Source organism: Lynx canadensis, chromosome B4 (genome assembly GCF_007474595.2).
Source record: "Lynx canadensis isolate LIC74 chromosome B4, mLynCan4.pri.v2, whole genome shotgun sequence".
NCBI lineage: Eukaryota > Metazoa > Chordata > Mammalia > Carnivora > Felidae > Lynx > Lynx canadensis.
Window position 1 is genome coordinate 136,008,987 of NC_044309.1, and position 64,496 is coordinate 136,073,482.

Genomic DNA, 64,496 nt, shown 5'->3' on the forward strand with positions numbered 1-64,496 from the left:
CCATGGAGATATGCAAAGATGACAACTGTGAAGAGAAGAAAAATGCATTTTCTGGTTGATTTTTATATTTTAAACACATTTCGCATTCTCTGGTGCTTGAAGAATGCTTTTAATAGAGCACAGACTCCTTCCGTCAATGGTGAGGGACAGATTTAGGGACTGTGGCTCAGACATCCGGTGCCAACTAGCTTACAGGGATCCAAGCGTGAGAATCAAGTTGTCATCTGATGTGTAGATTTGGCAAAGGCTCAGCGCGCCTTGGCGATGGCGCCCGTGGGCCCAAGCTTGTGTGGCAGGTGCACCGTGACGGGTTCTCTCTGCCCTCGCCGCAGAGTCCATGGCTGGCTCAAAGTTCACGGTCTCCCCCACTCGTCAGCTCCTCCTGGGTGGAGTCGACAGACGGTTTGACCGCCTAAGACTCACAGACTGTTCGCACTGGGTGGAGTGTCGAGACCCCTGGGCTGAGACCTCCCCGTTAGGAGGTGAAAAGGGGCTTCCCCCCGTGGTCCCGGCGACACCCGGAATCGGGACCGGGTGCCCAACCCGGTCTAGCGTATCTTATTTCTTCGCACCTGCCGTGCCTCCCGCTGGCCCCTGCCCTACCTACTCCCACCTGGTTCCAGACCCGGCCCGCGGCCCTCCTCTTACATTAAGCAGTCCCCCTGCTGTCCTTGGTGTCACCTCTCCGTAGCGCCAGCTCTCCGCACCACGCCTTTGTTTCCCGTTTGCCGAGGCGAAGCGCGTGTAAACGGGGCTGGGTTCCGCTACGTGTACCAGGCAAGCTCGCTGAGCCCTGAACAAGCAGAAGAAACCTTAGAGACTGTTTACGACAAAACATCCATTTGGGAGAGACGGATCCTGAGGCTGAGAGAAGGCAGGTGGCTCGCCTGGGTCACGCAGCCAAACACAACTAAACCGGGACTCTAGAGCCGGGTCCTCAGATCCCCCACCAGGCGTCTCTCTGTAGGTATCTATCTGGGTGGGAATGAGAGCAGGGTCCCCCGAGAACGTAACAATGGGGTGCTAAATTTGCAGGGGAGAGGCACTGACATCGGGTGTGTCTCCGGGACCCCCACCGGGGCATAGAGTAGATGCTCAAAAAACACCAAGGAAGGAGAGAAAGGAAGAGGGAGAAGCGTGGCCACCGAAGGGTCGACGCAGTTCTCAGGGGTCCTGTGTTTCCGGGCTTTGGGACAGAGGGAGGACAGGGGAAGTATGGGCACCAGACAATCCATCCCCCAGTTACACCGACATTTGGGAAGCCAGTGAGTGGTCGGGAAGGATGTTCTGGAAGAGGAGAACACCACGGCCCATTGGCAGTAAAGAAAGAGGTGTATAGAGGTCGGGGCAGAGGCCCAGTGGGGTAGTTCAGGGTCAGGAGGCCAGCCTCGTTCTTGTTTGGGAAGACACAGCCTCTGAGGGCGCAGCCAGGAAGGTACAGGGCAGATGGCTCTCAGAAAAAGCAAAATCCACTCCGACCATGAAAGATGTCACTCCCTTAGCAATTATTAGGCGCTGATTATATGTCAAACTCCAACCTAGGGAAAGACACAGCACGGCCCTGCTTTCGGGGTGTCACTGTCCATGGGGTGGGGGGGGAGACAGCTGTAGAGCAGTGAGGTGGGCGGGATGAGAGAGGAAAGCAGGGGGCACCAGGGAGCAGCGGGGATGCTCACAGGCGAAGGCAGGGCTGGGGGTCCCAGAGGGAGGGGCCAGGCCAGGGCAGGGGCGGGAGGACGTGGCTGGACAGCACTGCCAGCAACGGAACGGCTGTCCCCAGAGGTGGCCAGCTTGTCAGAGACGGGAGGTCCGGCTGTCGGAGACGTCGGTGTCGGTGGGTAAGGCTGGATCCTCTGACCGACGAAAGTGCCACCCCAGTCTGCAAATGCTCGTTCTACAATGAAGGGTGGGCAATGATGCTGCACGGGAGGGGCTGGGACCAAACGCTACAGGAGAGCGATGGGCACCCGAGGACCTGACCTCCACCCATTTCAAACAGCAGTCACCGCTCAGGTGGTGGGAAAACTGTCCCGCACTTGGGACCTCCCAGGACAGACACTGGGCGCCCGGCCTGTATCCCCAGGGCTGAGGCCACAGGAGGGAGGGAGGGAGGGAGGGACCTCCCGGCTGTGGCCTGAGAAGTCGGCTGGCGGAGGGGGCGTGGCCACCAGGGGGGCGGTGTTGATGCTCCATCCGGTGGCCTGAGAAGGGGCGTGGCGGAGGGGGCGTGGCCACCAGGGGGGCGGTGCTGACGCTCCATCCCGTGGCCTGAGAAGGGGCGTGGCGGAGGGGGCGTGGCCACCAGGGGGGCGGTGCTGATGCTCCATCCCTGGTCCCAAGCCACCGCCTCCTGTTAGGTCCCCGCCATGAAGGGGGTATGGACGAAGATGGTCTCCACTGTGTAAATTGCGACACCGGGTCAAACCAGTGTGGCTGACCTGCTCCTATGGGAGGGCCAGTGAATCTGTGCTGGGAAGCCCTTCCTGGTCCCCCCTCGGATGAAGTGATGGGGGCGCGTGGAGGGAAAACAGATGGCGTGTCCCAGGTGGCCCAGTGTCGAGCCAGGCCAGCACACACACTGCCGCGGGGCTGCGGCCAAACGCTACTACTTGGGAGTAAAGCCCTCTCTGCTGGTCCCCCAAATGCTTGTCGCAATCTTGTTGGTCTGTGACCCTGCCGTTTGGGAATCCCGCGGCAGCTGTCCGGTCAAGTCCGCAGTCTTCCCCGGCCGCTCTCACCTGCTCCACCCGTCCGGGGCCTCGTCGCAAGCTGCACGGCACCTGTGCCTCAAATCATTTTGCCCTCGTCTTAGCTCCAACGGCCCCAGGCAGAAACTGTAGGTAATGTGCAGACCCTCGCACACGCTGCCCACGAATGCGTAGAGCCAACTATTGGGTCAGAAGGGCCCTTGGGATCATCTGAAACAGCCCCCCACCCCTCATTTTGTGACTGAGTGACTCACACAGCCAGGAGAAAGGCCTTGTAATCCATTTGCTGTCAAGGGGCTTTTAAAAATGCAAACCGGGGGCGCCTGGGTGGCGCAGTCGGTTGGGCGTCCGACTTCAGCCAGGTCACGATCTCGCGGTCCGTGAGTTCGAGCCCCGCGTCGGGCTCTGGGCTGATGGCTCAGAGCCTGGAGCCTGTTTCCGATTCTGTGTCTCCCTCTCTCTCTGCCCCTCCCCCATTCATGCTCTGTCTCTCTCTGTCCCAAAAATAAATAAACGTTGGAAAAAAAAAAAAAATGCAAACCGGTCAGTGTCCCTTTGATTAAACCCTCCTGTGGCTTCCTAGTTCTTAGGACAAAACCCAAACTCCCGTGACCTGTAAGGCCCTCGGTGAGCTGGCTCCTGGCTACCCTCCAAAACTGAGTTCCTGCCACACCAGCCTCCTCTCACTGCCCAGCCCCCTCCCTGCCCTCCCCACCCACTCCTGGGCCCCCCACCCCAGAGGGCCTCAAGGCTGGTCCCCTCACTTCCTCCTGATCTCGGCTATCACCGGGTCCCTTGGAGTCCTCTCGAGCTTGACCTCACACAGGTTTTGTGACGGGGGCGTCATCTCCCCCCCAGAGAGGAACACCATGCAGGCCAGGCCCTTCTGTGCTCACGGCCGTACCCCCAGCGCCTACAGCAGCCCCGAGGCATCGTAGGTGCTCAAGTGTTTACTGAATAAACGAGTCCAGGAAAGGAAGTGAAAGCAAGTCTGCGGGGATGGGGAGACACTTGGTAAATCAGCACTTCGATTACACGGTCCCGCCCTGCTGCTTGATTCGCCCACTTTGCCTTCATTTGTTGCCTTATTTCAGGTGCTTGACAAATGGGCTGGGAGCAGACCCTCTGGGGCAGCAGACTGGATACTCCACTGACTAACTTGGGGCTTGGGATCCAGGGTAATTTCAGAGACCAACATCAGTTCTGGGGTTCCACCCGAGTCCTAAAGGAAAGGTCCCGTCTGAAAAGAAACGCGCTTTCCAGAAAGCCCCAGCTTTATCAGGTAAAACGATGTCCTGGATTTTCCTGCCACCAGGAATCAGGAAGGCAGGCTCTGGAATTCAAAGCGGTCGTGTGTGGTCGAGTGCAATCAGCCGGGTCGGTCTCAACACACCGCCGTGCGCCGCGTGAAACACGGGGTCTCCCCGGGCAGGCCCCACACACCCCGATGATCTCCTTTTCCCCAGCCCTCCTTTCGGCCTGTAAGTAATGCCAAAGGTGACCGGACAAATAGCGAGGGGGGATTCACCGCCTGGAAGGTCTAGAGCGGAGAGAAACAGCCAAACCAGCGTGGGTCTGAGACCCTCGGCGGCCAACCCCGGGGAACGGGTGTCAGCGGGGCTCACAGTTGCGACTGCCCTGGAAGGCTACCCCTCTGCACTCATCAGCACGCGCTCAACACGAGGCATGGGACGTGTCTTTATTAAAGATGCAAGCAAGCACAGACAGATCATGTGTGGTGCTCAGTAATATCCATACAGTACTAAAAATAGAAAAATAGAAAAGAAATTTCACAGAAAGCAGCCTCCCTCACAGATACACAGAAAAGGCGCAGCCAAGCCCACCATGCAATGCCGCATAAAACACCGGCGTGTGTCTGCACCTCTTCCAAGACAGCAACACAGCACAGAGACCCTTACACGTGGTGGCGACCCTCCAGCCACCACCGGGGGCGCCTGCCGGCCACGTAAACTTCCAAGACGACCCCAGTCCCGCCGCGGCGGCAACACGCACACTGGCGGCCGGCCCGGCCGCTGCCTGGCCGCGTCTCATTGCTTCCCCAGCCAAATGCGGGCCAGACGACGAAGCAAGGGGTGGGGCGGTGAAGACATCACCTGTGCTCCCGCAGATACACTGGGGTGCAAAGGCCGTGCGCCCGCAGGTATACTGGGGTGCAAAGGCGAGACGGCCAACCAGTCTGAGTGAAACAGGGTGTTGAACCTGCAAAGTGGCTCTCCCGTGGCCGGGAGCCTCGGGTGCACACAGAACAGACTGACCGATGAGCGAGTCTGAGGAACTTACTATGGAGCATCTGCTCGCCAGCATAAAGAGGTCTCTGCCTCGGGGAACGAGAGTTCGTGGAAGGAAAACTCAGACTCCACGTACGCTCGGTCTCTGCGGCAGGTTCTCCGGTCACCACGTGAGAGCCCGTCGGCCGGCCTCCCCGGCAGGTTCCCTCAAGGAACGTTCTGCTGGTTCCTCCGTATCGGGTGTCTGAGGCCACCCGCTGGGAGTCCCTGGCAGAGGGCCATCCGCCCTGCAGATGCCGAGCGGACGGTCTCTGCTTTGTTTCAGGAAGGTTACAGAGCACTGAACTCATCCAAAGGAACAGCGGCCCCCACACGCCCAACTCCTCCTGTGTCTTCACCTCCGAACCGGGTGAGAACAGAACGGCTGTGCCATACAGAACAGAACTACAAAAATAAAGAGTCAACCCTGAGATCTTCCTACCATTTGGGTGTGGCTCGCTCCTGAGTCCCCTCGGAAATGAACTTCTATTTGGTTTACTGACATTTATTTAGATTTCCAAGTGAAAAGCTCTATAAAATACAATAAATAATGTGGGGTTGTAAAAGGCAGACGTTCTAGCTGCGTATGTTACAGACTCTATACTTATGATACAGGCCGTCAGAACCGCCAGCTTTACAACGCTTGTGGTCGGACATGGAGAGACTTCAAAGCCCAAAGGCGACACGGCTGCTCCGGAGGGGAAGCAGGGCCCCCTCTTCCTCCGGCGTCTCCGCCGTTCCCTCCCTCCCCCGGGCCTCACGCTGCTTCCGGAGTTCGTCCAGCAAGGAACAAATGAGTGCATACGGGACTTTTAGCTAGTAGAGTGTCTGGGTGCTGTGAGCATGCAAGTTTGCCGTCGCCGTGATTATAAATAAAAGTCAAACGTCAGGTCACACTTCCCCATCTTCTGTTTGTACACCAAGTCAAACTTCTCGTTCATGGAGACAGTGAAGATGTCCTTCCACAGCCCGACTCTTCCTGCAACACAAACGAGAGCAGAGTGTGCTGAATTCACTCGCCGCCGGGCCAGATACCGAACCAAAGGGAGCCTTGGAAATGGTTCTGGAAGGTTCCAGATCTATTTCTGGACCCTTCTGAGCTTGGCCTAGCGGGGGCAGGACAGGCCACCTGAACCCGTTTCCCTGAGGCTGGTCATCCTGGTGTCCCTTCCCTGCTGGGTGGGGCCCACGGGCACAGATACGCAGAGCTGAGGCTCGCAAGCAAGGCCTCTGCCCCTGTTCCCTGGCGGATGCCCAGCACCCAGGCACAGGGCGGGGGATTCACAACACCCTGGAGGACAGACAGTCTCCGGGGAGCAGATCTGCTGCTCTAGGCATCGTGTGGACTTGGGTCCTCTGTGCCAGCATTATTCACTCAACTCGACAGCTCCGCCAAGGTGGCATTTGCTTGTGGAGAATTTAAAAAGGAAAAAAAAAAAAAAATCATCCAAAAAGACAGAACCTTTCATGGTGAGCAGGAGGCCTCCTGGCTGGGTCAAGGGTGAAGATTTTGAGAAGCCCGCCCTTGCAACCTTGGGGAGGAACTTAAAGGGAACAGAAGACCCCACTGGAAACGCACTTGCACAACTAGACGCTGAGTGTGTGCTTCGCCCACTCAGCCCCGCGTGGGTCGCGGGCGATCTCCAGCCGCTCTTTGCAGCTCCGGCTCAGGCAGGGGCTCGATCAAAACACAAGACCTTTCCTGGCAGGCGTGCAGGGGCACGGAGCCCGCCGACCAACGAGCAGGTACGGGCTACCCGTTCACTCATGAAGGCTTCGGGGAAAGAGAGCTCAAAATGCCTCCCCGAAGCCACTGAACTCACTTTCCTCGTGAACTGCAAAATCTTCGGCTGGTCTGGTCAAATGTGAACGGTGACCGGGAGGGCGGCAGGAGTGGGGGGTTCTAAGCCCCCATCTCCAGGGGCCGTGAAGGCCGTCACCGGGGCACTGCCATCATGCTTTGGAGTAACACAGACTCGGGGGACAGAAATGCTCATTTAGAATTCCTTTCCGCGTCAGCATCTCTGAGATCGGAGCTCTGACCGTCTCCAGCAAATAGACTTCGTTAGCTCCGTTATAACAGAAGCCCCTGTCCTGGCAGAACCTCAAGTATGAAACTGCAAGCCCGCAAACGCTGAGCCAACAGATCTGCCACGACGAGGATTTTTCTCGTCGGTAGTGCAAAATCAGACGTCAGTGTCGGCGAGGAAAAAAAAAAAAAAACCAAACGGGAGACGCTGTTCTTGCTACCCTCTAATGATACCTAAGGGACGAAATTAGAAGCTTCTAGACCAGCCACACTGTAAATATATTTTTCCACGATTATTTTTCTCAGCTGAGGCAGCTGAGAGCTCATCAAAGGAGTCACCCACCTGGTTTAGGGTTTGGAATCAAGACAGTGCAATATATGCTGTGATATGAATCAAATTTAAGCAACGCAGCTGTCTGCTCAAGCCCTACGTTCTCACCAACGCAAGGAGGTCTTCTGAGCAAAGAGGCAATGTGCTAAAAGAAAACAAAATCAAAGAACTGAAATAAAGCAAAACCAAGGTAAACAATGATAAAGCAAACACATCAGAAGGAGCATATGGGCACGCAGTATGTTCTCGCCACTTCGTTACCACGCAAACGAACCAAAAGGGGTATTTTGGAGAAGGTCACATCCAAGGATAACAAAACACAGCAAAAGCAAAACTAAAAAAAGAGCAAATAAATTTTAAATAATAAATATTTGTGAAGATGCAGCCAGGGAAATAATCTGCGAGGCACTGCGGTTTCGGTCGCCTGCTCTGCCTTTACAGGAGGGCACTCCCCGCCTGACCTTGAGAACGGCCGCCTCGGGCCGCCCCGGTCTAGAGGAAGGGCACAAAGCTGGAGGGGCCCCTCCGCAGGACGCGCCGCAGCGCCCGGCCCGCAGCGCCAGCCCAGGCAGGCCTGCGCGTCCAAGATGCGCAGCTGGCTCCAGCCGCACTTCCGGGCCGGCCCCTGGAACATTCCGTCACCTGCGGACGCTCTGAATTCACCCAGCTGGGAACCAGAGGCAGGTCTGCGGCACCCAGCGTCACGGGCAATTCACACTTGCCAAGAGGGTGGCTGCCGTGGCCACGGCCACCAACCGGGGGACAGGGCATTTATTTTAATGCCCGAGTTCTCCACGGTCAGGTGGCTTCAAATATCATGAGCCTTGAAGGACAGACAGCAGCCGGGGCGGACCTGGAGAGGGCTCCTGCCTGGACTGTGTCCTCCGCCTCAAGGTGCTTCAGGCCCGAGAGCCAGCTCTGTGCCAGGAGCGAGCGCCGGCCTCCGAGAAGCCCGTGCGGCACCAGCACCCACCATGGGGACGGAGGGCCCATCCGCAGGCCCCGAGCTTCGAAACTTCACAGCCCCGAGCCCTTCCCGGGCTCGGCTGGGCGGGGTGTCTGGGAAGGCGTCTGCCTGAAACGTCCGCCCACAAAGCCCGGGACATCCCAGCCTTCTCCCCGTGACCTAAAAGGCCACCCGCACGGCTACAAGGCAAATGCCAGCGGAGGGCCCCGCGGGGCTCCATCCACAGCAGCCGGCTTTCGGATGGCCTTCTGGCCCTCACGGAGCAGAGGGCTCTGGAGAAACGTGGCCCGGGGCAGAGGACGCTGACGTGGGGGGCAGGGGGGAGGGGCCGCGTGCGTACCCCGGCCCACAGGCAGGGCCTCGGCGTTGCAGCACTGGTCCACCAGCTGGTGGCAGTGCTCGCTCAGGGCCTCCAGCTGCGCCTTGTCACAGGACACCCCCAGGAATCTGGCCAGCTGCTCCACCATCGTCACCAGGTCCTGGAATACAAGAGCAGAGAGCAGGGGGCCCGTCAGAGGCAGCGCCTTTGCTGACCGAGCGCTCTGGGCCGGTCACTCGCCAGGTGCTCTGTTCCCACTTCCTAACTTAGTCCTCGAGACAAACCTGATGTTGGCCTGGTCTGGAAGTTAAAGCCAGGTTAAGAGATTGCCCGAGGGTGCCTGGCTCTCAAGGGGCCGAGCCGGAACTCAAACCCCAGTCATCTGGGGCACCTGGGGCAGACGCGAGGTCCTGGTATCTCGGTGGTCATTTTAAAACAGCAGCAAGACAGGAAAACTCAGTTCAGGACCGTGCCAGGAGCCAGACCAGCAGACTCTCCCCTTCCCCTTCCGTCCACGCAATCAGCTGGAATCAGCTGGGAGAACAAGGTGGCACCTATGGCCCCCAGACAGGCCCCAGGGCCAGCCCCCCTCGCCAGGCAGGAGGAGCTGGCTTGGAGTGAAGATTCAGTTACGCTCGACTCCGTGGACGGAAGCCCATCTCTGGCCCCAACGCTCCTCGCTTCTGGACAGTGACACTGTTAGCGACACAGCCTGGGTCTCCTGAGGGGCACGCAGAGCCCCTCCCCACCACTGCCACTGTCTCCCTGGGAAATACCAAGGCACCGCATAGTCTCAATCTGTGCACGGCCAAATGCGCCCAGAACCCTGACCTGTCACCAGGCAGTCTCCAGACTCCGCCAGCGTCCAGGTCCCGAGTTAGGAAAATGCTGGAGGCTGTTGCCTCCTTGATGGTTTATAAAGCATCACCACATTAAGGCCTCTGAGAAGGCCTGGATAAAGAAACCCACTAAATTTCTTTGACGCGGTATTTTGTAAACCTTAAAGAAAGAAAGGGTTCTGGGAGAGCTGGATTGAGTGTCAGCTCCTCTCTGGATTCCCAGGGTATTCCCCACTGGGCCCTGCGTCCTGCCCTCCCAGCTGACCCCCGGGCAGGGGCTCCAACCAGGCAGGGGCTCCGACGCTCAGCTCCAAGCCCCGTGTGCAGGGCTCGGCCAGGATCGGAGCACACGAGACGTGAGAAGGAAACGGACTAGAAAGAGCTCCCCTCACTTGCCCTGCCACGCGGTAGCTCTAACTAAAAGGAAAAAAACAGCAACGGAGATTAGAGACAGCAGGCCCTCAGGGGAGACACCACAGGAGAGGGACTCGACAGAATCCCGGTGGGGACGACATCCACCCGGTGGAGGAAGGTGCGGCCGCCTGCCACGAGCCTGCTCCCCGGTTATGAGACCGAGCCGTGCGGGCAGGCAGCGTCCCCACCGTGGGCCAGCTCTGGACGACTGGCAGGGCTTCCCGAGCTCACTGCCCGTCTGTGAATTAGCGTGTCTGGTCCGCCGGTCACAGTCGAGACTCCTCACCTGTGGCTGGTGAGACCACCCCCCAGATGACGACGGCAGGATTTGTGGGTTGACACGCTGGGGCAGCCGGCTGGGCGTCCGGCTCACGGGCACAGCCCCCAGCGCCGGGGGGAGACGCAGAAGCCCCTGGGGGAGCTCACAGGGCAGAGAGAGCTCGGCTGCTAAGTATTCCCACCCAAGACGAGAACACGCCAGGCCCGTCCACACTCCTGGAGCCCGATGACGTGCACCTGGGGCTATTTTTTTTGGTGTAAGATGCAAACGACGTGAATTCCTAAAAATGTGACAGTTCTCTAATCTCTATTAGAGACATCCAGACCCTTACTGAGGTTTCTGAAAAAAGAGTAAGCGGTAGAAGCGAGGCCCTTGGGGGGCGCCCGGGTGGCTCAGTCGGTTGAGCGTCCAGCTTCACCTCAGGTCATGATCTCACAGCTCGTGAGTTCGAGCCCCGCGTCGGGCTCTGTGCTGACAGCTCGGAGCCTGGAGCCTGCTTCGGATTCTGGGTCTCCCTCTCTGCCCCATCCCCACTCATGCTCTGTCTCAAAAATAAAATAAAAACATTTAAAAAAACAAAAGTGAGGCCCTTGGCCACAGTAAATGCCATTTGGTTCCTCCGGCATTGGGAATGTGAGTCCCAGCTGAGAGGGGTGCAGGCAGGGCTGGGGGTCTGAGATTCTTGCTGAGGAGGCCAGTAAGGCACGGCAGGAACCCTCACCTTTCAGGGCCTGGAACGAAGCCAGAGAAGCCAGGCACAGGTCTGTGGTGTAGCTGCTAAGTTATGTACGTGCTACGTCCCATTCCGTCATGGTTTAGTAACTAAAAGAATGGTCAAGTTACTCATTGCGGAGTCACCCGAGGCTCCGGGAAGCCGCTGTCCGGGCCCCTGTGCGTGTGCACGCAGCTGAACGGGCTCGGGGTTTCTCCTTGCACACCAGGCCTGTGGTGTGGGAGTGCACGCCCATGGTACGGGCGGGCGTGAAACACTCCGTGGAACCGGCATGCCTAGTGCCCCTCCCCCCCACCCCCCACCCCGGTCAGTGCCCAGGGGAAAAGAAAGCTTCTGTCCGCCGAGACACAAGCACGTTCACAGGACGTTATTATTCCTAACCACTGCAAGTGGAAACAACCCGAATGCCCGGCAACACTGGACGGTGAAACGAGTTGTGGCGTCTGGCGTGTCCCTGCCGCAACGGAAAACCACACCAACCGAGAACCAGCCTGCCCCACGAGGCACTGCCGAAGCTCAAAGCGTTACGCTGAGCAAAAGAAGGCAGACGCCCGCGTATGTGCCACAGGACTCCGTTCATGGGAGGCTCAAAAACAAGCAGAATTAACCGGAACCAACAGAGATAGAAGACTGGTCACCAACGGGAAGCAGAGGTGTTGACTGGAAAAAGCTAGAACGTTCTGGATCCCGATCTAGGTGATGATTACACAGATGTACGTGCGCAAAAAAATCTATCAGGCTGTGGACACATGATTTGCATACCGGACCGTATGCACTACACCTCCCTAAGACGTGAAAAAAGAACAATGACGGACATTCGCCGAGTGTTACTGACCTCCCGTGCGTTAGGCCCTGCTCGAAGATGATGCCGCCTGTGATCCTCTTATAACCCTGTGACGGAGGAGCGGTCTCATCTCCCGGCTTACGGGGCCCGGACAGGCCTCGACAAGAGCGGGTCCCACGCCCACATCCAGGTCGGCACCAGGGAGAGGAGGGAGTTGGCTCCCGGAGGCCCCCCTCCCGGGCCTGCAGCCATCCGTAGACGCCTGGGCCTGGGAGACGCGTGAAGGCCTTGCTCACGTCTGGCGGTCAGGCAGGGCTGGCGGCTGGGCCACCATTCTTCTCCCCCGGCGTCGCCAGTGGGACACTCGGGCATCCCACACGAAGTCTAAGAGGGCCAGCCCAGCACGTGAGCCCTCCCCCAGCTCCTGAGAGCGGCGTGCCCGGCCAGGCCTCCAAATTCGCACGGCCCGGCCCGGCGTCGGCATGGGAGGCTGCAGGAGGGCACAGACACTGGAGGCAGGACTCACGAGGGCCCCACACCACCTGTTCCCCTTCTTGAGCTCGAGTCACGGGGCCTCCTGCTCATGGCATCCCTGCTGGCCGTCCTGCGGTCCCCTCAAGTTCAACAAGGCCAAAAGCGAGCTCCCCTCTGCATGCAGAGCCTGCTCCTCCTTCCGTGTTTCCAGTCAGATCTCTGTAGGATCGAGGCCAAGTTCCACACCGTGCCCTGCCTACCTTACCTAGTGTCACTGAGTCCCCTCCCAGTGCCCGTCCCCATCCCCACCACCAGGAACCACGTGGACTCTCCACATGAACTCTTTCGCCTGAGCCGTGGCCTTGGTCAGGACGCCGGGCCGCTCTGCCTGGAGCCGCCCTCCCAGGCTCGCTCGCTCACCGTCCCCTCATGGAGCCTGCGGCAGCCCACCCCAGGCGAGCCCCTCGATCCCTGGGCCTCCGGCTTCTTAACAAGGAGGAAGGGTGCCGTGAAGGCCACGTTTCCATCCACAAATGCGTCCTGAGAACTGTCACGCATCAGACACGGACGTAAAAGCAGAAATAGGCACCGAAACTCCCAGCCCCGGTGGAGCTTACTCTGGTAGGGGAGACGGTGAGCAAAACACAGACACAGGTGACAAAGCACGGGGCGAAAGGGCGGACGCTGTGGATGGGGAGGGGCCGATTCAAGCGGGCATCGGGGGAAGCGTCACCAATGGCAACAGAGACCCAAAGAAGTGAGGGAGCGACCCACGCAGGTGGGAGATGGGACAACGTTCCAGGCAGGGCCACAGCAAACAAAGCCCCTGAAACAGAAGCCGGCCCCGCAGGTGGCAAGAACAACAAGCAGCCAGTGCTGAGCCAGACGTCCAGGCACCAGGCCGCTGAGTGAGACCTGACCTGCTCCCAGAGCGACGTGCGGCCGGAGGAGCACAATCTGACCGGCGTGCGCACCGTCAGAGCAGCCGCCGTGCCGCAGTCACACAGGGCGCGGGCCTGGGGGACACAGGGAGGCCTTCCGGGAGGCCGCACGAGTGATGACCTAGGCTGGAAGTGATGCTGACCTGGACCACGGAGACTGGGGGCCGAGTGGTCAGATAGGGGCATATTGGGAAAAGAGAGGCCACGGGATTGGGAAGATGGACACGAGGTGCGACAGGAAGTCAGAAGTTAAGGGTGACTCACGACTTTCACCTCGGGGACACAGATAACCCTGGCCGCCACGATCTCGCACAGAGGAGCTGCGGAGGATTTGAGGGGAAACCTGCAGTCTGGTGAGACTCCCGAGGCAGCCCTTCAGGGAGAAAGGTGCAGGGGCGGCCAGTGGACAGCGAGGGCGGGGAGGGTCCATGTCTGGCGGGCGGTCACCAGGGGAGGGAGCAGGGATGGCAAGAGACGAGAGCCCGGCCTGAGGCCCGAGGCCCGGGCGTACCACTGAGCACCCGGGAAGACAGCAGCCAGGGACACGGGACCGTGGGGCGTCCTGAGTGCCAGGGGGAGGGGGCGATCGCTGGTCACCTGCTGCCAGGAGGTCGCGCGGGACGACGTGGACGGAGACCGCGGGACTGAGCCGTGCGGCGGACACAGGTGACCCTGACAGAGCAGCGTGGGGGTACAGGGGCGAGCCCAGCCAGAGCGGGCTCAGGAGGGGTGACAACTGTGAGGGGACCTGCGGCAAAGCGGAGCAGAGGAGCCAGAGAGGGAAGGGGCTCAGGGCACGCTCGCCTTTCATCCGTCCTAAAAAAGGGGAGCCGTCCAAACGTCCCTCCAGAGACGATGCGGCCCCAGCAGAGAGGATAACGGCGTTCTAGAATTAAGTGAGCCAACGCACGTGCAAAGAACTTTCGATAAAACTCAGCACACGGTAAGGCCATTAAAAATGTTAATGGCAGCGATGGTGCGACACATGACTACGTGACGCGTGACACGGCAGGCCCTCCTTCCGTTCGGCGAGCCCTCCAGGACCCAGGCACATCTCGCCTTCAACTGTTCCCACACCACGGCGGAGCCCGGAACGTTCAGGCAACAACCACCTAGTGCCATTTCCTCCTCCACACCCAGTGTCGGGCACTCAGAAGCCCTCGCCCTGGGAGCCACCGTGCCAGCCATCTGAACGCTGCCCCTCTGAGGCAATCAGGCCACGAGACACGAGAAATTCGGGCTCTGCCGTCTCAGCCCTTCTCCCCCAGTCACCTGTGGAGCGGGTGCCAGGAGGCAGCAGGGCGAGTCTGGCCGTCACCCTGCTCCCCCGGCCACGGCAGGCAAATCACGGACGGGGCTTTCTGAAGTGCACACCGTCCAACCCAGAAACTGCCCTTGGGGCCCGGGCCTGGGGGACGAGGGCAGGGTCCCACGTGCCAGCGCAGCCTGGAGACCGGCCGCCAGGATTCCGGGCACACCTGGAACACGGGAGTCCCTTCACCCAGAAGCTGGGGGTCTCGGAGAGGCCGGGCCGCGTGCTCCGGTCACGGCCGCCACGGCATTCAAGGGGCAGGCGGGCTCCTGCGGCAGGAGCCCAGGGGCGGAAGGCGCCAAGCCCGCGGCAGCTGCCCGCCCAGCACTCACCCGGTGCATGTCTTCATACTTGAGGAAAAGCACGTTCGAGTCCATGCGGTGCTCCCAGAACTCCTGCACGTGCTCAAACCAGGAGCCGTAACCCACTGCGGAGACAAGGGAACAGGTGAAATCACAGCCCAGGGGGAACCAACGTGCACAAGCGGGGTGGCCTGGCTCCCTGCCTTCCGGGAGGTTCCGCTCTTACTGGCCAACAGCTGTGGTCCAGGAAGGGGAGAACGGGCTCTCAGCTCCGGGGGCAGTCCCCCAGGTGAGCCCCTTCTCGAGTCCCAGACCCCCGGCTTTGTGTGCCAGTCTCTCCTGCCAACGGTCCTCGGCCCCTCCCCTCCCCCACCCCCAGACGCCCTGAAGACCTGACCACCAGGGACAAAGCCTCTGCTCAGCAGCGGGAAGGACGCTACCGGGCTCCCACGAATTTCTGTTTAACACGAGGTCACCAGGAACGGAGCCACGCCCGGCGCGACGGAGACACGGGGCCGGTCGGTTCCGCCGGGGGCAGGACAAAGTACAGGCAGCTCTAAGAGCCGAGCGTGAGGCCCCGCCAGGCCAGAGGGCCACGGGCACAATGCCGGGCAGAACCAGGAAGTCGCCGGGAGCAGGAGGGGCAGTGTGCGCTGACACACGAGGCCCACGCCCCATACCACAGCCCCCGCACTTTCCACACCCCTCAGGGCTTTGGTTTGCCACATGGGCAGGTGGGGGGCGGCTGCCAGTCCGTGCGGCCCCACTGCTTCGAAATGTTCTGTATAAACACCACAGATCCTCACCCGCTCCCTCAGCGAGATGAGTCTTCCCGGGGGCCTTCCGTGTTAAATGGAGGAAGGCCTCAGCCAGAGAACTCGGGGCCCTGCCAGGCACCAAGGAGCAGCCCGGCCGGGTGCTAGGCGCCAGCCAGGAGCGCTGGCCACACTGCCCGTAGCCCTGCTCCCCCCGGGTGCCCATCCATCCCACAAACACTGGGCCCGTGGATCCCGCTTCTTGGGCTCAAATTGCTCCCAGCCTGTCTGGAGTCACCAAGAAGACTGGCGGCGAAGACACGAGTGACCGACACTGGGAGGGAGGCACTGTGACACGAGGGGCCCCGTCCCCCATGGGGACAGACCCGGGAGGGTGCATCAGGGCTGTGAATGGACTTAAAGGTGTAAGGACAGGAAGGCCATCAAGGTGGCTCAGAGCACAAGGTCAGACGGGACAGAGGGGGCACAGCGGAATGGCAAAGGACACGCCCCAGGTGAGGCGGCCCGGCCTCTCAGATCCCACGCCGGCTGTGTGACCGGGGCAGGCCGCTTAGCCTTTCTGAGCCTCGTCCTCCACAAGCGGGGTGACAACAGGACCTATAGGGCAGCCGGCAGCCAGCACGGCGAGAACACCCACGTAATGCTCGCGGCCCCAGGGCCCGCTGGGGGGAAAGCACCGACTTGTTCCCTCTGGTCCCGCGCAGACTGGGACTGCCGAGGGACACGGAGGCCAGGGGTTGGCAGGGCACTGCTCCTGTCCCTGTCAGAGTCACACCTCAAGCAGGAACGCAGCCTCCACCCCCCACGTTGCAGAAAACCTCATGGATTTAAGTGCGTGACAGGCTGGGAAAACCCATTCCTGCCATGCCCAGCCAGCCGGGGGCCATGACGTCAGTCTGCCGTCTCGCCAGCAGGTGGCAGCACAGCAGCAGCCTGGCCCCACACTTAAAGAGCGTCCGGAGGGAGCTGGAGTCCATCAGGGGTCACTGAGGGGTGGCCCGAAGGACCAGATCCCAAGGGAAAAGCTTGGGCTTTTCCCAGGGGCTCCGGCAGGGGTCGGGGTTAGAGGCAGAGATGACAGAACAAAGCGAACATGGATTCAGCCAAAAGGCCTTGTTAGGGACCCACCGTGGGTTAAATCCTAGCCCGCTAGGGCCTCGGTCTCCTCACTGCAGAGGTCTAGCTGCTGGGCCCGGGGTCCCCCCGGCATGCCTCCCACGGCCAGCCCGGCACATCCCGCCCACCCCATACACAGCAGGCCGGCCTTAAAAGGCAGGCCAGCCTTCCCACTTGAGAGGACGAGGCAGAGTCCAGAGAAGGGAACAAGGACCAACTCACCAACGGGCTAATAATAAGCACGGGGGCCCCGAGAGGAGAACCCGCCTCCCGGGTCACTGCCCGCGCTGGCACACAGTTCAGGTGACCTGAGTCCGGGGACAGAGCAGGAGTCCAACAGTCATGAACAGAGAAGGCAAGAAAAATCCCTGTCATCCCAAGGGGCTGTGTGAGAAAAGTTGCAGAACAGGCAAGCAATACCCATGGGGGGTGATGTGGGGACTGAACAGGAGGGGTGACGTGGGGACGGTGGGGACAGTGGTCACTGCACATAAGAACAGGCGGCAGGGACAGTGAGAGATGGGGACAGCAGTCACTCACACAGGGCCGATGATCACAAGGACAGCACATGCCTGTGTCTCTCCCAGCCCCGGTTAGCAGGTGCAGAGAGGGGACAGACCCTGACGGCGGGGACACTGCTTTTCCCAGTCGGGCTGTGCCACCCTGGGAAGGAAGCTCCACCAGGGCACCTCTCTGCCTCTCCCCACCGTGTTCCCTCCATTCCTGGAAGTCAACGTGCTCATCCAAGCAGATCAGCTGGGAGAAGAGCAGCTCACTCTCCCCACTCTGCGTGAGTGACCCTGCCCGCGGGACGGGCCTCCACGCTCCGTCACCTGGCATGCGGCCCCAGGCACCCCCACCCCGAGTGCACAAGCCGCAACACCCGTACGCAGGGCTCTGGAAGCAGGTCCTCTAAGGTCACTCTATTAGCAAACAGTGCCCGGCCACGGCTTCTTCTGCACTGCATTCTTCAAATTCTTTGGAACCTCACACAGAGAGGACAGCGCAAGCCTCCGAGGGCCCCAGATGAGGTGCGCTGGCTGCCAGCAACGGGAGAACAGAGAGGACGTTGGGGGGCTAAGTACACGTGGCGGGAGACTCTGGTGGGATCGCAGCAACTGTGTGTGGCCTTGAACTGCAGGGTCGGGCCGTGACGTGACCTTTAAAACTCGGGAACACCTGTATCGGGGTAACTTTTAACCACCCTGGCCCAAGCAGGAGCTAATTTAAGACCGACACCAGGTGGCAGTCAGAAGCTGGTGGACGCCTGTCCACGGGACGCTGTCGCCATGCGGGTGGCTGCTTCTCTAGAGGCAGCGGAACATGCTGGGACTTAAGGACGTGGTTTGGAAACCACACTAAATGGCTTACTCCAAACGCCTGGCAGACCGTAAGGACCTGAGCCAGACGGCAGGCAGGCCGGGGGGGTGGGGGAGGAGGCTGGGCAGAGGGTCTTTCGTGGACTCCAGGGACTTTGGGGCAAGTGCAGTGGCCACCTCCCCCGCACCCACCCCCAGCAGAGCTGGAGCAGGTTCCGAGCAGCTCCGGGCACCGAGGGCCACGTGTGCTCCACTGCACCCGTGAGGGGCCGGCCTTCCAAGAGGCTTGTGAGGGAGCTCCGGTTCAGCTGCCCGGGACTTATTTGGGACACGACATTCCTGATTTCCCCCGTGCACCTCACCCTGGTCTTGTCCCATAATCTCAGTGCGGAACCTCCGACTGGGCCACACAAGCGGACAGCGAGGCTGAGCGCTGAGACGGGAGACAGGAAATAAAATGAGAAGTGTATCTTCAGACTCGGGTATGGAATCGTCTGGGCCCGGATCTAACTGAAGTACTGATGTGGCCCATCTCCAGCTTTCCGGGTGCAAACCTGCACTGAACTCCCGCTCTTGGTCCCGGAAGGGTCCCCCGAGAGGCCACGGACGGCAACAGGAGAGCCACCTCGGGCAGGGGCTGACGACTCCACGGACAAGGCCCCAGTGCAGTGGGTGTGGCCTGGGCTCTCCCGCCCCGGGGAGTGGGGGGGGGACATATAGAAGGGCCCCTGGCAAGCTGGGCCCCCCAGCTTGACTCCTCCCTCCCCAGACGAGCTCCTGTACAGAGCACGGCCTGCCCTTAACCCAAAGCAGGCCCCGGTCACACAGCCGGGAGCTGGGGGCCCAAGCCTGCCTGCCCCATCCTCCAGGGCAGCTGAAGGCCCACGAAGCCACAGTCCCCACTCGGGCCTCTGTCCCCGACAGCAGGACTATCTGGGCCTCCGTTTCTACTGTTCAAAATCCCGGCAGGAAGAGAAACGCTTTTACCTGGGGAAGTTCTCGGGATGCCAACGACGTGCTGAGAGAGACGGGGGTCTGAGCTGGAAGCCCCGGCTGCCGCCCTGGTGAGCTTCCCCCACCCCGGCCCCGCTCCTCCGCCCGTGGGCAGGAAAGCAGGCCCAACCCACGCGGTTATCGTGGGGACCGGGGGCATCGTGCACGAGGCACACGCATGCACGGGCAACGAGGGAGCCACTGATGGCACCGGCCGACACACTTACGCTTGTCGTTCATGAACCTCCGGCAGAACTCCTGGAAAGTGCCCCGGTAGCTCATGGTCCGCAGGGAGCGGTGGAACTGGTAGTAGGACACCACCAGGTCCTTGGGGTTCCGAGCCATGTATATGACCTGTGGCGGGAGGGAGGGACGGCTCGGTCGCTGCTCCTCGGAGCCACCGCACAGACGCCCCACCCCCCACCCCGAGATCAGCCCCGCTCCAGCCGAGGACACCCTCCCCCTGCAACGGCATCTGTGTTACATTTCCGTCCTGCACCATGACTCCAAAGGGACTGGAGGACAGAACCAGGCCGGTCCGGACACTGCTGATGAGAATCAGAAGCGTCACGAACCGAGCACACCAAGAAAGTGAGGAAAGTCAGAGACCGTGAACGCGGCCGTGGGTCCTCGGCCTCACGGGACCAAGGCTGGACCCAGGCTGGTCAAGCCCACGTTCCGCTGCGAGGAAAAGCCTAAATGAGAACCACGGATAAAACGCTAGGGACAGGAGCTCAAAGCTGGCCTCCACCGCGTCCTAGCACGCCTGGGCCTCTGGGAACTCAGGACTGGGACCTGAGCCCTACGGGGACGGTCTCTGCTTGCTGGGGGCTCCGCCAGGGAGTGGGGGCAGGAGGGTTACCTTAGAATCGCCATTGTGGAGATCGGAGGGCAGGAAGCGGTAGGGGAGGTGACTCTTGATGAGGCGAGGCGACGTCAGCTCCTGCAGAGGGTCAGAGGGAATAGCGTTCAGAGGACACACGGCTGCTTGCCCGCCTCAGGACCAGCAGCGCACCTGACAGACTTCTCACCCGACATCTGGCCACCCTCCAGACCGGACGAGACGTGGTCCCTGTCCTCGGGCACCCACAGTGTGAGCCAAGCTATCACGGGCACAGGGGTCTGCTCAGAGGGCCTGCCCGGGCCGTGAAGGGCAGAGAGGAAGCAGGAGGCCGAGGGGCCCAGGGGCGCCTGCTGGACCAATCACATCAGCATCGGGCCTTCCTGCTGCTCCCGGAATGTGCCAGGCCCACGCTCCCTGCTGCCCGTCCCAGCGTGCCCGCGTGGCTCCTCTCTTGGGACCTTACTCAGCCATCCCCCAGAGGCGCCTGCCGTCCTGTGTGCTGTCCCACCTTGTGCCCTATACGGTGCCCTATACGGTATCGCCATTAAACCCCAGGTTCTTGCTCTTCCTCCCCTCGGGTCTCCCTCGCTAGAATGCAAATTCTCGGAGGGTCATGACAGCCTTGTCCGTTTTGTCCTCGGCTGCACGCCAGGGTCAAAGGCAGGGCCCCGCAGGTGGTGGGCACGGCGCTACAGAAGGGCTCCACGGAGGAGTCGACACAGGTTGGATCCACGTGGCCAACACTGGGGTGCAGACGCCCCGGGGCAGCTGCGTGAGCACTGGAGGCCGGGGTGCAGGCAGAGACCGGCTCCCACAGGACTCTGGACTTTACTCGGGGAGCAGTGAGAGGAGGGCGGGGCGCACCGTCGGCGCTGTATTTCAGAATGCTCGTCTAGAGGGAGAACGGACGGGCAGTCCACGCAGGAACCGTGGTCTGGGCTGAGAGGTGACGGACAGGAAGGGAGGCTCCATCGGAGCACTAGGATGGACTGGACTTCGGGCTACCTCCTCCACTCCCCCGACAGACGGGGTGAGCCACGCTGGGGAGCCCCCTTTCTACCTCGAAGTCACCCACGACACCCACCGCTCCAACCTCACCGTCACTGCCTACCTCGGGCTCGGGCCTCAGTCTGTCCTGGCTGTCCCCCCTCCCCCCAGCCATGGGCCCCCTGAGCCCCTCAGGAGCAACTGCCACTCGGGGACCCCAGGGAGCCCCAGGGCCTGGGCGCTGCTGGCCCAGAGAGTACCTTGATGATGTCCAGGCCCGGCTGCGGGTACTCCAGGACCGGGAGCTGCTCATCGATGTTCATCAAGCCGATCTCATCAGGGTCGGCCCCCTGGCTCACCACGTAGACCACCTCCTGCAGCAAGCTGGTGCCTGGAGGGAGAGAAGCCCAGGGGGCGGTGCTCAGAAGCCCGAGGGCCAGCCCCGCTCCCCAGGCCGCACCTGCTGCCCAAGACCGCACACGTGGCCACCAAGGGCAGAGCCCCGGTGAGCGGGACGCCCAGGAACAGGCAGGACAGGCAAGCAAGAGCGCCAGCACGAACGGGGTAACCCCTGGGAGAAAGGTGGCTCCGGGTGCCTCTTCTGGCCCCCGTGTGCGGACCCCACTCTGCACAGGCTCTCAGCTCCGGGTCCCCGGCGAGCCCAAGGCTATCCCATCACGATCCCACCTGACCTCTCGGCAGAAACAAACACAGCGGGCCGGTGCCTCTCAAGACCGCGGTCGTCTTACTCTGGCCGAATCGGCCTGCTGCCCGTTCCCCATCCCCCCACCCTGAAACACTGACTGCCGAGAGCACTGCCTCACACCCCTGCCTGCACTCCCCAGAGGGCCTCATGCCGTCCCCCCACCGAAGCCAGCCCCACACGCACCCCCACGCCCGTCTGTCAACCCAGGAACACCCGCCGCCCGTCGCCTCCCCGGGACGGGCGGCCCGCAGCAGACGGCCAGCCCGCCTGCGGCCCCTGCTCGGGCCACTGCGCCCCTCGGGTTCTGCCACCAAGGTGAGTGAAGAGCTGGCCCTTCGCCCCCGGGGGCACCTCCAGAGCCCCCATCGCTCTCTGCTTCGGCCCCATTCACCTGGGCTGGCTCCCACCCTCCCCCTGCTCAACAAAGGAGAACGACCATTCCAGCCTGGATGTCAGACGGCACCCCCCCCCCCCCCCACTGCCAAGGCCCTCCGGGGGGGCCTCCCATCTCCTCGGGGTAAGGTCTTCCCCATGGCCTGCAGGCCTGCCCTCGGCACTCTGTGCCCCCTCCCACCCCGTCTCTCGGTCCACCGAGCTCCTACTGGCCTCCTGGCAGGTCGGAGCGTGCCAAGCCCACCCCACTGTCTGCACCTGCAAGGCGCCTGCCTGCAGCCCCTTCCTTCCTCCCTCCCGCAGGTCCTCCGGGGGTGAGGGCTCCCTGACCGGCCACGTCTAACGCTCCCACATGGCCCCCGTCCCCGTGCCGCGCCACGCCCCGGGACAGTCTGTGCGTTCCTTTAAGGGCCCCCCCCCCCCACCATAAAGACACGGGAGCTTTGCTGCACCAGGAGAGCCGGCACCTGGCCGTGCTGAATTCACATCTTCTGAAGGGACGGACAAACGCTGCCTGCTGAGTGATCAGAAGAGGACAGCTTGATCAAGGAAGACTTCCCAGAGGAAGCAGCTTCGGAGCAAAGGCACTGAAGAAAACAGCGCGGTGGCTTTTTAAATTCACACAGAAGTAACTTTACCTCTTAACCCACAGGATCCTCCCACCAACCCGAAAGGGGGGGACCATCACCCCCGCCTACAGATGAGGAACCTGAGGCCAAACCGTGCCCCGGGTCACATAGCCGGTGTGTGGCACCCACCCCATTCCTCCTGGTGAGGCCCGTCCACCCGACAGCCCAGGGCACCTGCACCGGGGAGTCCACGCCCTTAGAAATCAGCGTGGGCAGAGTTCCCAAAACGGGCCTCTCCGAGTGACATCTTCAGGACCCATTTTTAGTGCCCCCACAGGCCAGGGCCCGGACAGACGTTCTCCGCACGTTAACATTGACGAATCAGTCCCCGAAGCCCCATCCCTGCCTCCGTAAATACCGACTCGGGAAGGCTGGCCACCTCGGAGCCGGAGGAGGCCCTGCACCTGCCTCCCCGCTGGCCTGTCCCCAGGGGCCCCTCCAGCCCCTCCTCGTCCACCTCCCGGTCAAGCAACTGGGCCTGGCCTTTCCTAGGCCTCAGCACCAGCTACGGGGGGCCACGCTGCGCGCCTCCCGGCACATAGGACACGGTCAGCGGGCAGACCCTGGCCTCTCCAGGGCCAGAGCCGGCTGGCAAGAGGGGACGGAACGGTCACAGGAAACCCCAGCTAGAGAGGACGGCAACGACGACACTGGCCAGTCACACGTGGTTCTGACACCCCTCTCATAAGCCCCTTCCCGAAGACCAAACTCAGGATCTACCGTCCACAAGGGTCCGGCCAGGCACCAGTGGCACGCATGCCTCTCCCTGCTGCCCGTCCTCTCCCCATGTCCACTGCCACCACCGGAGGTCCCACCACCCAGCAGGGCCCCGGACGTCAGCAGGAGCCCAGCAGGCCCCTCCACCCACTTTCCCGGCCACCACGGCTGCAGTGACCCTTCCACCTGCCGTGTCCCCGTGGCTCTCGGCTCCTGGGGAGCGGCCCCCCTGGGCCCTTGTCCTCCCTCTACCCCCTGGCACTCCGGACTGTGGCCGGGCCTTCCAGCCCCCTCCAGAGCTCAGCACCCTCGTGGCCCCAGCTTCACCAGGCTGCCCTTCTGCCTGACCAGCCTAGACTTGGTCTTCATTTGGGCCACTGGTCCTAGAAGCCTTCTCGGACACCCCTGTCTCATCTGCAGCCCTCCCCCAACCCCACAGCACCCTGTCCCTCTGTCCTACTACACCTGGTGCCCTGGTGCGACCGGCGGTCTTGCGAGGACAGAGAACACGTCTTAGTTACGTATTGGTTTCTGCGGCCACCGTGGCTTCAAACGACAGTTACCGTCCCGCGACTCCGGAGGTCAGAAGGCCAACACAGGCCTTGCTGGGTTCAAATCAGGACGTCAGCGCTCCCCCTGTCCAGCCGGAGCCACACTGCTTAACCCCGCCTCCTGCCTCCTCTGCCAGGCATCCCTGTGCACACACAGAGCTCCCTCAGATAATCCAGAACAATCTCCCACCCGAAGGGCAGCTCTGGCAACCTCCGTCCTCCCCCTCCACGTAAGGCGAAATACCCACAGGTTCGCGGATTAGGACGTGGATACTTCAGGGGTCATTGCTCCACCGACCACACTCCCATCACACTCCTAACACGGCTCCCGACACAGGCGAGGTGCTGAGTAAGCACACGGGCCTGGACGACGGAACGAAGCCGCTCTAAAGTCGCCCCCACCCACCTGGGAAGCGGGACTGGTCTTCACCCACACGTCCTCCACACCCAGGTGGGCTCTCCCCTGAGACCCTCCCGGCCTGGGCACCCCAGCTCGGAGCGCCTTCCCCACTCTGGGACACCCCCTCAGTGGAGCCACGTGTCTCCCACAAGGGATTAGCCCACAGTCCTCACTTGGGATCTGGTGGTGGCCACCCGAGAGCTATTCCCCCACATGTCCCTCTATTCATTCAAGAAGCCTGCACGGAGAGCCAGCCTGGGGAGTCCCTGCCCCTCCCCCCTGGAAAAACACGGCAACACCCCTCTCTTCTTCACGGGGTGGTCGGGGTCAGGGCCACAAGGTGACCTCCTCCAGGCCAGAGAACCTCAAGGCAAATGAAGATCTCTCCGAGCTCCCAGCACCACGACAGGCTCCACTCACCAGGGCCACTCACACACGAGGACACTGCACGGCCTCCTGCCCACCCAGGCCACCCTCGTCCCGACAAGGGACACAAGCTGTCAGGCCCCTCTTGTCGAAACCACGCCCTGGGCGACAGCTACAGCTCACTCCTGCACCAATAAGGCCACGGAATCCCCCCCTCCACCACCGTGGCCTCTGAGCACGCCCAGCAGACACGAGGGCAAAGCCAGCCCTGTTGAAGCCCAGCCTGTAGCCTGCAGGGAAATGGGGGAGAAGGCACTGCTCCGCTCCGGCAGCCACCGGGCCAAAATGGACGAGCGCAGGCAGGGGTGGGGTGGGGCCTCGGCACCCCCAACCATCCTCCTGTGGTCTGAGGCCTGTGAGGGAGGCGAGCACGGGAGGAGCCCCGTAGCAGGGGCAGGCTGACGGCCAGCAGACCCAAGGTGAGGCAGAGGAGAGCCAGGCTTCCAGACCAGACACCCGGGAGGGCCGGCCGGGCGGCGTGGCCTTCCCGGGGAGTGACGCGAGCCACACGCTTCCCAACAGCTCCATTTTCAAGTCAACTGGATGCGAGCGATCCTTTCCAGAAGCGCTTCTGCTGATCCCAAACCGCGGCTCACACGGCGGAGGTGCACTCTGACGCTGGACCCCTAGGAAGTGTCTGGCATTGTGGGCGGGACTCCCCAGGAATCGATGGAGCCCATCAAAACTCCCGCCCAAACTCTGGGGACAGAAGGAACCGGCACTCTGGTGAGAACCGATCGGGCCTGGGCCCCAAACCACCGGGGCCTTCTTTTATTGTCACTTTTATCACTTCCGAGGGTCAGACGCACGCTGGTTTAAAAAGTCACAGGACACCGGAAGACGAGTAACAGAAAATCCAGTTCTCCTCCCGGCCCCAGTCCCACCGAGAGCAAACCCTCGGCTGGTTCTTTTACCCTCAAATGTCCAATGTGCTTAGACAGTTCTCTCACGATCTGTGTGATTTCCAGGGTCTACTGATTTTCAACTGATGAGGACAGGCCCTGGCCAAGTTCACTCACAAGCTTCCCTCCTCCCAGTGTGGCCGCAGCATGACTTTCGGTCTTCCCTAGAGTTTAACTGAGTCTTTTGCTCAACATACACTGTATCACGGTCACACTGACTTTCTTACACAGGACGTCGACCTTCCCAGAGTAAATCACTGCCTTCGCTTGCTTGCTTCGCTTTCCCCGTAGCCGTTGGTGATTCTTTCCGGGACTCTGTGGCAAGCCCTCTGGGACGCTCTCAGTCCTGCCAATCCCGCCGCCCCCTCCGCTCTCCACGAGCGTCCTCCTGGATCTCCTCGGGCCGGTGCACCTCGTCCTTAATCCGTGTGCCCTCCCTGCGGTCTTCCCACGCACTGGCTGAGCCCGCCTCCGGCTGCTGCCTGAGTTGGGGACCGAGCAGGACAAGCATCCGTGCCCACCTTGCTCATGACCGGAAGCTTGGCTGCGCACAGAATTCCGGGCTGGAGAGCGTTTGCCCCAGACGTGCGACAGACAGCACGGTGAGAACGTTGAGCTCCTGGGTCCCACGCCTTTAAACGTGCCCTGTTCTGGCTCTGGAGACTAAGGCCTCCTCTTCCTGCCGAGACTCCACAGGGCCTCCAGTCTGCTTTCACCCACTCGTCGTATCAGACACTCGGGGGCTCTCCAGCTCATGCCCTCAAGCTCTGGACATCCCAGTTTTTATAGTCTTCTCTCTTACACACGCTGTTCTCTTTCTGGAACTCTAAGATCTTACCCTTTTTTTTTTTTTTTTTTTTTTTGGTTTATTTATTTTGAGAGACATAGAGCATGAGAAGAGAGGCAGAAAGAGAGAGGGAGAGAGAGAGAATCCCAAGCAGGCTCCGCGCTGTCAGCGTGGAGCCCAACATGGGGTTTGAACCCACAAATCATGAGACCATGACCTGAGGCAAAATCAAGAGTCGGATGCTTAACCGACTGAGCCACCCAGGCACCCCTGACAACTTCCAATTTTCTTATTTTTTGCTCCTATTTGCCATCATTTTGCAAAAAATTTTCTTCTACTTCCCGGGCTACTTCCTCCGCTTGACCATCCAAAGCTCACAACTGAGTTTTCAAAATCTCAGCTTCCCAAGAGCCCCTTAGTGATCTGTCCTTGCTCCCTCCTGGTGCCGTCGCTTTCTTCTGGGAAGGCTCATCTGTCTCCGCTCTCCAGGGTGGCTCTGGAGGGTCACGATGCGGGTGAGGCTCTGCTGTTTTAGGTTTTCTACTGCTCTATACATCGCCCTGGATTCCTCCAAGCTCCTTTTTCTGCTGTTGGTTTTTACAGGTCTCTGTCCTTCGTTCTGGAGACTTGAAGACCCGGTGAGCTCGAGTCCAACGGCAGGTAAGAATGATCCAGACGCAGCCATGCGGGGGCAGGGCCTGCTGATGGGGATTCCTGTGTCTGCGGCGGCAGCCCCACCCGGGGCTCTCCCAGCTGAGCACGTGCAGATTCTCACGGTCATCTGTGGGGTCAAAGTCTCCAGAGGAGATGCCTCTACTCTCTGTCCCGGGGGACCACCTGCATGCCGGGAGCCAAGCAGGGGTGGGGGCGGGGACCTCCATTTCAAGGGCGTGGCTTTTACGGGACCCTCGTTTCCCACAGGGCACCGCAGCTCAGCCTACGCTGTGCTCGGCATGTCCACATCCACAGCCTCCCCGATCAAGTTCCCCCAAGAAACACGTCTCTGCAACGGCCTCCCGCTGTCTATCCCCCCGTGGCTGCCACCCTCTGAGGGGTGCACCCCACGGCCGGAGCCCTGCGGCTGGAACCGGTTTGTGCACCCGCGGCCCTCCCGCTGCCGGCACTCGGGCTCTCCTGCCAGCTAAGCCAGCGGACGACACTCAACCACCGCACCCGATCACCGGGAATCCGCGGGCACCTGCGACCCCAGGTCTACTCCTTGGTCTGCGGTCTACGCCGTGTCTACCCCGGGATCGTCACGCAGCGAGGTCGTAAGAGGAAGCAGAGGAGAGCACGTGCGTTCAACCCACCCCCCTCTGTCAAATGCGCCCCGGGTGTCCTGGAGCCGGGAGCGTCGACACGTTACAGTGGGACCCGTCCAGAAACAGCAAGAGCCCAGCGTCCGAAGCCGCGCCTCGCGGAGCTGGCCCAGGTGACCCAGGACCTGGGGCTCCCGCGGGCCCCTCGCCAGCCGTCGGACCCGCTCTCCCGACAGAGGCTGACGTGGCCTCCAGGTCCTCGCTGGGAAACCACCTGTCCCCATCCGGGAGGTTTCACATACGCCCCGTCGGCTCTCGGGAGATGACAGGCGCAGGCCAGTCCCACGCCTGCAACCGGGCGGGGAACCGAGGCGAGACGCCCGCAGCGGCTCACGCGGGCGCCCAGCAGTCACCTCCGTGACAGCGACGGCCGTGCTCAGCGTCCCAGGCGCTGTCGCAGCAACTCAGCCCCGTCCTCGGTGGATTCGCACAAGCCCCCAGGTGGCTTCTGTCATCACACCTCACACACAAAGAGCCAGCTCAGAGGTGAACTGGCCAAGGCCACAGACGCGACACCGTGAGCCCAGGACCCAAAACTGTGACTCTGGAGCCGAGAGCTTCTTCACGTGCACCACACGCACACACGTACACACCACACCACACCCAGGAACACGCACAGTGCACACACCCCACGTCCCAACATTCACACGCATCACACACACAAATGACACACACACACCACACACACCCCCACTCTTACCGAGCAAGCGGGCAGCAAGACCAAGGCCTCGAGCCACACGTTCTCACCTGCAGGCTACGGCTCGAACCCTCAACCCCAGCACGGCAAGGACGGAACGAGGCTGAGGCAGAGGGAGGGAGGGGCCGGGAGGCCTCCCCAGCCAGCACTGCGGGAGCTCAGCTTCGAGGCCCGCTGAGCCCGCCAGCCGGAGCATGTGGCTCTTCCCTGAGAGGGAGGCCCCGTCGCCAGGAGGGCCCAGGAAAGCCAGGAGAGGCTCCACTCAAAAAAGCAGCATTGGGGGCGCCCGGGGGGCTCCGTCGGTTGAGCGGCCGACTCCGGCTCAGGTCGTGATCTCACGGTCCGTGGGTTCGAGCCCCGCGTCGGGCTCTGTGCTGACAGCTCGGAAGCTGGAGCCTGTTTCCGATTCTGCGTCTCCCTCTCTCTCCGACCCTCCCCTGCTCACGCTCTGTCTCTCTCAAAAATAATAAACATTAAAACAAAAATGTTTTTAAAAGCAGCATTTGACACAGGAGCCTCAGGACAGGACGAGCCAGTGAGCTGCAGGGTGGCCGCGGCATACAGCAGAGGGAACCCCGCTCCCCACCGGGCCCCCAGGTCCTCGCCACGCACTCCTGGCCACGTGGGTTCACAGCCTCTCCTGGAAGAAGGGGACGCTGGGCTGGGCACAGCCAGGAGACCGGCCACGGCCCAGGCGGGAAGGCAAAGCCGCACGTCCCTGCGTGCTTCCACTTGCCCTTTTGTGCTTTGCTCCATCACCGAGAGGGACAGTCCCTGGACGAGGGAAGAGACCCCCACAGCAGAGATGCCCAGCCAAGCCCAGCCTCAGCCTCCTGTTGACCCGCAGACACATGGCGGGTTGGGCCAAGATCCGTGACAACAGACACGGAGTCGTTTCAAGGCACGAGTCCAGACGGGCTCTTACGCAGCAACCGGCACAGAACGTTCCAGGTGGAGCGGACACGAAAGAGGGGACAAAGAAAACAGCGGCTAATAAAGTGCGAGGCCCGAGCACGGCGCCACAGGCACGTCAGCACCTTCAGTCCCCTCCCAAAAGCCCCTCGAAACAGAGCGCGTCACCTCCACCCGAAACAGCAGGACACTGAGAAAGGGTGAGGGCCTCGCCCCCAAGACTCGGGCCCAGGTGTTGGTAACCCGCCCCTCCCCCAGCAGACCCTCTCAGTGTCCGGGGCACCCGCCTCAACCGCCCTGAACGTCACCTGCAGCCCGAGTGGACCGCCTGCTTCTCGCTCAGCCACTGGAGGAGCAGGCCAGGAAGGGCCAGGAGCCAAGGGCCTGGGCGCCCTCACCCGCTGAGGGACAGGAGCTGTGGCGGGTGAGTGCCGGCCTCCTGTCCCTCGAGGGAGCCCCCTGAGCCCTACTCACAGCGTCTCTGGAGCTCCCGGCAGGCAGAGCCCCAGCACCCGCAAGAGTACCAGGCCTCAGAGTACCTCCTCCCCTCCCCTCCTGTGACCACCTCGCCCCACCCCTCCACTCCAGCCCTTGCTTCGGGCTCTCCAGGGCCCAGATACGCCCGCTCACGTGCTGGCCTCACCCCCTCCCACGGGAGAGACAAACCGGCCAAAGGCAAGGCCACACGGGCACTGGCTTCCAGAGGCCGTGTCTGAAATCCCGGCTCGGCCGCTTCCTAACACTCGATGCTGAGCCAGAATGAGCCCCTCTCGGTCTGTCTCCCCACCTGGAAGGCGAAGATCACCATGCGGGTTAAATGCCATCGCCTGGCTACCAAAGGCGTCAGCGGTGGTGACCGTGGGGCTGACCATGGTGGTGGAGGAGGTTAACCTACCCAACACGCGCCCCCGGGGGCTGACCCGGCCAGAGCCACGCCCACTGCTGCCAGCACCCGGGCCAGCTTCTCCTCGGGCCACGGTTCCTCACCTGCAAGAGGGACCCTGCCCAGCGAAGCAGTGAGGACGGCAACGCCACAGACGTGGGGCGTGCTCGCACCTCCTGGTCTGCTCGGGGCTTAAGAAAGACAGACACGGCCACCACCCAGTCTGCTGCCCGGCCGCTCGGGGGCAGGGGCCCAGGGGAACCTGGCTCATTCCAGGCTGAGCTGGGCCTCACGAGAGCTACCGGTGAGCCACAGCACACACACAACGCCCAAGCTGGGGTCTCTGGCTTTCTAGCGGAAATGACTTCAGCTTCCAGAAAACTCCAGTCCATAGGGAAACTTCCACCTCCCAATGGCCCGGCCCCTCTGCTTGCCTTAACGCGCTGCAGAAGCCCATGCTGGGTCCCCTCGCTCCCTGCTGACAGCAGAGGACCGTGCTGTACTGCACACTGTCTGACAATCCGGAAGCTGTAGGCAGGCCCACTGCCTCACCCGACTTTCAAGGTACCGGGAAGCAGGGCCACCTCCCCCAGGGTGCAGGGAGCCGGAAAAAGTGTGGCTCCCACACTGACAAGGAAAGGCTGTGTGAACGAGACCCCCAGCTGAGTCCAAGGCCGCCGGAGCTGAAACCCCAGAAAGACAGGCCCTCCGGAGAGTCAGAAGAGAAGCAAGGCGCCACACAAGTGGGAAAGAAGAATTTAGGTAAAACTTTCACGAATTGTGGTGCGTCGTGGGCTTGGGGAGCCAGACACAGGAGAGGGCTGGCACCAAACGGACTCACCTCTGCAGACCTACGCAGGTGCACATAAGAGAGACGGGATGGCAGCCTAGAGACACTTCCCCAGTGCTGGGGCTGCAGACAAAGGGAAAACCCTGCCAGGATCCTTTTCCCTCTAGGGAAAAATGCTTTCAGACACGGGGGGCAGAAGAGCAAACCCTGCTGTCCCAAGGGCCCTGGTGAAGAACCAATATGGCTTTAGAATGGGTGAAAGCTGGCCTTGGGGAGGGGCAGATACCATTCCTGGGCTCTATCAGAGACCCCTAAATGCTGGAAGAGAGGTGTAAGATTTTCCTGTACAAGATCCACCATCAAGGCAGAATTGGCCGCCACTGGGGTGGGGGGTTGGGGGGCGCAGGATCACTGGGAGAGCCCCACCGAAACCCAGGAGCTCAGAGATGCCTGAGGCAGAAGCTCTAAGGTGCAGCTGGGCCAGACAACAGAGGGCCTCCCCGTGGAAACCTTTCCTCTCTAAGCCAGTGAATCAGAGCCACAAGTAACCATTCTACCCCCGGAGGAGGGACAAGGATGTGTGGAGAGACCCTTCCAAGGCTCCGACCCAAAGGTGAAAGTGGGCCAGGAACGGTGAGGAAAGGTCCTTTGGAAACTCAGCCCCCACGCTAAGCACAAGGCGATGCTACAGGAATTAAAACCAGCGGTCATTCAAGTGACCAGAGCAACAACAGAGCCCAAACACGGCCCAACTCACACCAGACCAACTCCCCTCCAACACTAATGGCCTGGCAGAAAAAGGCAGGCCTGTTTCCAAGCATAAACACAAACGACCTTCATCTTCAAAGTCAGTACGCTATGTCCAGCATTCAACTGAAAAAGTACTACTCGTTAAAAAAGGCAAGGAAAAAGAATTATCTCATGTCAAGAGACCAAATAATCAGTAGAGTCAGACTCAGAGATTCTAAAGTAAGTCTGATCAATATGTTAAAGGACTTCATGGAGAACATGGACAGCACGCTTGAACAGACAGGATATTTTGGCAGTGAGATGGAAACCAGAAGTGGAAACGCTGGAGGAAAAACAAAAACACAGAAACAGAAATGCACGATGCTTCCGAATGGCTCACAGACCTGACTTTGTGGATCTGACACAGCAGAAGAAAAAATCAGTTAACCTGAAGGAAATTTCGGAAAGAAATTTCAGAAGGAAACAGAAATTTCCCAAGCGGAAACACGCAGAGAGTTAATAAACACGACATCCAAGAGTAGTAAGACAATTATCAATCTGGCACATGTGTAACTGGAATCTCAGAAGCAGAGAGACAGAGAATGGGACAGAAGAGACCTCTGACGAGACGACAGCAGAGAATTCTTCCAAAATAACGAAGGGCAACGAACCACAGATCGGAGAAGCCCAGGGAACCCCAAGCAGGATCAGTACCCACTTCCACCACGCCAAAGATCATATGCCTGGACGCATCATATTCCAAGTGCTGAAAATCAACCATAAAGAGAAAATCTTGAAGGCACTCAGGGAAAAAAAAGACCCATTCCACAAAGGAACAGAGAACTATAACTGACCGTTCGTCAGAAACTATGGAAACCATGGGACAATGGGGTGACACATCTGGTGTGCCGAACGATACGAGGAGGGGGACCCAGGAACGATGTTTAGTCCCACACTTAGCGGATGAGTGGCATCTTGAAGATGAGAAGTCCTCATCAGGTAATCAGAGGGAAGGGAACGGGGGAGGTGGGAGGGGAAGAGTACGCCAGAGAGAGGGGGCGAAGCCAAGAGGGAAAGAGCCGACGGGTCCCGACAGTTCCATGCGGCTGGCAAGTAAGGACACAGAACAGGTGACTCCAGATCACAGGAGGACAGACTACGGAGTTTAATGTTGCCGGAGGGCAAAGAAGGTCCAGTGAAGGGGTCTAATGAGGGAGAGACCCAGGTCAGAGTTGTTTCTAAGAGGTCACTTTAGCTGCAGAGTAAAAGGTAAACTAGGCGGGGAGGGAAGGGAAAAGACTCCAGGTGCGAGAGGAGGAACTCCCGAGAATGCGGCCGGGGCAGAGAGGGGTGGACAGATGTGAGCGCTCACTGGCTGCAGTCCTCTGTGACAGCTCCGTTACACTCTCAGCAGTAGAGTGCTGAAATCCCCAGGCCCCAGGAGCCCGTTCCCCACCAGCGGGGCAGCCAGGGGACAGACGAGCGGACACCAGGAACGAAGTGCGTGTGGGAGGAGAGGCAGGAGAAGTCGTCCCTGTCGAGGACGAATGAGACATGAGGCATCAGGGTGAGACCCTGGAGCTCAGAGAGGGCCCTGGGAGTCTCTTCCCGTTCCACTGGGGTCAGAAAGATGCTCCTCCCAGAGGCCCCGCCTCCTTTCTCCCTCCAGAACCCTGAGAGCGGTTCTCCAGGCTTTCTCTTCCAAGCCCGAGCGGCGATGAGGGGAGAGGCTCCCTTCGCCAAGCCAGGAACCTGGACGTGCCGCCCTCTTCCCTGATCCCAAGCCCTCCTGACTGTGTGCAGGTAGCCGGAGTGAGAGCGAAGGGAAGGAGCAGGGAGAGGAGCAGAAAAGAGAAGGGGGGAAAGGAAGGAGAAGCAGCACAGCCGCCTCGGAACGAAACCTCCTGTTATGCTCTTCAAGCCTCTGCCCTCTCCCCCGGAAGGTGGGTAACTAGCCGCCGTGTGGTGTCACTGAAAGGGACACGGGTGCACGCTGGTCTCGGGACAAACGTGAGCTCCAGGTGGGGGGGCGGTTCCCTCAGCATCTCGTAGGCCGCTTCCTGGTGCACGCACAAGGCGCTCAACGCCCCCCCCCCCCCAGGCTGTGGGAAAAGCAAATGAGATGCCGCATGTGAACGCCCGGGACGCACCTGGCACGGAACAGGTGCTGGCCAAATGCGAGTTCCCACCCCCGTGACCTCTCCCCAACTCTTCCGGGGCTTGGTCAGCTCCGGTGTCCAAACGCTCAGATGCCGGTTCCACCCTCTCCCCTCCTTTCCCCTCTCCGGACCTGTATCCATCTACAAAAAGGCAACAATCCCAAGAACACAAGACTGTTCGCAGGCTCAAAAGAGGCAGACAGGGGGACTGTAGCTGTAGTCGGTAATCCCACCCAGCTTCACAATACGGCCACCCCCTCCATGCAGTCCTCCAGTGATCCTCCTTCCTGGGCCCCTGACCTGACCTTGAGAACCACCACCCTGTCCGGTCAGTCAGCTTTCAGCATCAGGAGCCTGGCTTCCCGATGTCACCGCCAGCTCCTTGAGAAGAGCGTCCCCACATTCACAACACTCCCCAGTCGGCCTCTCCTAGGCCTGGTGGCATGCGTATACAAAGAAGAGTCATCCGCCTGGCCTGGGACCTAGGATCTCCCCACGGCCTCCCCAGCTGTCTTAAGATTTAAGACTCAACTGAATCCATCAGGCCCAATCCCCTCATTTTTCATGGGCTTCAGCCGAGGAGCCTCTCCCAGAGCTGATGCTTCGTGACTTCAGGGACCGGCTCGCACGGTCACAAGACGCTTCCGCAGACAATCGAATTTAACACTTGGCATCGAAGAGGTGGCAAAAATGAAGGACTATAAACGAGGACGGAGATAAAGAGAACAGTCCTCTGCAGAAGGCACAGTGGGCTCCCCGTACCTGGGTCACGGATGAACTGGGGCCATCCCAGAGAGCTTCCGGCCACGATGGCAGTTTCTGACCCCCGTGCAGACCAGTATGACAGCCACAAGCTACCTGTGGCTACTGAGCACCCGAGACATGACGAGTGCTTCTGAGGAACCGAGTTTCTACTTTTATGCCCTTTCGATTCATCGAATCCAAAAAGCCGCATGTGGCTCCAGGCTACTGAACCGGGCAGCGCAGTCCTACCCTGCCACCTGAGCTAAAATGTCAGAAACACAGAAACACTCCCAGAGCATGGTGGAGCGCAGAGGGAAAAGCCAGGATTAATTCCCACCAGAAACCCCTGGCCCCGTGAACCCCTGTTCTGCATCAGTGTGGGGGAGGGGAGGGGACAAGGACTCTACAAGCCCTTCCAGCTCTGACCAATTGCAAGTTCACCACGATCTCCCAGACGTGGGCTCTGGAAACCCAAGCGGCCCTGTGGTTTCTCTCAGGGGCCTCTGCTAGTTCTGGCTTCTTGCCCAAGCCTGGCACCGGCCACCCTGTAGCTACCTGTCCCCCAGCAGACAGTGTGCTCACGGAGGGCAGGCAGCAGATGGGATTGCTCTCGGCAGCCCCAGCACCTGATCCCAGCACCTAGAAAAGCGCCTGGGCACATCAGGTGCCGGGGAATGAAGGCCCGCATCAACAGCACGACCCTTCCTCGCGCTTACCGCGCATCTGGCTCGGGGAGGGGTGCTCACGCATCATCCCCCTCTTCCTCACAGCCGCCCATCAAGATGGTAAGGTGGTCTCCCCCACCCCTGCGGAAACCACAGCTCCGAGGGGTGAGCACCTGACATGTGGGACTGGATAAGTGGCCGCTCACCTATTCCTAAAGCATTCCAGGTGCATCCTAAGCCGCAACTGGCCTGTGCTCAAGATAATGGCCTCCAAGACCCCAGGGCCAGGGCCACCCCGCAATTGCCCAGTTTGAGCTGCAGATCCCATGGCAGAGGAAACCAAGGCTCCGACGTGCCCAAGGGTAGTGGCTTGCTAGAACCAGATCTTTCTGTTACCAGAGGCCACTGGCAATGACTTCCAGAGCCCTTTCCTCCGGTTGACAGGGAATCTTCATGGCACCCTTTGGGGACCAGTTTTCCCACCCCCTTGATCATTTCACGTAACAAACTTCACGAACGGTGGGGTGGGGGGAGCGAAAGCCTTCGGAGGCACGGGTGAGAGCCTGGAGAGGCCATAAGGACTGCTGGAATTTTTTCTTTTTTTTTTTTTAAGTTTTAAAGAGGTGGCTCTCTCGGGTTCTGTGTGAAGGGGCCTCACACAAGGCATAAGGGTCTCAAGGCCACCACTGGGTTTTCTGTCACCAAGGGAAAGAGCCCTATGTTTATTCTCCTTATTAAAAAATCCACGATGTGCTTCCATCTGTCTTTGAACGATGCAAGTTCAAACAAGATTTGAGTCTGGATTATCTAGAAAACTACCTTAAACTAACACTTCATTCCCCATCAAGGTGCCTGGAAAGGTCCCCGCAGGAACCCACCGATGCAGGGTCCCTCTAAAGCGTCCCCCACAAGCTCCAAGGGCACAGCTTTCCAAGTGGGCCTCCTGATCTGTGCCTCCTCCCACACCAGCTTCTTAACTTCATAAAATGGAGGAAAGAACACAAGACCACAAACTCTCATCTGCAATTCAAAAATCATAACGCGCTCCCCAAACCAAGTTTTTCACAGTTCATTTCGAGGCAAACCCTGTCCTAAACCGACATGAGATGATTTTTTAGTCTCTATTGCTCCCACTTTTAAGGTGGGGGTCCAAAGTACAGCCCCACATCCGGCCGGGGGACTTCCAGCCATACGGTATCGATGGCGCTAAAATCTGAAAAATGCTGAGCCCCCATACCCACGGGGCCGTGGGGCTGCAGCAGAAGGAAAGCCCTCGGCCATGGCAAGCACAGTGTGTGTGTCTCCTTCCTTTCCCCCTTCCCAAGGACAGCCTGGCAGCACCTCCAGACTTCTTCAAGCTCCCCCCAACCAACAAGACTCCCCACCCCCTCCACGGACAGCCCCTTCCCCAACCTTCCTCAGAGGATCAGGCCTACCTCTCAGGTGGCTGGGACCCTGCACAGCTACGAGAGCCAGGCATACAGGTCTTTCAGCAAGCTGTACCACTGCTGATCCGACATGGCCTCCAGGCTGGCCACCTTCTACACCAGGCTACAGACACACTGCACGGTCTGGATCCAAGTGTCTCCCTCCCTCTCCAGTACAGTGGCGATAACGGGAACCCTTGGTATGTTCAAAGAACGGGAAAACTGCCTCTCTTCCCTACAGACCTCAGGAGAGACACTACGTGATAATCTGTTAACATCAAGTCCTGGGCGGACGAGCCTGGCTTTAAATCCCAGCTGGGCCACTTACCAGCTGTGTGACCTTGGGCAAGCCACTGCCCCTCTCTGAGCTTCACTGCCTAGACCGTAAAGTGAAAATGACCGTCTCTACCTTCCGTGAATACGAGATTAGTTAATGCTAGGAAATATGATGCCCTGGGTCCTGCCTGATGATTCCTGGGTGATGGAGGCGGCCCTAAAACAAGGGAAAGCCGGGCATGCACTCCGAGCATGGCTGGTCCCATCCCCCACCCAGTGCCCACGCAGGAAATGAGGGACGCCCTTACATCCGTTTCATCCCCCCTCCCCAAATAACCACCAGGACTTTGCACTCATCAAAGGCTGAACAGGGCCCCGGAACAGAGAGGTTAAGTGACTGCCCAAGGTCACACAGCCGGCTGGGTAGGCTGGGTAACGGGCGGGGGAAGCTTGGAGGGGTGGCGGCCCTGGGCCTGTCCTCCTTTCAGCTCCGACCGAACGGGCTCTATCCCCAGCGGACGCTGTCCAGCCGTGGACACCCGGGCCCACCTCCGAAGGTCTCCGGCCTCGGTTTCCCCAAACGCCGGCCGACCCCCCCACCCACCCCGCCCTGTAGTGCTCCGGCCCCCGCCCTCCCCGCCCCCAACGGGAAGCCCCCTCTCCCCACCCCCCCACCCCCCCCACGGCGCGGGTTGCGCCGCAGAGCCGGGCGGGCGGGGTCTGCGCGGGGCTCACCGGACTTGGGGTAGGTGACGATCCACACGTCGCTGGGCCGCACCGGGAAGTTGGCGATCTCCTCCATCTTCCCGCGGCAGAAGGGCGGCAGCCGCACGCCGTGGAACTCGAAGTACTTGCTCTCGAACTCGCCCGGGGTGCTGGGGGTCTCGGCCTCGCTCTCCGCCATGCCGCCGCCGCCGCCGCCGCCGCCCGGCCCCGCAGCCGCGCCGCCCGCTCCCGGCCCGCCCCGCGCCCGCGCCCGCGCCCGCGCCCGCGCCCCGCGCCCGCGCCCGCGCCCGCCGCCCTGGCCGCCGCGCCGCGCTCCGCAGGCGTGACGTCACGGCGCCGCCCGGCCCGCGCCGCGCCCCGCCCCGCCCGCCGCCGGCGAAGGGGCTCCGCGGGCGTGACGTCACGGCGGCGCCGCGCCCCAGCCGGCCCGGAGGCTGCGCTCCGCGGTCTGACGTCACGGCCCCGCCCGCCGTGCTCCGGCCGCCCTCCGCCGACGTGACGTCGTAGGGCCGCGGGGCCGGCCTGCGTTCGCCCCGGACGGGCCAGACCCCTGCCCACCTCCAAGCCGCAGGCAGTCCGCGTCCCCTCCAGCGCGCGTTCATTCATCCTCCCGCTGGCGCCGTCATCCAACAAGCGCTCGACACAGACTCAGAAACACTCCAGCTAGAAGTGACCTTACAGAGTCATCAACAAATACTGAGGGGACCATCTGATAGGTACCAGGCCCTGGGCTGGGTTCCCGAGATACTCTAGGCAAAAGCCCGGCCCTCTGGGGGCTGATATTTGTCAGTAACCAAGATCATGGCAGGTGGTGACAGGTGCTATGAAGCATATGCGGGCGGAAGGCGGGGGTGGGGGTGGGGGGGAGTGTTGATTCAGATGCCAGGGCCAACCCCAGACCTCAAGAGACAGAGTCTCTCGGGATGGCGCCACCGAAATCTGCACTTGATAAGGTACTTCTTGTTCCGACTACGATTTGAGAACAACCGAATTCTAAAGAGGTGTTAGCATGACCCCACATTCGGTCGTTCACTCAACAGACACGTATTAAGCACCTACCACATGCCTGGGGTTGGGGAACGCAAAGATGAAAACGGCGGGGGGGCTCTGGTCTAATTCTCTGAGTCTCAATGTCCTTGACCGTGAAAAGGGAATGACAGTCTCTATCCCTAGGTTCTATAACTGGGAGGATGGACAGAGATAACTGCACCAGCAAGAATCCTGAGTAAAGCAAGTGGACAGGACCTACTTGCTCTCTCTCCTTGCTGTGGAATGAGACACTTCCGAGTCCGGCAAGGGACATACACACATGAGCAGGGAGGCATGGGCCGTGTGGTCAGAGAGAGGAAAGAGCAAGTAACCCTGAGTCCGAAGTCTTGTGGTTGTCTTTACCAAAACAAAAGACTATCCAAGTCCCCAAGACATTGAGAACAATTAGGTAATGGCACAGACGGCTGACCAAAGGCTGTAGGAAATGAGCGAATGAATGAATGCCCTCATGTTTCAGATGAGGGCTCTCACTATGGGAGAAGGCAAGGGAGATGGTCTTGGATTGGAATTTGAAGCACTGACATGAATTTATGATTTTTAAAAATACCTATTTCTCACCTTTGCTGAAAAGACCTTCAGGTCTTTCAGTAATAACTAGGCACACCCAGAGCCCATATATTGGTTTCTCAATACCTCCCAAGCAAAAGGAACCAGGCTTTCTTGGGGAAAAGGCCAATTCCAGGGCTGGGCAAGAAAAAAAAAAAAAGTACAAAATGAGCCTAAAACTCTTGTTGGGCAAAAAAATAAAGTATGAAAAATGATGGGCTAGGTCCAAAGGACACGGGGCTAGCTTGGAAGGCCAAATCAGGAAAACTTTGTGTATAACAGACAAAAATAGGAAACGCTCAAATGCCCATCAGAGGTAGACTGTGATATACTCATACAATGAAACAACTACACAGCGATAAAAAAAAGTTACTGGTATGTGCAACAACAGAGGTGAATTTCACAATCAAAATGATAAATAAAGTAAGCCAGACAGAAAAGGCGATATGTTGTATGATTCCATTCCTACACCATCCAAGGACAAACAAAACTCATCTATGGTGATGGAGGTCAGAGAAGTGCTTAATTTGGCGCAGAGGGAGGGGGTTGCCTGGGAATAGACACAAGAGTACCTTCCAGAGTGTTGGAAACATTATACCTCGCTCTCGGTGATGGTACATGATGATATAGACACGTGTGAATATGGTTACACATGTACATGTATATGCAGGGCCTGCTTCATGGTCATGCAGCCCGCGGAGTCGTATCCAGAATGGCCCTGCCCTTGGGGTTTCATAGTCTGTGGTCACTATCTTGAAATTCTTAATAATTTTGTCTTCGAACTTTGCTTTATAAATGAAGTCTGATGGGGGCAATGGAGCATGTGTCGAGGGCTTGGAGCTTCAGCTCATGAGTAGTCCCACCTCCTGCCACCTTCCCAGAACAAGTTCTTTACTATCCACTCCTGTCCTGTGGCGCTCTAACTCGGCCCAACCTCTCTTCTTGCCCCTGCCCCATGACCATGGGACCAGGGCATCAGCGGAAAGAGGGTTTGCTCTGATGCTGGGGCATCCTTGTCATTTCTGTCCTAGACTGGCAGCACCACAGCACATTTGGTGGATGAATCACAAAGGTGAGCCTCTCCTGGGGCACCTGGGTGGCTCAGTTGGTTGAGCGTCCAACTTCAGCTCAGATCATGACCTTGCGGCTCGTGAGTTCGAGCCCCGCATTGGACTCTGTGCTGGCAGCTCAGAGCCTGGAGCCTGCTTTGGATGCTGTGTCTCCCTCTCTCTCTCTCTCTGCCCCTTCCCCGCTCATGCTCGCTCTCTCTCTCTCTCAAAAATAAACATTTAAAAATTAAAAAAAAAAAAAAGGTAAGCCTCTCTCCCACCATCAATTCAAGTACCCATTCCTCTGGTGTGGAGGTTGCCATACCCTTGGGGTGGGCAGACCTGTAGGAAGGGGCAATGCCTGGCTTGAGTTCCCTGCTCCCAGTCAGGGCATGATGTGTTTGATCTCACAGCTGAAAGGAGGAAGTAGGCAGCTCTCGGAGCATGGGGGTGGGTCCCTAGGCTCCTGTGAGTATCTGCAGGTACCTTACAAGCATCCCAGTGCTGGAGAAAGTGACAATAAATGGAAAATTAAAAACATCATGGCAGGTTGAGAGAGAGATTGCAGAAGGGGAAAGCTTTATATTTTAGTAACTTTAGTGGCACTTTTTCTCTTTTTGAACAAAGGTCCCTACATTTTAATCTTGTACTGGGACCTGCAAAATATGCCCTATGTAGATGTATATGCAAAAAAAAAATTATCAAGGTATACACTGGAGATTTGTGTATGTACGTTATACCTAGATAACAATTTACTATGGCTATGTACATATGCATTTATCCTAAACCGAAATATTTTAAATGAGCATATTTTAAAATGAATTAGGAAAGGAATGATAGAAAAAAAAGAACCCATGATTCCACACTGAAACTAAGAAATAATTAATTAATCAGAGAAGAGAAAACTGTTCTTTCCAATAAAATGGCAACCAATAAATATTAAAGGAAAGATGGAGTTATAAAATCACCATTTTTCAGCCATTACAGTAACAATTAGTCAGATAAGTCTATCGTTTGAAGCTAAAACCATCATTGGGTGAAGATTTGTTGAGGAAGATGGTATTTTTCCAATCTCAGTGCATCTACCCACAGATTACTTGTCAATTACTAAGGGAAAAAGGTAATTTAATAGTGGAGAAATCTGGCAGACATCGTCTGAACCAAGTGATCAAAACAAACATCGTTAATATCGGACAAACTGATGCCTTGTAGCTCCTGATGGGATGTACTGAGAAGGACGTAGAAATACTTGTGTGGTTTTTCTACCAAACATTCATATCCTGAATCCAATAATAGGGAGAGAACACAAAACCTAAGCCAAGGGACAGTCTATAAAACCACAGACCTGTACACTTCAAACATGTCTGTGTCACGAAAGACAAACAAAAAGCTGAAAGGAATGTTCTAGATTAAAGAAGACCACATATATTTGACAACTAAATGTGACTTGTGACTCCAGATGGGATACTGGATCATGGGAGAAAAAAAAGCCATAAAGGACATCATTAGGACAATTTGCAACATATGAATATGGGCTGTACGTTAGCTGGTAATATCGTACTAATTTTAAATTTCATGAATTTTAAAACCGTACCGTGGTTGTGTCAACAATGCGTTTTTTTCTTACAAGGTAGATACTTAAGGATTTGGGGGGTGTGGAATCATGATGTCCACAACTCATCGTCAAACGGTTCTAAAGAACGGCCACACTTAACACCAATGTGAGTGCATGTGCATATATACAGTGAGAGAATATGTGGCAAATGCCACAGTTAGAGAGCGTAGGTGATGGTATGCGTTCGTTGTTTCATTAGTTTTCTATGACTGCTGTAACAAATTGCCACAAATTCAGTGACTTAAAGTTTATTATCTGATAGGTCCATTAGGCCAGACGTCTAATGAGGGTGTCATTATGATAAATCAAGGAGTCCACACAGCTGTACTTCTTTCTGGAGACTCTGGGGTTAGATTCACTGTCTTGCCTTTTCTGGCCTCTAGAGGCCGCCCAAACTCCTTGGCTTGTGGCCCCTTTGTTCCATCTTCAAAACCAGCAATGGTGGGTCTGGTCTTTCTGACATTATATCACCCTGACACTGACTGACTCCTCCTTTGCATCCCTCTTCCACTTAAAAAAAATTTTTTTACCGTTTATTTATTTTTGAGACAGAGAGAGACAGAGCATGAACAGGGGAGGGTCAGAGAAAGAGGGAGACACAGAATCTGAAACAGGCTCCAGGTTCCAAGATGTCAGCACAGAGCCCGACGCGGGGCTCGAACCCACAAACCATGAGATCATGACCTGAGCCAAAGTCAGATGGTCAACCGACTGAGCCACCCAGGTGCCTCCAAATCTCTGGACTTTAAAGGTACAGAGATCGGGGCGCCTGGGTGGCTCAGTCGGTTAAGCGTCCGACTTCGGCTCAGGTCATGATCTCACGGTCCGTGAGCTCGAGCCCCGTGTCGGGCTCTGTGCTGACAGCTCGGAGCCTGGGGCCTGCTTTGGGTTCTGTGTCTCCTTTTCTCTCTCTACCCCTCACCTGCTCATGTTCTGTCTCTCTCTGTCTCTCAAAACTAAATAAACATTTTTTAAAAAATTTTAATAAAAAAATGAATAGCAAAGTTGGGAGGTTCATACTACCTGATTCCAAGACTTACTAGAAAGCTATTTACCTTAAGGCTATAAATCAAGGCAGCATAGAATTGACATAAGCACAGACATACAGATAAATGGAACAGGATACGGAGCCCAGAAATAGGCACATAGAGATAAACGATTGATTTTGGACAAAGGTATCCTTAAGAAGCAGAAAACAGAAGTTTCTTATGAGCCAAAGCTGCCCACCAAGGCCTGGTCTACCCAGTGGGTAGTGACGGCTACATCTCTGGAGGTGTGTAAGAGGCTGGATAGCTTTCTGTCCTGAACAGACGCCTCCTAAGGTGGATCCCAAAGTTCTCTGTCCTGGGATCCCCAAGGCTGCCGAGGCGGCAGGGAAGCGGCCGCTGGTTGCTGTCCGTGGTGCTGAAAGCTCACAGTTCATCACATCCTACTGCCCTCCCAGTCTGGGATTCTGGGTATTTTCTATTTGCATGTACTATCCAATCTTTAGTACTCGTTTATTATGGAAATGCCAAACATCTATAAAATTAGAGCAAATAGCATAATGAACTTCTGTGAACTCATCACCCAGTGTCAACTGTTATCAATCCCCGTTTCATTAGCTCCCCATCCAGATTGTTTTGAAGCAAATATCATATATTATTTCATTCATAAATATTTCAGTATAGAGCTCTAAAAGATAAGAACTCCTTGTGAACATGTTCCCAATATATGAACACAACTGAAAAGCAATGGATATTCCTCAACATCACCAAATATTTGGTTAGTATACAAGATCAGATTCACGGATGCGATTCAAAGCTCAGAGGAGTTGAGGTAGCTTCCTGGGGATACCTAATGTAGCCAGGACTTAGGGCTGGGACAGAGATCATCCCACCAGCGTCATATGACCCCAGCCACAGATTGGCACATACTAGCCTGCCTGCCACAGATGACATTTGACATTAAGCAATTCTGAGACACAGATTGCTGGTTCAGGCAGGTGTTCACACGCACAGAATTGTCCCTGAAGACGCCAGTGCCTAGGACACTACAGGCTCCAATCACACTCCTGCCCAGACAGGTGTCTATGTCAAGATCAATTACATCAGAATTTCTGCAGAAGAGTCCTCGGCATCAGTATTTTCCACCCAGCATTCTAGTGTGCAGACAGAATGGAACTATAGCCTGACCTGGGTTTGAATGCTAACCCCACCACTGACTGGCGTCTGGGACAAGGCACTTCACCTCTTTGGACCTCAGATTTTTTTTGTGGGTTTAATTTACCATGGGCCTCCTCCAACCTGCCTTTGCACCTGCAGAATCCTCTCCTGGAATAACTTTCTGCCACCACAGATTCTAGGCTTCCATGAAGACCCAGTTCAGAAACCCATTCCTCTGTGGTTAATCTCCTCCTGGAATCATCTTCTAATACAGTAGTATTAATTGTCCATGTTATGGGCTCAGAGCAGAGCTGGAGCCTTTAGAAACAAGTTAGTCCAGTGCCTGATTTTAAAGACAAGTAAATGAGGAATTGATCAAGTACAGAACTTGCCTGGTATCACAGAGCAGGTGCACAATGAAGCTTTAATGGTCTGGGAATCTTTCTGTTTCCTGGAGCACAGACTCAGGCATTTCCAGCTCTACCACTTGCCAGTGAACATAAAACCATTCTGTACCTCAGTTTCCTCGTCCATAAAATGCAGAGAATGTTGCCAACTTCCCAGGGTTGCTGCGAGGATTGAGATAATAAACTTTGTAAAGTGAGTGCACTTGTAAGGGCTAGATTCCCTATTACTCCCACAGAGATAGCAACAGGGGCAGGTGAGCTCCTTGGAGCAGGGCTCTGCCTCAGGCATCAGGACACACCCAACAGACATCGGCACCCTGAAAAGCAGGCAGGGGTGGGGGTTCTGCAGCTGGCCTGGAAATGTGACTTGACGATGGGAGCCACGGCCACGCCAAGGCTCCAAGGCCCAGAGAGGTCCTTGGCTGGAACGCTGGGAGAAAGAGGAGGGTGGTGGACCCATGACTTTAGTTCACCTGATGGGAGACCATGGCATAGGTCCAGAGAGGGTTCTGGTATCACACAGGTCTGGGTCCCATCAAGCTCCCCTGAGTTTTGTCCAGACTATACCCCACCCGGGGGTGATGTGAGGCTCAAAGGAACCCCAGTGGTCCCCCCAGCCTGGTGCCTCCCACAGAGCAGATGTGGTTAGTGATTTCACTTCCCGCTGCTTCTTTCTGAGCAGTAATTCCTACCATATGATGTTCACCTACAGGAACATTTACTTTCCTCAAGCTAATACTTCATGGGGTTCGTGTTACTATCTCCATCTTACGCAAAGGGACCCTGAGGCTCAGAGAGGTGAAAGGATTTCCCTAGCTCACGCAAACGCGCAGTTGCCAATGCGGAGTTGAGAGATGGGACTCAAACCCAGGTCGACCTCAGTTCAGAGCCCCAGATCCCACGTCTGCTCTGTAACACCTCAAGGCTCTGTGCCAGGAGGCTTTCTAGGTAACAAGCCAGGGAACTCTGACCTAGATCAGCTCCTGGCTTTGTCAGCCGAGCCACCCTCAGGCTCAAGGAGGAACACGAGACTGCTGGTGGATGGCGGCTCAGTAAAGTCCACAGGAGTTGCCTGGGCTCAGCTCATTCACTCTGAGGCTACATCAATAGAGGCAGCGACCAGGAGGTGGGGAGGGAAGGCAACTTAGGTCCAGTAGTGGTCATACCATATCAGAGGCAGCCCTGGACCCCATACTCCTGGAGGGATTTGAACAAACTAGGGATAAGTGGTTGTAGTTCGCTGAGCAGCAAGTCTGGGTTGGGGATGTTCCTGAGGAGGGGTTGTAAGGCACAGGCTGTTCATCGTGGAGAAGAGCAGCCTCGGAGAGACCAGATCACCACCTTTCTATCCCTGCCAGGCTGTCTTCAGGCAGAGCGAGCAGGCAGGGTCCGTGGGCCCAGAGTGCAGAGCTGGGACCGAAGGAGAAAGCCACAAACAGGTTTTCTTTTTTTTTTTTTTTTCAACGTTTATTTATTTTTGGGACAGAGAGAGACAGAGCACGAACGGGGGAGGGGCAGAGAGAGAGGGAGACACAGAATCGGAAGCGGGCTCCAGGCTCCGAGCCGTCAGCCCAGAGCCCGACGCGGGGCTCGAACTCCCGGGCCGCGAGATCGTGACCCGGCTGAAGTCGGGCGCTCAACCGACTGCGCCACCCAGGCGCCCCCACAAACAGGTTTTCAAGCTGCATGAGAAAATGTCTAAGAGTTCAGGAGCAGAGAAATCAGGGAACACTGACAAACTGTAAAGCACTGTGAGCGACACTCGTGAACAATCTCCGCAAACACAGCTGCGCAGAGGTGACGTGAGCCACAAATACTAAAGACCAAAAAGAAGTTTTCGGAGCGGAGCATTATCAGCAATTGTGACATTCGACCATGTAAGCTACAAACACCTAGCAACATGCTGCTCAGAAGGATGATGGAGAGGAAGCAGCCAAGGACCTTTCTCCATCTAAGACACAAAACAAAGCTATGGGAGCAGAGATGGCCGTGGGGCAAGCCCCAAAGCACCTATGAGAGAGGGGGTGATAAAGGGAGGTGTGTTTGTCCTCCTGGATGGAGGACAGAGAAGAGGGGGGCAGGAATATTCTCAGAGGCCTCCTGAGCCTCTAGATTCTCAACCTGGAGACCCAGGGGGCCAGTCGTCCCCTCTCCAGAAATCCCAAGCCCCGCACCTGGGAGTGGACACAAGGCATCCCAGCTCTGTGCAGAGAGAATCCGTGGAGCTTAAAGATCACTTGACTCGAGGTAGGACAGGCCCCTTCCTGCTGCAGGGGACAATATCTGTGCCTGTCCCCACCCAAGTGACAGCAAGAGGGGACAGAAGCCCACCCAGCCTCAGTGGATCCTGGGGATGAGTGGGGAGGTGGGTCCTCCTACATATCCTAACTCTCTGGGCCTCTTCTCTCCCTTTCAACCCCCACCCCCACCCCCACCCCAGGCCCTCCAATGCTCCACTCACCCCCCCTACCCTCACCTATTTGCTTTCCTGCTCCCAACCTTCCAGTGACTGCCCAAATCCAAAGTCCTGATCACACGGACAGTGCCCTCTGTGACCCAGCCTCTGCCTACCCTCCCCCTGCGCACCCCGTCACTCACGCAGCTCCAGGGACACTGGCTGCTTTCTGTGGCTGAAACACACCGACCTCATTTCAACCTCAGGGCCTTTGCACTTGCCGTTCCCTCCGCTGGCAAAGCTCTTCCCTCCCGCTCTTTGCCGCAGGTCTGAGGCCTCATCCCCGACACCATCTTCTCGGAGACGTCTTCCTGGACCACTGAGGCGATGTCACTCCCACCCCAACCTGCCGTCATTTCCATCCCGTCTTGTCCCTCTCTTCACAGCACTGCCGCTCCTCAGATGATCTTATTTGCACATTCTTCTGTTGGCTGTTTAGCAGGTGCCCCTGCACCCACACCAGAATGCAAGTTGCGTTTGCGGCTGTGACCCCAGAGCCTACAACCCATTAAGTATAAATCAAATGAGTGAACGAACGGATGCATGAATGGTTCGTGATCTCTTTTCTTCAGATTTATTCCTTTGCTTCCTTTTCCTCTAGCTCATGCCTCCATTTCTCCACTCTCTACTCTCTGCCCGAGAGAGAAAGGGGCCCGGGAGTGGGGTGTGTGGAGGCACAGCTCCGCCATGAGACTTCTCAAGCAACAAGGGGATAATGCCACAGTGCTGGCAGCCAGGGGCCCTTGGGCACCCCAACAGGACACACAGAGGTGGGATTCTAAGAAGACTGTAACCCCTCTCTCTCCTCGCACCTTCCTATCTCCTGCTTGTGGGGGCTCCCGCTGTATGGACCCGGTAGGATATCATCAGAGGTCAAGGTTCCTGGAATGAGGCAGGCCATGGGGGTTACCCTGGGGCCAGTGCAGGACAAAGGAGGTCAGAGAAAGGATCCCATCATTTCCATTTGCCTTGCAATCTCCGGTATGAGCATATGGCATTTTCTCCATTTCCTGTAAGGTGCCCTTCAAACAGCTCAGCAACACCCCGAGTCCTGCTTCCCAGCCCATGCTGCCCCCAAGCCCCTGGACACGGAAATTCCGGAACCAAGATGGGTGTCTCAGCTCCTGCCTTCCTTTTTCCCTCTGATGAGACAGGGGCAGGGTGACCTGGATACAGTGACCCAGGGACATACCAACGGGCTGGGCCTCTCCCAAAAAAAGGAGTCTTTGGGCCCCAGGGAGCTGGCTCCAAGGAGCAGGGGCTCCAGAGGGGCTGGTGGGACTTCCTCTGGTTCCTGGGGGTCACCCCACCCACCCAGTCAGGGACAAGAGTCTGAGAGGAAAGGGAGGCTGTCCCCTCCATCGTCCACTCGGCAGACAATTCCAGTGCCGGCCCTGGGCCGAGGGTTGGGCTCTAAGCTCTGGGAGACGAGCCAGGACTCAAGGACTGGAGGCAGATGTGGGCACAGGATCAGGGCCGGGGCCAGGGCCAGGGGAGGCCAGTCACTGGTCTGGCTCTCTTTGCGCCCCTCAGGCCTGATGGGGAGGTCTGGGCTCCTTGGCCGGGTCCACAGGAGGAGGTGCCCCAGGCTGGAGGGGGCTGGTGACCGGCAGGCTGCGGAGGAAGCAGAAGGCGGTGAATGCAAGCTTTCAGAGCCTGGGACTGGACGAAGGGCAGGGGGAAGCCGGGGGGGGGGGGGGGGGGCAGCCCTCGCATCCAGTGAAGTCCCTCTGCCCCCAGATCCTGCCACGGGGAAGGCCCCGAGCCCCTCATTCCGGCCACACTGGGGTTCCTGGCACGGCCCAACAAGTGTCTGTTGGGTGGGGTGGGAGGACATCAGGGTCTCCAGCCAGTAGGGAGGCAGGCTGAGAGACAGCAGCCCCAACCCAGACCCCGCACAGGACCTGGAGGGACGTCTGGAAGGCTGTCGGAAGGGCTGGCTGGGATCTGGCAGAGCAGGGGAAGCCACTCGGCCCGTGAGCCTGGGCAACCGGTGTGGCCGGTCAGCTCCTCCAGCCAGGCCCAGCACAGGTCTGACCCACGGCGGTGACCGAACACAGGCGCCAGGGACCGCGCGGGAGCACGGGGAGAAGGACGCGGAAGGTGTGCCGCCCCGCCTGTCCAGGATCCAGACGAACAGCCTTTCTCCGCCAGGGACCCGGCTCCCCCTCCGCCCCAGGCCCGTCCGCCAACCTCACCTGAACAGCCTGCGGAGCTGGTCCTTCGACCTGGAGCAGATCCGGAGGCCCAAGCTCTGCAGCTCACCCTGTATCCACCCCAAGTCGGCCGGCACATCCGGAAGCCATGCCACCAGCCTGGAGGAAAGGGCAGCAAACAGCTGAGCCCGAGCGTGCGGCCCAGCAGAGCCCCCCCCTCCCCGCGGGCCCGGGGCAGAGCCGGGTGCCTCCCTGCGCCCGAGGCCCCAGGCCCAAAGGAAGTGAAATAGGGGGTGAGAAGCCCCCGCGGTATCGGCCCCGCCACGGAGCCGGGTAGCGCCTCCACGGGAAGCCCAAGCGGGAAAGGGCGGGGCTCTGGGGTCAGGCCGGCTCGGGGCTGTGGCCCCGCCCCCCTGCTCACCAGCTGTGTGCCCTGGGCAGGTCAGGGAACCTCTCGGGGCCTCAGTTTCCCCAGCCGCCTAAAGAGGACCGCCACCTGGCCTAGAGTCCCTAACCTCCTTCATATCTCTGCCCCACCCTCTCCTCCCCAGACCTGCCCTCCTTCCTCCACAGCCCTCCATCCACTCTCCTCTTAGCACCAGTGACTTTCCTGAAACATACATCTGATCACAGCCCAAACCCTCCCGTGGCTCCCCATGTGCCGGGTCAGCAGAGGGCCAGCTCATCCAACTAGGGCTGAGAGCGTGCCTGGCTGGGCACCTTCCCAGACTCACGGGACACTGCAGGGCCTCACTCCCAACGTGTCGCCTTTAGCAGAGCTTCTAAACCAGGGCCTTGAACTGGCGCTCCACAGGGTGTCGTATGACAAGCAAAACATAAGTAGACCATCACCTCCCTTGTTCTGGACCTTCTGCCTCTATTATTGCAACCTGAGTGTGCATGTAGGTTACAGAGAATGCTAAGGAAGAACTTCCCTGTGGTCTGAACAAGTTTTCCCATCAGTGCTCGTATCTGGACTTTTGTTTTTTGTTTTTGGCTGAAAAGGTTAGACTTTGCTTTTATCCTTTTTGACTTCAGCCTGTGGTTTCAACCTAACAGCTCAGCACGAGGAGAATCTGAGTCAGCAGAAAGCTCTCTCCTGGCTTTGGGCCACTGGCAATTTCAGCATCAGGGCTGACCCAGTGGCCCATTGTCATAGACCTCTTAGAGAATAAAGAATATTTTTTAAAATGCAGTTCTCCCCGTGACACTTCCCTACTGAAACCCTTCACTGTGTTCCCACCACTGTTAGGATGAAAACCACAGTCCTCCCTTGGCTATAGAGCCCCGCATGTCTAGCCCCTGCCAGCCACCGCCACACCACCTCACCACCAGCCCCGTCTTGTACAGCACCCCACCTTTTGGTTCCAGCCACACTGGCCTCCAAAGAGCCTTACTTCCTCTGCCTTCTGCCCCAGGACCTTTGCATATGTTGTTCCGTCCGTCTGAATGCTTTGCCCTTCCCTCTTTGCCTGGTGGACCCATCCTTCAGATTAGGACTCAAAAGTTACTTCCCTTAGGCAGCCTTCCCTGACCAGATTGCCCCTAGTGTGAGCTGTCTCAGTTCACAGGCAGCGTAGACCTCTTTTAGGAAACACAGCCAGTATAGGCCTCTCTAGGTATCTCTGGACAGAGGTGTGATTGCACAGAGGTGTGATGGTTCCACAGGGTGAGGGGCTAGATCTGAGTCAGGGCTGCCTCCCTATCCCCAGCCAAGCCCTGGCCAGGCCCTCAATAACTACTGGTGGAATGAATAAACCAAAAATGCAGAGTGATTCATTAGTCAGCAAAGTTAAAATGGTTAGTGAGGGCTTAACCACAACCAGTCTGTCCTGGAAAGGCCTTATTTTTTTTTTTTTATGTTTATTTTTGGGAGACAGAGAGAGAGAGAGAGAGAGAGAGAGAGAGAGACAGAGCATGAACAGAAAGGGGCAGAGAGAGAGGGAGACACAGAATCCGAAGCAGGCTCCAGGCTCCGAGCTGTCAGCACAGAACCCGACGCGGGGCTCGAACTTACGAACCGAGATCATGACCTGAGCCGAAGCTGGATGCCACCCAGGCACTCCATGGGCTTTGTTTTACAGAAAAGGAACTGAGGCCCAGAGAGGTCAAGAGACCTGTCCCAGGCCACACAGCTAATCTGAGCCAGACCCCCCTGGAGTTATTTCCCCAGACATAGCGCATTTTCTCTGAGGCTCTAACGGGTAGAGCAAAGGGCCAAAGGGCCTAGAGACAGGTGAGCGGCCAGGATGCTGACCCGGGGGTCCCATTTCTGATCAGTCGGTCACAGCTGCTACACCATCTCCCCAGTGGTCCCGTCTCGCAGGGGGAGACCACCGAGACTCTTCTGGGCTGTGTGACCAAGACCGAGCAGCAGGGGAGGCCAGCCAGGCCCCGCCCACTCAGCGTACCGGCTGCCCCTCCCGCCACGGGCACTGGTCTCCGCCACAATCCGGGACAAGCCAGGCCCCTCCCAGGAGCCCTGGCTGGGCCTCACCTTCTGCTCCGGAAGTAAACATACTCGAAGGGTAGCGTCCAGGGCAGTAGGAAGTAGGTCAGGGCCCGCCCGGGCCCTGACCGACAGAATTGGGCCCAGGGGCTGGTGTCCCTCATACATGCTTTCTTCAGTGCTACGAGAGAAGCCGTGGTGTGACCAGCCAGCCCTCCAGCCAGCACCCCCTCCACCATCACCCTTAGGGAAGGTGGCCTGAACCCCTGTCCACCTCACACAGTCTGCAAACTGCGCCTGCCCCCCGCCCCCCATCTGCAGAGGGAAAAGAAAAAAAAAAAAACGGCACGCCTGATCAAGCCCCTCGCAGGAGCCGGCAGGGGGCGAGGCACTCAGGTCGTGCTCTCGCATCAGTGTCCCTGATGTTGGCAGGGCGTGCCCCTGTCCCAGATGAGGAGACTGAGGCTCAGAGTGGAGAAGTGACTTGCCCAAAGACCATCCCAGGAAGAGGCAGGGCCAGGGTGGACCCAAGGCCTGCCAGGCTCCCCGAGCTCTTTCCATCTCTAGACGGCCGTCTAGAGACGGCCACTTGGAGGGGTCACAGACAGCACGGCACAAAGACCCAGCTGCTCGTTTACCTGCCACGTGTCCCAGGACGGGTCCCTTCCCTTCCCTGAGCCGAGGCTACCTCCTCTGAAAAGAATCTCCCTCCCAGGCAGGCAGGAGAGGATTAGGGAATGTCCGTCAAGGCTTGGCCAGCTCAGTCCCAGGGGCGTGCTGGCCGTGACGCCCCATCCCGGAGGCGGCTCTCTGGTGCCCCCACGTGGCGGCAGGGATGCTGCCTTGGTTCCAGAGCTCCAAGCTTGGACCTCAGGGGCTCAGCACAGATCCAGACCCATTTCCGCACGCCCGTCTGGTCCCCTCGCCCACCCACATTGTCCTTGCTCTGACCTCAACCACCATCGTCTCTGCTTCCAGCCTCCCCACCCCCACCCGTAGCCCGTCCCACCCCAGCTAGGTGCAGTGAACACAGGATCTAGAGTTCAGAGAAGTACTCAACTCTGAAAAGGAGGGGGTGCCCTCTGTAAGCACCCCCACCCCTGCAGTGGCTCCCCATCTCTCTCCTCCTGCAGTTTCAAAGCCACCTGCCTGACCCTCCCAGCCTCTGCTCCCCTGCCCCTCAACCACAATGCCGTGGCCACAGGGGCCTCCAGCTGCCCCCACCAAACCCAGGACATTTGCACATGCTGTACCTTCTGCCTGGCCACTCGTCTGCCCCCTTTTGCCTGGCCACCACGCCTCCTTCCAAGTCTCACTTAGATGCTGTTCAAGCCCACGTCCCCGCCACCATTACACATGCCTGGACTCTGCCGTTGTGACTTTGGGGTCACTAAGCAGGAGAGCAGACTAAATGGTGTGGAGCGGAGTGAGTGACACAACAGATAAAAAGGCCTTCGCATCACACTTGGCACTCGGGAGATGCTCAGTAAATGAGTCCTGTCCTCTTCCAGGCCGCGAGGCCCTTCAGGGTAGGGTCCCTGCCCCCAGGCCCCTGTGCGCAGGGCACGTGGTAGGTGAGCAAGGGCATGAAGGAAGGGCAGTACCAGCCTCCAGCTCTGGTGAGAGCCGCTCGAAGTCGGGCACGTCCTTGACCAGCACGTTGGGCACTGACCAGTTGACGGACAGGCCCCCCTTCTGGCCACCGTCATGGTCGGTGTCCTGGGTCCCATTCGCGGGGGCTGGGGGCTCCTTAGACACCAGCATGCAAAGCACTGGTTCCTTGGTAAGTCCTGGGTCAGCAGAGAAGAGGGACACGACAGGTCAGCACATCTGGAGCTCCCTGGCGACAGTGACTCCCCTGGCCCTCCACGCCACCTGCACCTCTCAACCCCCAAACCCAGCTCTGGGGACCTGCTCGCTGCCGAACAGACCCGCGGCTCATCCTGAACGACCTCTTCCTGCTCTCCCCGGGCCCTTCTCTGCGCCCTGTTTCCCGTGCACTTTCTAGTGGTTAATCAGATCCCAGATCATGACGAACCCGTCCAAGGTTCAAATCCTAATGCCAACACCTGCTAGCTATGTGGTCTAGGTGCTCAACGCTTCGGTTTCCCTCTTTGACAAAGGAGAAAATTCCAGTCTGCTTTATGGGGTTGTTCTGAGAACTGAACGAGACAAATACCTAAAGCTCAAGCCCAGATCTGGGCACATTTTAAGCGCTCAGCAGATTCTTCCTGCTGCTGTGTGTTTGGGGCTGTAGTGTGGAGGGTAAAGGACTTGGGTTCTGGAGCCGGACAGCCTGGGCTCAAATCTCAGAACTACCCCTTTGAAGAGCAGTGCTCTTGGGGCGCCTGGGTGGCTCAGTCAGTGAAGCGTCCGACTTCGGCTCAGGTCATGATCTCACGGTCCATGAGTTCGAGCCCCGCGTTGGGCTCTGTGCTGACAGCTCGGAGCCTGGAGCCTGCTTCGGATTCTGTGTCTCCCTCTCTCTCTGCCCCTCCCCCGTTCATGGTCTGTCTCTGTCTCAAAAATAAAATAAACATTAAAAAAAAAAAAAAAGCAGTGCCCTGTGGGAGGACAATCGAGCTCTCCAACTGGGAAGACCTCTCTGGCCCACCCCTCCCGCATGAACACACACACACACACACACACACACACACACACACTCCTGCAGCCAAACTGAGCTGTGTTCACTGAAGGTGCTGGGCCCTGTCCCTTTGCTCATCCGCCCTCTTCCTTTCTGTCTCCAACCTTTCCGTATTTTTCATAACTAGTCAAAACCCAGCTTATCTGTTGCCGCCGCCTCCAGGAAGCCCTCCTTGCCCACCCCCCAGGCTGGGTCAGTGTCCCCTCTGACACCGTAGGCGTGAGCATCCCTCCATCTCCGTGGGGAGACGTCTCTCTCTTGGTCTGTTCCCCCGCCCCGGACTAAGAACAGTTCAAGAGCAGGGCGCATGTGTGATCCTCTCTGGGTCCCCAGCATCCAGCTCAGGCCAGGCACAGAGTAGATGCTGAGGAAGAGAATAAGTGAGCTGAGGTCCCGAAAAACTCAAACACCTGAAAAGCAAGGTCCAGTTGGGACCCCGGGAAAGCAGGATGCCCGGCCACCTACCGCGTCTCTCCAGGAACCTGAGGGCGTCCAGGTAGCCTTGTCTGCAATTGTCAGCTACCATCTGCCAACACACAGGTCAGGGTGGGATGAGGAAGGCCCGGACCCGCCCCTCGAGTTGGCAGTTCGTAGGCCAGAGACCCGTCTTCAACCGGAAGCAATCCCTGCCCAGCCCACGCTCCCAAGAGGCCCCTCAGCAGGGTTCAAGGCCCCCACTGCTGGGCGGGGACTGCTTCCAGTTGAAGATCTGCGATCTGTTCAAGCTGCTTCCCTCCCCATGACCCCGTGTCACCTCCCTCCTCTAAGACTCGTTGGCGGGAAGGGGGGGCTCCTGCTCCAGACTCTCCTCTCTCTGGTCTCAGTTCCCTCCTCTGGAAAATGGGATGACTCGGCCCAGGTCAGGATGCCTGGGACATCGTCTGGTTCCCTGTTGGTCAATGCATGGTCCTTTGGTGTTTATTTCCAGAACCAGCCTGAGACGGCAGAGGAAACTGGGGGCCCACACCTGCCTGTGTCAATCAGAGCTCCCCTAGTGGGGAAAAGGCACCTATCGGGCCCGAAGGGAGCTCCACCTTCCCACGCTATGGGGCCTTGGAATGGCCACGCCACCTTTCTGAGAGCCTCAGCTTTTCCTTGACTGTAAGATGGGGCTGAGATTTTTTTGCCCACCCCACAGGTATAGGGGAGATGAGAGGACGGGAACATGAACTTGTGTCATAGATTATAAAACACGACAGAACCGAGGTGCCTGGCTGGCTCAGTCAGTAGAGCGTGTGGCTCTTGATCTCAGGGCTGAGTTCGAGCCCCTGGTGTGGCACAGAGTTTACTTAAAGTAAAAAACAAAACAAAATAAAACACGACAGAACCAAAACACGTCTGAAGGAACAGGGGAGGCCAAGGCACGGTTGGGTGTGTTATGGGGATAAACCATTTGCTGTCAAATTCCCCATTTCCCCAAAATACCGGGGGAAAAAAAGCAGGAAATGTAAGTCTATTGTCCACCTTTGTCTGTGTTTCTGCCTCGCCTCCACGGGGATGGTCAATCTGGCCACAGTCTAGGGTGGTGGCGGTTCAGAGCACGGGTCTGGGCTAGCTGAGGATTTGGAACCTGGCTTTGCTGCTTCTGGGCTGTGTGACTCTGAACAGGTGGCTTAACCTCTCTGAGCCTTGGTGTCCTCCCCCCGAGAAAGGAGATGATAACAGTACCTTCTCACAGAGCCTGACCCAGGGAAGTATCCGCAGAGGCCTCGCTCAACCCCAAGCTCGGGAGAGTTGGCCTTAGCATGCCTTGATAAGGGCCCAGTCCCAACTCAAGACTTGCTCGGGCAGGGGAAGGAGAGTATGGGCACCACTTGAGCCCCGAGTTGTGGGTTCAAGGGTTCAGACGTAAGACTCGGGACGTGTATCCTAACTTCCCTGAGGTGGCGGGGAGGGTGTGGGGACACAGTCTGACTCAGAGGACCCTTGATCATGGCCAAGCCTGTTATACCTTCCAGGCGGGTGCCGGGGCCAGACCTACCTCAGGGCTGGGGGATATGAGGGAGGCAAACCCCAGGAAGAAGTTCTGAGTGGATATCTGGAAACTCGCATTGAAGGTGTTCAGCTCGTGAATGCTGGCCGAGGTGCTCTGGGGGCAGATGTCCACTGTCCCGTGGAAAGGGGACACGGTGATGGTGGAGAGAGAGTCCGCGAAGGGCAGGTTGTTGCTCAGGCCCCCGTCAAAGTAGCGCTGCAATTCGGGTGGGCTGTCTGCTCAGGATGCCTGCCCTCTTCCCATACCGCCATGGAGCCACCGGCCAGAAATGGGCTGCAGCCGGTGACCTCCAGCTGCCCCTGAGCCACTGGGTCCACCGGAGCCCAGGATGTTCTGAGCACCGCCCCCCAGGAGCAGGGAATCTGGGGTGGAGGGCTGGCACGCAGCAGGTGCTCAAGAAGCACGGGTTCCCTCCACCCGCACGGCTGTCAGCGCTAGGAACACTGGGCCACCCAGAGCACGGGGCGGGGACTCAGTCGTTAAGCCCCCCAAGTGCACTTACCTCCCCTCTGAATTCGGGGGGGATCGTCCCACAGTAGAAAGGAATGTATAAAGTACAGACCAGAGCCTGGGAAAACGAGTAAGTGGAAACACAATTGTTCGCACTCCTGCTGTTCGGAACCTGCTCGGGGCAGAGCAGTCTGCGAAGTACGCGGCATGAGTTTTGTGCTCAGGGAAGGGAAATGAGGCCCAGAGAGGTGTCACGTCCCAGCTGGGTTCTCAAGGTCAAGAAGGTACTTGAAGGCAAGCCTGTCATGACACCCACCCTCGTCTTCCTGCCGATGGGTCCTTGCTCACTCGAAACTGCTGCTGGGACTTCCCTTTCCCCCAAGGACAAACAGAGGCACCAAGTACCCATTTCCCCTTCACCCAGCGGGCAGGAACTCTCCACCAACAATCTAGATATGCCTCCCCACGGTGTGCTCCCTGAACACCGATTCAGCCAGAGGCATCTCAAATAAGAAACCCTGACTTCCGGTTAAGCGTAAGACTCTTGGTTTCAGCTCAGGTCGTGACCTCATGGCGGTTCGTGAGTTTGAGCCCTGCATCGGACTCCACAATGACAGTGCAAAGCCTGCTTGGGATTCTTTCTCTGTCTCTGCCCCTCCCCCACTCATGTTCTTTGTTTCTCTCTCTCTCTCTCTCACTTCTCCCTCAATAAATAAATAACCTTAAAAGGGGCTCCTGGGTGGCTCAGTCAGTTAAGCATCTGACTCTTGATTTTGGCTCAGGTCATGATCTCACGGTTCGTGAGTTGGAGCCCCAAGTCAGTCCCTGAGCTGATGGCATAGAGCCTGCTTGGAATTTTCTCCCTCTCTCTTAAAATAAATAAATAAACATTTAAAAAAGAAGAAGAAGAAACCCTGACTTATTTACCCACTTGGGAAACACTGTGTCCACTCTTCCCCTGCCCAGGACCATGCCCAGGACCATGCCCAGGACCATGCCCAGGACATGGGAGCAGCAGAAATCTGCGGGTGCGGGGGACAGGAGGAGAGGGTCCTCAGCCACCCAGGGGGTCCGCCCACGTCCGTCCCAAAGACTTGACCTCCTTCCCGGGTGCCTCCCCCTCTCCATCTCAGATTTTCTGTGCCCTTCCCAGCAGAGGTTCTGACAAATCCTGCAGTGAAAACGATGCTTAACATATTGACATTGGGGGCTCGAGAATTCTGCCTTGTGAGTGGGAGATGGGGTGGGAGGGGGCTGTCCTGAACACCGTGGGATATTTAGCAGCATCCTCGGCCTCTACCCACGAAGTGTCAGTACTTTGTGCCCCCCACACGGAGCTGTGATAACCAAAAACGCCTCCAACGTTGCCAGATGTCACTGGGGGGTGGGATGGGGAGGCAAAAGAATCACCCCTGGTTGAGAAACACTGATGTAGAGCTTACCAAACTCATCAAGCATGGAACCTTGTCTCGAGGTCTCCTTGGAAATATGCCTCCAACCCTCTCTGGGAAATGCAGAAGGCATCCTGTCCCTAACCAGTTGGAAATGCAAGTGGGAGCCTTGTTCGCACAGATAACAGTGACAGCAGCTAATGTTTACTGAGTACCTATTATGTGCCGGGTCCTGTGCTATGTGCCATAGAGGCAAAGACATTGGGACACCCTTTAGGGTCCCTAGCCGGCTTCCTCAAGAGCCAGTGGACATCAAGACACAGCAAGGGACTGGCCCCTCTCTTGTACACATGACGAATTCCAATCAGCACAGAGACACAGACTCAGAAACAGTCCCCATGCTGGGGGCTGGGGGCTGGGGTCAGCAAGGTGAAGCAGGTTCTGCATTAGGGCTCCCAGTCTGGGTGGAAGGCACAGGCCCTAACAGGAAGGGAAGGCACAGCTGCGATGGGGGAGCTGAGGCCCTCCAGGGTAGGGACCTGCCTCCCTACCTGCCTGAGCTCTCCCGGGGACCCAACCCCTACTGAGCCCGCCTGAACACCCCCACAGCCTGTCACCGGCCTCTCTCCCCGACCTGTGGCTCTCTGTCACAACCTCCTGTTTTATAACAATACTGGATTGTTTCCTTTTCCATCGTGGGCAGCCCCGCCTCCGGAAAAGCAGCCCCTTCAGGGGCCCTGAGCACAGAAGCCTGACTTTGCCCCCTCCCCAGCCATACCCTTCTCTGTGTGCAGCCATGGGGCCTTCCCAAAGCAAGCCGGGAGTATGGGCACTGCGCACTCACCCTGTGGCTCCTCTCTGCACCTCCGCTGTCTTGTTTGTACACAAACCCAAGCCTAAGGTCACCCCACCCCCAAGGAGTGTCTGCCCCTGGAAAGCACCTGAATGTCCCTGGTAGGAGATGGGGCCCAGTCCCCTGTCTCCAGGGCCCGGGTCCCACCCCTGCTCTCACCTGGATGACTTCCCTGCGGGTCGCGAAGTCGGTGACTATGATGTTGTGGCCATCGGGCCAGCGGGTCAGCGAGATGCCCAGCCGCTGGGAGGCCAGGACATGAATGTCGGTGGGCAGTAAGTCCTGCAGCTGCTGTCTGATGTGCTCGATGGGCGCGAAGGCAGGGTGGAAGATACCCAGGCTGAGGCGCTCCACCTGCTTGACCATGCCCAGGACATGGGAGCAGCAGAAATCTGCGGGTGCGGGGGACAGGAGGAGAGGGTCCTCAGCCACCCAGGGGGTCCGCCCACGTCCGTCCCAAAGACTTGACCTCCTTCCCGGGTGTCTCCCCCTCTCCATCTCAGATGTTCTGTGCCCAGCCCTGCGTTCAAATGCTCCGTCCACCTTGTGATCTCGGGAGCAGGATCCCCAGCTCTGCTCGGTCCGCTGCGAAACAAGGGTAACCACAGCCCCGAGTCCTCGGGGTTCTCATAAGGCTTAGATGGGAGCATGCTGGATGCAAAGGGCGCAGGCCCCAGCGCCCGGCACGAGGCCCCGAAACGCCCCTCTCGGCGCCCTCCAGCCCGCGTGGAGCCAGCGTCCCGCCGCGCTCCTCGCCCGCGCCGTCCCCCGCGCACCGACGGTCTTGCCGGAGACGATGCTGACGGCGTTGAGCGCCCCGGACGAGGAGCCGTAGAAGCGGCGGGCGCCCCGGAGGAGGTGCGGGGCGCGCTCCCTGAGGCAGCTGGTCACACCCACGTGGTAGAGCCCCAGGAAGCCGGCGCCCGCGAAGGACAGGCTCCAGCTGCCCTCCTCCTCGTAGCAGTGCATGGCGGTCGGGGCCGCCGGGCTGGGGTCGGGACGGAGACGGGCCAGGCCGCCGCACGGGGACAGTCAGCGCTGGAGAGGAGAGGTCGCTCCGAAGAAAAGCTCTGGCGGGAGCCGGGGCCCCGCCCTACGTGCACCTGCCCCGCCCCGTGCACCTGCCCCGCCCCGTGCACCTGCCCCGCCCCGGGCTGGGTCGCCCGCCGCCCCAGCCAATGAGGTTCCAGGGCCGCGATGCCCCGCCCTCAGGGGTGTGGCAGGTTTGACCCCGATGTACCAGCTCGCTGGGCGGACTCCGGAGACGCCCCACACCGCTGCTGTACTGGGGGGGGGGGGGGTCACGGCCCCAGGTCGCGGGCTGACCGGCCCGGGGGGGGGGGGGCGGGGGGAATGGCACCAGCTTTTCGCCTGATCCCTGGAAGCATTGACAGAAGCATTTCTCCCGCCCCCATTTTACAGATGAGGGAACTGAGGGCGGGGAAGGCAAATAAGAACCGGGATGTGGCAGAGCTGGACCCACACTGGGTCTTGGGGGTCAAGCCAGACTTAACTCTGCAGCTGTGCTAGTTCAAGGCCCAGGCACAGGCAGAGCCAGCCCCCGCCAGCGGTGCGGCTTTGCCCAAACTACCCACTCTCTCTGGGCTACAGTTTTTCAGCGTGATAGGAGGGGCTTGGGCGCCAGCCTTCTCTGCTCTGATCGCTGCTCCTCTGGCCCAGACTCACCATCGACTGGCCCAGCCCGGGGGTGGGGTGGCAACGGGGGCAGCAAGCACAAGCACTGTGCCGAGCGTTCTTTGTAGCCACCCTCACAGAGTCGTGTGGGTCAGGATCACCGTGTCTGCGCCCAGTTGTGGACCCTGAGCCCTGGAGAAGCTTGGGCACGGGTAGGGCCACAAAGTGCTTCCAAGAAAACTTGCCCACAGCCTGTAAACGGGGCCAGTGAGTGGTTCTGTAAGTCAAGCAGGCAACGAGTGAAATTAAATACCCCCCGCAAATTACGTGATGTGTTCACCGGCGTGTGGCAGACACGGAGGTGGGCGGAAGCATTGCCTGTGGCTGCGGGCGTAGGTGACTCTCCCTCCCTCCTGCCCCCTCCCGGTGGAATGGATGAGTAGCCACAACGGGACATTCGCGAAAGGTCGCAGAGCCTCAGAAGTGAGGAGCGAAAGAACAATGGGGTTTATTGGCTGCCTGGCTTCATTTACGCAAACATTTAAAAACACTCCCAAAGCATGACCATGTCTTTTTAGAATGAAATTCTGACAGCCTGGGAGATGGCTCTATATAGTAGAGGGTGTGCTAGCGGGAAGTGGAAGGCTAGGGAAACAGAGATCGGGGATGGACAATGGGTAAAATAGTACAGCAAACCCAATGGTGTGCACCCAAGGAGCTAAAAAGAAGCTGAGGGGACACGGCCGGGAAACAGCAACCAGACTTGCACCGAGGCTCAGGCCCGCCCTGCCCCACTCCCAGACGGAGCAGGGGGCAGACCAGTGGGCTAGACCTTCCTGGACTCACCTAACTCTGGGGGCCTCTCTCCTTGGAGGTGGGAGCTGGGAAGTCAGGAGAGGCTTCACGGGTGGGCAACATACCTCTGCAAGCGTTTCCCTCTTACCTGACCCTGGGCTGAGTGTTTTGCCTAGGCTGTCGCATTTTATCCTCGCCACAGCCCTTTGAGATGGAAAGTCCTGCCAACCCCATTTTGCCGATGAAGAAATGGAGACAGAAACCAGGAACCCAAGAGAGCCCAGCCAGTAAGGTTTGAGCTCCACTCGTGTCCCTGCTGCCTTAACGGGGGGGGGGGGGGAGCAGGAAGTAGAGGGGGGGCCGCCTAAGTTTCAGGCCGCAGGGGTCCCCAGGGACCAGGCTGGTGGGCATGAGGTTTCATGACTCAGGGAGTGCGCAGGTGTCTCTGCAGGCATCAGGGAAGAACCGTGCTTCTGGAAAAAATCCCGGAAGGCTGAACCTGGAGCATCTTCTCAGGCCGAAAAGCAAGGAAGTATTCCAAAAATGATGAGGACTCGTCCAAAGGATACAGAAGCCAGCTTGGAGGGGGTTTCACTGGCTAAATCCAGCACGATTTGAACATCAAAACAAATAATGTTAATAAGAGAATGTTCACGGGGCGCCTGGGCGGCTCGGTCAGTTAAGCATCAGACTCTTGATTTCGGCTCAGGTTATGATCTCATGGTTCCTGAGATCGGGCCCTATTTTGGGCTCTATGCTGACAGTGAAGAGCCTGCTTGGGATTCTCTCTCTCTCTCTCTCTCTCTCTCTCTCTCTCTCTGCCCCTCCCCCTGCTGGTGTGCTTACTCTTGCTCTCTCTCTCTCTCTCAAATAAAATATATATTAAAAAAAATTAAGCCTGCTTGGTTTAAACTGATGGAACCAAACCACCTTGTGCACAGGGTGCAGTGGTCTGTTCTGGTGTCAGAAAGTCACGATTCAGCCCGTCATTTCCCTTCCGTACAGGCCTGGCAACGGCTCATGGTGTTCCGTCGCGTCCTTCTCTGGCCCAGCAGCACTGAGTGTATTTCCTGCAGCTTATGTGTGTGGCCTCGTTCTCCTAAGAGCATCGGCCGTTCACGTTTGGGACGGGAGCCAGATCTGGTCTTAGTCCTTATTTATTTATTTTTTAATGTGTATTCATTTTTGAGAGACAGAGAGAGACAGAGCACAAGCAGGGGAGGGGCAGAGAGAGAGAAGGAGACAGAATCTGAAGCAGCTCGAGGCTCCGAGCTGTCAGCACAGAGCCCGGCGCGGGGCTCGAACCCATGAACCGTGAGATCATGACCTGAGCCGAAGTCGGACGTTTAACCGACTGAGCCACCCAGGCGTCCCAGTCCTTATTTTCTTTTAAAGGATGAAATTGTCCCTTGTTGGGAGAATAACATAGTAACTTTTGCTTATTGAAGCTTACTTATCAAGTATTTTTTAAAAAAATTTTTTTAACGTTTATTTTATTTTTGAGACAGAGAGAGACAGAGCATGAACGGGGGAGGGTCAGAGAGAGAGGGAGACACAGAATCGGAAACAGGCTCCAGACTCTGAGCTGTCAGCACAGAGCCCGACGCGGGGCTCGAACTCACGGACCGTGAGATCATGACCTGAGCCGAAGTCGGACGCTCAACCGACTGAGCCACCCAGGCGCCCCTTGTCAAGTATTTTTAAGTTAAAAAGAGAGAAGAAAGGAAGGTGCAGGACTGAGCCCTAGGAAGGCCTGACCGCCCAAGATGGGGTGCGGCGGAGTTATCTGGAAAACTGAGAGACTGTGGTTTAAACACCGGAGGTCAATAAGCGATGTGGCCTGGGGCCATCAGCACAAGGGGGGGAGGAGAAGGAGGGGGCGTCAGCAGCTGGCAGATTCTGGTTCCTACCAGCTGATCGCTCCTGCCCTCCATCCCAGCTGCTGCACCTGGCCCTGGTCCTGATGAGCCAGGATCTCCCGAGATCATTCCACCCCGGGGCCCAAGACCCTGATTGGAGAGCCAGGCTCCTGGTTACTTACACCCTGCAGTGGACTCTGCCTTTGAGGTTTGGGACAAGTCACTTCCTCGCTCTGGGCCTCAGTTCCCCCACTTGTACGTTGGGAAAATTGAACTACATCAGACCCCAATGTTTTCAAGAATGAGGATCCTGCTTCACACACACACACACACACACACACACACACACACACACGGGCACGCACACAAATGCCCTTGAGTATCATATGACAGTTGCTCAGCGTGGAGCCCGACGTGGGGTTCAATCCCACGAACCGTGGCATCGTGACCTGAGCCGAAATCCAGAGTAGGACGCTCAACCGACGGAGCCACCCAGGCACCCCCACAATGTGGTTTTTTTAACTAAGGAAAGCGGGGACGAGGGGGAAATACTGGAGATGAGACTGAGGTCGACAATGAGGCACAGCAGAGCTGGTGTCTGAGCTCCGTCCAGTGGAGAGTGGAGGGGGCATCAGGGAAAATCTTGTGGGCAAAACCCCAGACGTGGGACCACTGAGCTGTTGGGGTTTGGAACTGCCAGTCTCTCTGGGAAGCTCCCCAGGCTGTCGCTGAAGCCCTCATCCCACGGGTGCCATGCTCTCCCCTCCCTGTGTTCACCCCGGAAAAAGCACCTGGGCGGTAGGGGCCTCCAGGAGGGGGCCTCACTGTACACGCAAGTCAGGGAAGCCTACCTGCAGGAGGAGTTCAGAAAGGGCTTGAAGGGAGGAAAGATTAGAGGAGGTAGAGATGCAAAGAGGGCGTTCTAGAGCAAAGACACCGAGACGGGAAAGCAGAGGGTGCGTCCGGGGCTCAGGGAGGGGAGCCACGGTCTAGAGCAGACGGCATGGAGGGGAGGCATGCGAAACGAGGCTGGCAAGGGGGCGGGGGTCGAGCGGGGTGGACAAGGGCACACAGGGATCTGAGCACCAGTGCCCTCAGGCCTCCCGCACCTGGCTTTCACGGGGCCCTGAGTGATTACCCTCCGTTGCACAGACGGGACACTGAGTCACAGACAGGCACACAGCTGGAAGGTAACAGGCGGAATCCACACACACACAGGCTGCTGGCTCAGCCTCAGCTCCGGGATCCCACACACAGGTCTGCCGCTCTGGGATACAGGGCCCCGGGCTCCAAGAAGGAAAGCAGGCAGGAGTCCCAGGCAGCCGAGGATGGGACCCAGCTTCCTGGGTCTCTCATCCGGCTCCCCGCGGACGGGAGGCTGGGCTCAGCAGGCCTGGGCGTTCATTCG

At 58.5% G+C, this 64,496-nt stretch overlaps 2 protein-coding genes across 3 annotated transcripts; both read right to left on the minus strand.

Moving 5' to 3' along the window:
* Window positions 1–4,388: 4,388 nt before the first annotated feature.
* On the minus strand, window positions 4,389–37,781 carry SULT4A1 (sulfotransferase family 4A member 1). Of its 2 annotated transcripts, XR_003970081.1 has the most exons (8): window positions 37,604–37,781; window positions 21,017–21,147; window positions 19,788–19,868; window positions 19,153–19,279; window positions 14,752–14,846; window positions 8,664–8,802; window positions 7,369–7,501; window positions 5,917–5,975 (listed from the first exon to the last, which is right to left on the minus strand). XR_003970081.1 is itself a non-coding variant. In XM_030320868.1 (7 exons), the coding sequence occupies exons 1-7, from the start codon at window positions 37,770–37,772 to the stop codon at window positions 5,863–5,865; spliced, it is 855 nt and encodes a 284-aa protein (XP_030176728.1). In that variant the 5' UTR covers window positions 37,773–37,781; the 3' UTR covers window positions 4,389–5,862. The 2 variants fall into 2 exon arrangements, 1 of the variants encoding a protein (XP_030176728.1); XM_030320868.1 differs by lacking the exon at window positions 7,369–7,501 and having other exon boundaries at window positions 4,389–5,975.
* A 9,627-nt stretch (window positions 37,782–47,408) lies between these two features.
* On the minus strand, window positions 47,409–59,768 carry PNPLA5 (patatin like phospholipase domain containing 5). The gene is made up of 9 exons (XM_030322076.2): window positions 59,576–59,768; window positions 58,959–59,191; window positions 56,608–56,673; window positions 56,091–56,300; window positions 54,575–54,635; window positions 53,070–53,255; window positions 51,514–51,646; window positions 49,059–49,175; window positions 47,409–48,474 (listed from the first exon to the last, which is right to left on the minus strand). The coding sequence occupies exons 1-9, from the start codon at window positions 59,766–59,768 to the stop codon at window positions 48,390–48,392; spliced, it is 1,284 nt and encodes a 427-aa protein (XP_030177936.1). The 3' UTR covers window positions 47,409–48,389.
* Window positions 59,769–64,496: the final 4,728 nt, after the last annotated feature.

Bases quoted from the DNA above. Each gene is read 5' to 3' on its own strand.
- SULT4A1 (XM_030320868.1), bottom strand. From the start codon at position 37,772: ATGGCGGAGAGCGAGGCCGAGACCCCCAGCACCCCGGGCGAGTTCGAG. The intron at 8,803-14,751 runs GTGAGTGCTGGG...CTTGTATTCCAG, and splicing joins AGTATGAAGACATGCACCGG to GACCTGGTGACGATGGTGGA. The intron at 5,976-8,663 runs GTACGCACGCGG...TTTGTGTTGCAG, and splicing joins GGCCCTGCCTGTGGGCCGGG to GAAGAGTCGGGCTGTGGAAG.
- PNPLA5 (XM_030322076.2), bottom strand. From the start codon at position 59,768: ATGCACTGCTACGAGGAGGAGGGCAGCTGGAGCCTGTCCTTCGCGGGC. The intron at 54,636-56,090 runs GTAGGTCTGGCC...GTGTGTTGGCAG, and splicing joins TCATATCCCCCAGCCCTGAG to ATGGTAGCTGACAATTGCAG. The intron at 48,475-49,058 runs GTGAGGTTGGCG...CTTCCTCCGCAG, and splicing joins CAGCTCCGCAGGCTGTTCAG to CCTGCCGGTCACCAGCCCCC.